This window comes from Oncorhynchus kisutch, linkage group LG20 (genome assembly GCF_002021735.2).
Source record: "Oncorhynchus kisutch isolate 150728-3 linkage group LG20, Okis_V2, whole genome shotgun sequence".
NCBI lineage: Eukaryota > Metazoa > Chordata > Actinopteri > Salmoniformes > Salmonidae > Oncorhynchus > Oncorhynchus kisutch.
Window position 1 is genome coordinate 49606647 of NC_034193.2, and position 67954 is coordinate 49674600.

The 67954-nt window shown below is 43.7% G+C and overlaps 3 protein-coding genes across 4 annotated transcripts; all 3 read right to left on the bottom strand.

Annotated features, from left to right (window-relative positions):
- Positions 1-22209: 22209 nt before the first annotated feature.
- Positions 22210-27456, bottom strand: LOC109884928 (40S ribosomal protein S15a). Its single transcript, XM_020476848.2, has 5 exons — positions 27339-27456; positions 26221-26358; positions 25900-25979; positions 25572-25657; positions 22210-22343 (listed from the first exon to the last, which is right to left on the bottom strand). Exons 2-5 carry the CDS (start codon positions 26351-26353, stop codon positions 22250-22252), a joined length of 393 nt encoding a protein of 130 aa, XP_020332437.1. The 5' UTR covers positions 26354-26358; positions 27339-27456; the 3' UTR covers positions 22210-22249.
- A 590-nt stretch (positions 27457-28046) lies between these two features.
- On the bottom strand, positions 28047-36013 carry LOC109891809 (carboxylesterase notum2-like). Its single transcript, XM_031798821.1, has 12 exons — positions 35759-36013; positions 35177-35502; positions 34601-34653; positions 33709-33804; positions 33444-33504; positions 32971-33068; positions 32763-32865; positions 32154-32342; positions 31842-31942; positions 31350-31497; positions 30551-30598; positions 28047-29566 (listed from the first exon to the last, which is right to left on the bottom strand). Exons 2-12 carry the CDS (start codon positions 35488-35490, stop codon positions 29260-29262), a joined length of 1518 nt encoding a protein of 505 aa, XP_031654681.1. The 5' UTR covers positions 35491-35502; positions 35759-36013; the 3' UTR covers positions 28047-29259.
- Positions 36014-46400: 10387 nt separating this feature from the next.
- Positions 46401-51256, bottom strand: LOC109885804 (5-demethoxyubiquinone hydroxylase, mitochondrial). Of its 2 annotated transcripts, XM_031799737.1 has the most exons (8): positions 51067-51256; positions 50528-50709; positions 50162-50276; positions 49753-49892; positions 49250-49318; positions 48622-48700; positions 48261-48295; positions 46401-47512 (listed from the first exon to the last, which is right to left on the bottom strand). In XM_031799737.1, exons 1-6 carry the CDS (start codon positions 51161-51163, stop codon positions 48623-48625), a joined length of 681 nt encoding a protein of 226 aa, XP_031655597.1. In that variant the 5' UTR covers positions 51164-51256; the 3' UTR covers positions 46401-47512; positions 48261-48295; position 48622. The 2 variants fall into 2 exon arrangements, with proteins under 2 accessions (XP_031655597.1, XP_031655598.1); XM_031799738.1 differs by lacking the exon at positions 46401-47512 and having other exon boundaries at positions 47545-48295.
- Between the last annotated feature and the right edge of the window lie 16698 nt (positions 51257-67954).

Sequence of the window (67954 nt, forward strand, 5' to 3'; positions counted from 1 at the left end):
TCTTCAAAAGAGAGATCAGGGTCCAGAGTAACGCCGAGGTCCTTCACAGTTTTATTTGAGACGACTGTACAACCATTAAGATTAATTGTCAGATTCAACAGAAGATCTCTTTGTTTCTTGGGACCTAGAACAAGCATCTCTGTTTTGTCCGAGTTTAATAGTAGAAAGTTTGCAGCCATCCACTTCCTTATGTCTGAAACACATGCTTCTAGCGAGGGCAATTTTGGGGCTTCACCATGTTTCATTGAAATGTACAGCTGTGTGTCATCCGCATAGCAGTGAAAGTTTACATTATGTTTTCGAATAACATCCCCAAGAGGTAAAATATATAGTGAAAACAATAGTGGTCCTAAAACGGAACCTTGAGGAACACCGAAATTTACAGTTGATTTGTCAGAGGACAAACCATTCACAGAGACAAACTGATATCTTTCCGACAGATAAGATCTAAACCAGGCCAGAACATGTCCGTGTAGACCAATTTGGGTTTCCAATCTCTCCAAAAGAATGTGGTGATCGATGGTATCAAAAGCAGCACTAAGGTCTAGGAGCACGAGGACAGATGCAGAGCCTCGGTCGTATGCCATTAAAATGTCATTTACCACCTTCACAAGTGCCGTCTCAGTGCTATGATGGGGTCTAAAACCAGACTGAAGCATTTCGTATACATTGTTTGTCTTCAGGAAGGCAGTGAGTTGCTGCGCAACAGCCTTCTCTAAAATTTTTGAGAGGAATGGAAGATTCGATATAGGCCGATAGTTTTTTATATTTTCTGGGTCAAGGTTTGGCTTTTTCAAGAGAGGCTTTATTACTGCCACTTTTAGTGAGTTTGGTACACATCCAGTGGATAGAGAGCCGTTTATTATGTTCAACATAGGAGGGCCAAGCACAGGAAGCAGCTCTTTCAGTAGTTTAGTTGGAATAGGGTCCAGTATGCAGCTTGAAGGTTTAGAGGCCATGATTATTTTCATCATTGTGTCAAGAGATATAGTACTAAAACACTTGAGCGTCTCTCTTGATCCTAGGTCCTGGCAGAGTTGTGCAGACTCAGGACAACTGAGGTTTGGAGGAATACGCAGGTTTAAAGAGGAGTCCGTAATTTGCTTTCTAATAATCATAATCTTTTCCTCAAAGAAGTTCATGAATTTATCACTGCTAAAGTGAAAGTCATCCTCTCTTGGGGAATGCTGCTTTTTAGTTAGCTTTGCGACAGTATTAAAAAGGAATTTCGGATTGTTCTTATTTTCCTCAATTAAGTTAGAAAAATAGGATGATCGAGCAGCAGTAAGGGCTCTACGGTACTGCACGGTACCGTCCTTCCAAGCTAGTCGGAAGACTTCCAGTTTGGTGTGGCGCCATTTCCGTTCCAATTTTCTGGAAGCTTGCTTCAGAGCTCGGGTGTACCATTCAGAGGGTGAACGGGCAAGACAAAAGATTGAAGTGCCTTTGAACGGGGTAATGGTAGTAGGTGCCCGGAGCATCGGTTTGTGTCAAGAACTGCAACGCTACTGGATTTTTCACACTCAACAGTTTTGCGTGTATCAAGAATGGTCCACCACCCAAAGGACATCCAGCCCATTCAACACAACTGTGGGAAGCATTGGAGTCAACATGGGCCAGCATCCCTGTGGAACGCTTTCAACACCTTTTAGAGTCCATGCCCCGACGAATTGAGGCTGTTCTGAGGGCAAGGGGGGTGCAACTCAATATTAGAAAGGTGTTCTTAATGTTTTGTAGACTCAGTGTATATGTACAGTGCCTTCAGAAAGTATTCACACCCCTTGACTTTCTCCACATTTCGTTGTGTTACAGCCTGAATTTAAAATGGATTACATTTGGATTTGTTTGTCCCTGGCCCACACACAATACCCCATAATGTCAAAGTGGAATTGTGTTTCTCGAAACGTTTACAAATGAATTACAAATGAAAAGCTGAAATGTCTTTAGTCAATAAGTATTCAACCCCATTGTTAGGGCAAATCTAAATATGTTCAGGAGTAAAAAAAATATGCTTAGCAAGTCACATACTAAGTTGCATGGACTCACTCTGGATGGAAGAATTGTGCTTAACGTGATTATTGAATGACTGCCACATTTCTGTACCCCACACATAAAATGGCAGTGTGTTCAGAAAGTATTCAGGCCCCTGGACTTTTTCCACATTTTGTTATGTTACAGCATTATTCTAAAATGGATTACATTGTTGGTCACTTCCCTGAACAAGGTCCTTCTCCCTTGATTGCTCAGTTTGGCCGGGTGGTCAGCTCTAAGAAGAGTCTTGGTGGTTCCAAATGTCTTCTATTTAAGAATGATGGAGTCCACTGTGTTCTTGGGCCCTTCAATGATGCAGAAATGTTTTGGTACCCTTCCCCAGATCTGTGCCTCGACACAATCCTGTCTCGGAGCTCTAAGGACAAATCCTTCGACCTCATGGCTTGGTTTTTGCTCTGACATGCACTGTCAACTGTGGGACCTTATATAAACAGGTGTGTGCCATTCCAAATCATGTCAATTGATTTTACCACAGGTGGACTCCAATCAAGTTGTAGAAACATCTCAAGGATGATCAATGGAAACAGGATGCAACTGAGCTCAATCTTGAGTCTCATGGCAAAAGTTCTGAATACTCCGTTTTTTGTATTTTATAAATTTGCAAAAATATCTAAAAACCTGTTTTCGCTTTGTCGTTATGGGGTATTGTGTGTAGATTGATGAGGAAATGTTTTTATTTAATCAATTTTAGAATAAGGCTGTAACGTAACAACATGTGGAAAAAGGGAAGGGGTCTGAATATTTTCCGAATGGACCGTATTTGCAAGGTCCATCAATCAAGCAGTGAATTACAAACACAGATTCAACCACAATGACCAGGGAAGTTTTTCAATGCCTCGCAAAGGGCACATATTGGTAGATGGGTAAAAAAATAAAAAAGAAGCTGACATAGAATATCCCTTTGAGCCTGGTGAAGTTATTAATTACACTTTAGATGGTATATCAATACACCCAGTCACTACAAAGATACAGGCGTCCTTCCTAACTCAGTTGCTGGAGAGATAAGAAACCACTCAGGGATTTCACCATGAGGCCAATGGTGACTGAAACAGTTACAGAGTTGAATGACTGTGTAGTTACTCCACAATACTAACCTAATTGACAGAGTGAAAAACAGCCTGTACAGAATAATAAATATTCCAAAACATGCATCATGTTTGCAGCAGGGCACTAAAGCAATAGTGCAAAACATTTGGCAAAGCAATGAACTTTTTGTCCTGAATATAAAGTGTTATGTTTGGGGCAAATCCCAAAAAACACATCACTGAGTACCACTCTCCATATTTTCAAGCGTAGTGGTGGCTGTATCATGTTATGGGTATACTTGTCATCCTTAAGGACTGGGGAGTTATTCAGGCCCAAAAAAATAACTAAATGGAGCTAAGCACAGGCAATAATTCAAGAGGAAAACCTGGTTCAGTCAGCTTTCCACCAGACACTGGGAGATGAATTCACCTTTCAAAAAGACAATAACCTAAAACACAAGGCCAAATCTACAGTAGTGGCTTGCCAAGAAGACAGTGAATGTTCGTGAATGGCAGAGTTACAGTTTTGACTTAAATCTACTTGAAAATGTATTTCAAGACCTGAAAATAAAAATCAAGAAACTATTTGACAGAGCATTAAGAATTTTGAAAAGAATAATGGACAAATGTTGCACAATCCAGGTGTGGAAAACTCTTAGAGACTCACCCAGAAAGAATCTCAGATGTAATCACTGCTAAAGGTCCTCCTACAATGTTTTGACTCAGGGGTGTGAATACTTATGTAAATTAAATATTTCTGTATTACATTTCCAATACATTTGCAAACATACATAGACCCAAGGTATCACAAGCCACTGTCACGGCCGTCCTCCTCTTCATCTGAAGAGGAGAGGCGAGAAGGATCGGACCAAAATGCGGCGTCGTAAGTGTCCTTGGTAAATCTTTAATACCAAAAGTACTGACACTGTATACAAAACAATAAACAAATGACGACCGTGAAGCTACAACATAGACAATCACCCACAAACAAACAGTGCAACCCAGGCTACCTAAGTATGATTCTCAATCAGAGACAACTAATGACACCTGCCTCTGATTGAGAACCATACTAGGCCGAAACATAGAAATACCCAAATTATAGAAAAACAAACATAGACTGCCCACCCAACTCACGCCCTGACCATACTAACTAAATACAGAACACAGGAAATAAAGGTCAGAACGTGACAGTACCCCCCCCCCCCCAAAGGTGCAGACTCCGGCCGCAAAACCTTGACCTATAGGGGAGGGTCTGGGTGGGCGTCTGTCCGCGGTGGCGGCTCTGGCGCAGGACGCGGACCCCACTTCACCATTGTCTTAGTCCGCCTTATTGTCCGCCTCCGTGGCTTTCTCACCATGGCCACCCCTCTCAATGACCCCACTGGACAGAGGGGCAGCTCGGGACAGAGGGGCAGAAGCTCTGGACAGAGGGGCAGAAGCTCTGGACAGAGGGGCAGAAGCTCTGGCGCCTCTGGGCTGAGGGGCTCTGGCGCCTCAGACTCCGGCAGCGGCGCCGGACAGGCGGGAGACTCCGGCAGCGGCGCCGGACAGGCGGGAGGCTCCGGCAGCGGCGCCGGACAGGCGGGAGGCTCCGGCAGCGGCGCCGGACAGGCGGGAGGCTCCGGCAGCGGCGCCGGACAGGCGGGAGGCTCCGGCAGCGGCGCCGGACAGGCGGGAGGCTCCGGCAGCGGCGCCGGACAGGCGGGAGGCTCCGGCAGCGGCGCCGGACAGGCGGGAGGCGCCGGTCAGGCGGGAGGCTCCGGCAGCGGCGCCGGACAGGCGGGAGGCTCCGGCAGCGGCGCCGGACAGGCGGGAGGCTCCGGCAGCAGCGCCGGACAGGCGGGAGGCTCCGACAGCGGCGCCGGACAGGCGGGACCACCTGCAGGGAGGAGACAGAGAGACAGCCTGGTGCGTGGGGCTGCCACAGGAACCACCAGGCTGGGGAGACCCTCAGGAGGCTTGGTGTTAGGAGGCACCTGAAGGACCGGGCTGTGGGGGAGCACTGGAGCTCAACCTTGGCACCACTTCCCCAGGCTGGACAACTACTCTAGCCCGGACCCTCCAGAGTGCAGGCACAGGTTGAACCGGGCTGTGGGTAAGCACGGGAGATCTAGTGCTTACTACACGCACCTCTCCCTTAGGCTCCACTCCCACATTCGCCCGGCACAAGCGGAGCGCAGGCAGAGGACGCACTGCACCCTCCCAGCGCCCCGGAGACACAGCACGCAGAGCCGGCGCAGGATAACCTGGACCAAAACTGCGTACCGGCCTCCAGACCCGCTGAGCAGGCACCATACGCCCTGGCTCGATGCCCACACTCTCACGGCACTTTCGGGGGGCTGCCCTATAGCGCACCGGGCTATGGGCACGCACTGGCGACACCGTGCGCTTAACCGCATAACACGGTGCCTGACCAGTAATGCGCTGCTTATAATAAGCACGAGGAGTGAGCTCAGGTCTGCTACCTGGCTTACTACCACACCTCGTCTGCCCCCCCAAAAAAACATTTTTGGGGCTGCCTCTCGTACCTGTCGCACTGCCGTGCTGCCTCCTCATATCGCCGCCGCTCAGCTTTCGCTGCCTCCAGCTCTGCTTTGGGGCGGCGATATTCACCAGCCTGTGCCCAGGGTCCTTTCCCGTCTAGAATCTCCTCCCATGTCCAGGAGTCCTGTGATGCTGGCCGCTGTTTTTGCTGTTGCTGCTGCTGTCGTCGCTGCTGTTTACCACGCCGCTTGGTCCTTGGTTGGTGGGTGATTCTGTCACGGCCGTCCTCCTCTTCATCTGAAGAGGAGAGGCGAGAAGGATCGGACCAAAATGCGGCGTCGTAAGTGTCCATGGTACATCTTTAATACCGAAAGTACTGACACTGTATACAGAACAATAAACAAATGACGACCGTGAAGCTACAACATAGACAATCACCCACAAACAAACAGTGCAACCCAGGCTACCTAAGTATGATTCTCAATCAGAGACAACTAATGACACCTGCCTCTGATTGAGAACCATACTAGGCCGAAACATAGAAATACCCAAATTATAGAAAAACAAACATAGACTGCCCACCCAACTCACGCCCTGACCATACTAACTAAATACAGAACACAGGAAATAAAGGTCAGAACGTGACAGCCACCGTATCATGACGATGTGGCCGGTCGTTTTTGAGTGGAGTTTCCCTTTAAAATGGACTTCCTCGTCCGAAAATAGGAATCAAGTTACTGACCCTCCATCTTCCTCTCCTCCTGTCATTGCTTCCCTCAGGGCACTTGGCAGACAGACAGACAGACAGACAGACAGGCAGGCAGGCAGACAGGCAGACAGACAGACAGACAGACAGACAGACAGACAGACAGGCAGACAGACAGGCAGGCAGACAGGCAGGCAGGCAGGCAGGCAGACAGACAGACAGGCAGGCAGGCAGGCAGGCAGGCAGACAGACAGACAGACAGACAGACAGACAGACAGACAGACAGACAGACAGACAGACAGACAGACAGACAGGCAGACAGGCAGGCAGACAGACAGACAGACAGACAGACAGACAGACAGACAGACAGACAGACAGACAGACAGACAGGCAGGCAGACAGACAGGCAGGCAGGCAGACAGACAGACAGACAGACAGACAGACAGACAGACAGACAGACAGACAGACAGACAGGCAGACAGACAGACAGACAGACAGACAGACAGACAGACAGACAGACAGACAGACAGACAGACAGACAGACAGACAGACAGACAGACAGACAGACAGACAGACAGACAGACAGACAGACAGACAGACAGACAGACAGACAGACAGACAGACAGACAGGCAGACAGACAGACAGGCAGGCAGACAGGCAGGCAGACAGTCAACAGCAACAGCTAGCTAACAGAGAGAAAGGTGGATGTTCGCTTAAGCAAAGATTAGCTCAGGGATCTTTGTCTGTTACAGGAATGCTTTAGCCTCGCCTTCCTGGGGGTTCTCTCTCTCTCTCTCTCTCTCTCTCTCTACTCATTAGAGAGAAAGAAACAGGGGATGATGTGCGATAGAGCAGGATGAGAGGGGGAATTAGATTCTCTGACATCTTCGCTAATTGAGCCGTCTCCTTTGTGGCCGGCCCCGGCCTGCCAACTTTTAATTTGCCACTAATCAAATCAATATGATGCCTTTCTGCCTGACGATTTTCCCTATGACCAACCAGAGGAGAGGAGGCATGCATTTTGGGGGTTCTATCTGAATCATAGCAGCCAATGACCTATGACCTCTGAATGGTGCCTTTCTGCCAGACAACCACCCGGGAAAAGAGGAGAGGGAGCATCTCGATTGACTCCTGGGGTCCTGTATAAATCATAACAGCCTACGACCTTTCAACTGCATTGGGGCCGTATTGCGTAAGACAAAAGTCTGACAACCAACTGGAGAGAGGAAAGGTGCATCTTGATTGGTTCGCAGGTGCCTGTATGAATCACAGCAGCCTGAAACCTTTGACCTATGAACCCTGGAGCGAGTCGTAAGGGAAAGGAAGATAAAGGGGCCCACTGTATGTAATGGAGGTGAGTGTAATAAACTGAGAGGTATAGACGGCGGCCGGGCAGACAGAATCTCTCCGTATGACGATTGAATGTCTCCCGTTTCAGGCCTTCAGACAGATGAACTGAACAACATTTGTTCACTACATGACCTAGCTTGGTTAAGTGCCTGCCTGGCGAGGAGACAGGACATTGAGACATCTATGGGATGGGAGGAGGGAGAGAGGCTGGAGAGGGCACCGCTGCTAAAGTGCTGGAGGAGAGGAGGGAGGCTGTCAACAACACTCCCCCCCGAGGTGGTCCAGCTGGGGTTATCTACATGATGTCTCTCATGACGTCTGAGGCCCCCCTCTTCTCTCCTGCAGCTGCTGCCCCCTCGGCTCCTCTCATATCAAATCCTTCCCACTCTTCTTCTCCTCTCTCTGTCCTCCTCCCATTCTCTCCTCCAGCTTCTGCCCCCTCGGCTCCTCTCATATCAAATCCTTCCCGCTCTTCTTCTCCTCTCTCTCCTCCTCCTCTCCTCTCCTCCAGCTGACACTCCCTCTGCTCTGCTCGCACCACAATGGCCTCCAGTCCAGATTACACTGAATCTCTCCTCTCCATCACACTGAATCTCTCCTCTCCATCACACTCATCACCATCAACACACTCCCAGTTCCCTACTAACAACTCACTAACTCCTCATCATCATCATCATCAACACACTCCCAGTTCCCTACTAACAACTCATAATCTTCATCAACACACTCCCAGTTCCCTACTAACAACTCACTAACTCCTCATCATCATCAACACACTCCCACTTCCCTACTAACAACTCACTAACTCCTCCTCATCATCATCAACACACTCCCAGTTCCCTACTAACAACTCACTAACTCCTCATCATCTTCATCAACACACTCCCAGTTCCCTACTAACAACTCACTAACTCCTCATCATCATCAACACACTCCCAGTTCCCTACTAACAACTCACTAACTCCTCATCATCTTCATCAACACACTCCCAGTTCCCTACTAACAACTCACTAACTCCTCATCATCTTCATCAACACACTCCCAGTTCCCTACAAACAACTCACTAACTCCTCATCATCATCATCATCAACACACTCCCAGTTCCCTACTAACAACTCACTAACTCATCATCATCATCAACACACTCCCAGTTCCCTACTAACAACTCACTAACTCCTCATCATCATCATCATCATCATCAACACACTCCCAGTTCCCTACTAACAACTCACTAACTCCTCATCATCATCATCATCATCAACACACTCCCAGTTCCCTACTAACAACTCACTAACTCATCATCATCATCAACACACTCCCAGTTCCCTACAAACAAATCAGTAACTCCTCATCATCATCATCAACACACTCCCAGTTCCCTACTAACAACTCACTAACTCATCATCGTCATCAACACACTCCCAGTTCCCTACAAACAACTCAGTAACTCCTCCTCATCATCATCATCATCAACACACTCCCAGTTCCCTACTAACAACTCACTAACTCATCATCATCATCAACACACTCCCAGTTCCCTACTAACAGCTCACTAACTCATCATCATCATCAACACACTCCCAGTTCCCTACAAACAACTCACTAACTCATCATCGTCATCAACACACTCCCAGTTCCCTACTAACAACTCACTAACTCCTCATCATCATCATCATCATCAACACACTCCCAGTTCCCTACTAACAACTCACTAACTCCTCATCATCTTCATCAACACACTCCCAGTTCCCTACTAACAACTCACTAACTCCTCATCATCTTCATCAACACACTCCCAGTTCCCTACAAACAACTCACTAACTCCTCATCATCATCATCATCAACACACTCCCAGTTCCCTACTAACAACTCACTAACTCATCATCATCATCATCATCATCAACACACTCCCAGTTCCCTACTAACAACTCACTAACTCCTCATCATCATCATCATCATCATCAACACACTCCCAGTTCCCTACTAACAACTCACTAACTCCTCCTCCTCATCATCATCATCATCATCAACACACTCCCAGTTCCCTACTAACAACTCACTAACTCATCAACGTCATCAACACACTCCCAGTTCCCTACTAACAACTCACTAACTCATCATCAACACACTCCCAGTTCCCTACAAACAACTCAGTAACTCATCATCATCATCAACACACTCCCACTTCCCTACTAACAACTCACTAACTCCTCACCATCATCATCAACACACTCCCAGTTCCCTACTAACAACTCACTAACTCATCATCCTCATCAACACACTTCCAGTTCCCTACAAACAACTCAGTAACTCCTCCTCATCATCATCATCAACACACTCCCAGTTCCCTACTAACAACTCACTAACTCATCATCGTCATCAACACACTCCCAGTTCCCTACAAACAACTCAGTAACTCCTCATCATCATCATCATCAACACACTCCCAGTTCCCTACTAACAACTCACTAACTCATCATCGTCATCAACACACTCCCAGTTCCCTACTAACAACTCACTAACTCCTCATCATCATCATCATCATCATCATCATCATCAACACACTCCCAGTTCCCTACTAACAACTCACTAACTCCTCCTCATCATCAACACACTCCCAGTTCCCTACAAACAACTCACTAACTCCTCCTCATCATCATCAACACACTCCCAGTTCCCTACTAACAACTCACTAACTCCTCATCATCTTCATCAACACACTCCCAGTTCCCTACTAACAACTCACTAACTCCTCATCATCTTCATCAACACACTCCCAGTTCCCTACTAACAACTCACTAACTCCTCATCATCTTCATCAACACACTCCCAGTTCCCTACTAACAACTCACTAACTCCTCATCATCATCATCATCATCATCATCATCAACACACTCCCAGTTCCCTACTAACAACTCACTAACTCCTCCTCATCATCATCATCATCATCAACACACTCCCAGTTCCCTACTAACAACTCACTAACTCATCATCATCATCAACACATTCCCAGTTCCCTACTAACAACTCACTAACTCATCATCGTCATCAACACACTCCCAGTTCCCTACTAACAACTCACTAACTCATCATCAACACACTCCCAGTTCCCTACAAACAACTCAGTAACTCATCATCATCATCAACACACTCCCACTTCCCTACTAACAACTCACTAACTCCTCACCATCATCATCAACACACTCCCAGTTCCCTACTAACAACTCACTAACTCATCATCCTCATCAATACACTTCCAGTTCCCTACAAACAACTCAGTAACTCCTCCTCATCATCATCATCAACACACTCCCAGTTCCCTACTAACAACTCACTAACTCATCATCGTCATCAACACACTCCCAGTTCCCTACAAACAACTCAGTAACTCCTCATCATCATCATCATCAACACACTCCCAGTTCCCTACTAACAACTCACTAACTCATCATCATCATCATCAACACACTCCCAGTTCCCTACAAACAACTCACTAACTCCTCCTCATCATCATCAACACACTCCCAGTTCCCTACTAACAACTCACTAACTCATCATTGTCATCAACACACTCCCAGTTCCCTACTAACAACTCACTAACTCCTCCTCATCATCATCATCATCCTCATCATCATCAACACACTCCCAGTTCCCTACTAACAACTCATCATCATCAACATCAACACACTCCCAGTTCCCTACTACCAACTCACTAACTCCTCCTCATCATCAACACACTCCCAGTTCCCTACTAACAACTCACTAACTCCTCCTCATCATCATCAACACACTCCCAGTTCCCTACTAACAACTCACTAACTCCTCATCATCTTCATCAACACACTCCCAGTTCCCTACTAACAACTCACTAACTCCTCATCATCATCAACACACTCCCAGTTCCCTACTAACAACTCACTAACTCCTCCTCATCATCATCAACACACTCCCAGTTCCCTACTAACAACTCACTAACTCCTCATCATCTTCATCAACACACTCCCAGTTCCCTACTAACAACTCACTAACTCATCATCATCATCAACACACTCCCAGTTCCCTACTAACAACTCACTAACTCCTCATCATCTTCATCAACACACTCCCAGTTCCCTACTAACAACTCACTAACTCCTCATCATCTTCATCAACACACTCCCAGTTCCCTACTAACAACTCACTAACTCATCATCATCATCAACACACTCCCAGTTCCCTACTAACAACTCACTAACTCATCATCATCATCAACACACTCCCAGTTCCCTACTAACAACTCACTAACTCATCATCATCATCAACACACTCCCAGTCCCCTACTAACAACTCACTAACTCATCATCATCATCAACACACTCCCAGTTCCCTACTAACAACTCACTAACTCCATCAATAACTCTCCTTTCCTTCCAGGTCTGCATGCAAACAGCAGACTAAGGTGATGTGAATGCTTAAAGATACTTTACATCTCTATTGAGAGTTTCAATATTATAATGTAACTCCTTCCGATTCACCTTGGTGAGTTAAGCATCATCAATGTTTCATATTTCCCCCATCAACTGTGAAAATAGGCCCAGGGCTGAACCACTTCTCAAACAGAAAGCCTAAGGCGACAGAGGCCCTAAAACCCTAAAGGTAGGACAATGGGTTGTTATGATGAGTTTGTCTTGACGGACACCCCGCCACAGTGCCACTGTTGAGCAGCATGTAACAGGTAATCAGATGTAAGTAATTTAATCAAGTGGCAATGGAGTGATTTTAACACCAATTGTAAAATATGTGACTTGTGTGACTTGGTTTGTTTATGTGTTTCTTAATGTTTTAACACTGTATTAAGTCATTAGTTTACTGCAGCACAGTACAGCACCTAAAGTAAGTAACATTATAAACAGCTACTCTAATGCAAGGTGGTATATTATGTAGTGACACAGTATTCATTGATGAACGGAATCGTTTCCCTCCACCTCTTGGCCTCCCCATTAATACATGGGCATTAACAGACTTTATAAACACCCTGTTAATTCATTGTTGCTTAACACGCTGCAGGCTGGCCACGGTGGCTTTTCACGGGGCAGAGACCCTGCATGTGTCCCAAGTGGTACACTATGTCCTACAGGTCTCTGGTCAAAGGTAGTGCACTATACAGGGAATAGCATGACATTTGGGATGCATAACCTGGATGTCCACAGGTGGCCGCGGATCCGATCCCCATAAGCCCCCTTCCAGATCATCAGGCCCTTGAAAGATGATGCCCTTGAGGACAGGACAAATGGATGGCCTCCATTCACATCCATGAATTCACAGCTTTTCTAACTATCTCATTCATCATACGCCACACACTCTCTCTCGGTAGCGTCCCAAAATCCCCATCTCTCTTCCATCTCCCCACCCCCCCACCCCAGGTTTGCTACCTAGCAAACGCAACAGTAAGAGAGAGAGATATTGGGGACAGTGTATGACCGTATGATGACATGAGACCTCCATTTCACCTTGGAATGCCTGAATCGCTTGGCTGAGGGAACAATATTGTCTCCACAATAGATGGATACATTTTATGTCCGCATCCCAAATGGCATCCTATTCCCCATGGGCTCTGGTCAAAAGAAGTGGACTATATAGAGAATAGGCTACCATTTGGGAAGCTACAGCATATCTCCACACTTCTCCTAACGGGTTCTCTAGTCCCCATATGTTTGAATATAGTCAGGTATTTAGAGAGATAGGCTAGAGAAGCAAACGGTGCCATATTGGGTTTTCAAATAATTCACTTTCTGTGTGACTGAGGATTACCGGAGAGTCCAAAGGCAATGCAGAATACATTATGTCTTCATCCCAAATGCCATCATATTTCCTAAATAGTGCACTACTTTTGACCAGAGCCTTATAGGCCCTGGTTAAAAGACGTGCACTATGTAGGGTATAGGGTGCCATTTGGGATGAAATCTAAAGCAACACCTGGAGAGGGAATGTAAGACACGAACAGGACAAGGTACAAAACACAGGTTTGGCGTCAAGGTGCAGGTTGAGATACATATGATGATTTCATTGCATAAATTGAATGTCTCTTTTTTTCTCCCTTGATCTCTTGTTACTTCCTCTCTCCCTCTCTCCCTCTCTCTCTCTCTGACTGCAAATTAATTTATGGACAAAAGACAATAGCAGACGGTCTGAATAAAGTAACATGTATTTCATTTCCACCAAATTTTACATCATTTCAACCTATTCCACCATTTCAATATTAATTATGTTATCTCTGAAATCCATCTTAATTAGTCTTTGCAATACGAGTCTGGCAGCTGGCTCATATAATATACTGAAAGAAGGTCCAGCCTAGTGTTTAGTGAAAACGAGACAAGGACAATTGGCTGACTCACGACCGCCTCCAAGTGGCCGCTGTGTGTATTGCAGCAAAGGGAGAGGAGCATCAATTGAAGAGACTGATTCACTACCCATTTATCATATGATAAGACCACACTCTACTTTCCATAGTCATGAGATACAGTTGGACTGGAGACAGCATGAATGCCAATTTCCTACCCTCTGAATGCAACAGCAACTAGATATTGTATATGAATATATTACCATGAATTTCTATATGTAGAATATTTGAATACATTAAAAATGTGAATAACCTTCATAACTCTTCCTCAACCTGAACACAAACACAACTGACTTTGACCCTGATTAACGTTGCCACGGTAATACAAGATGACGGACAGGCCAAACGGTAGCAAGGTTTACTAAAGCTTCCCTCACTTCATTTATATGTGTTAAATTGAATGTTTTTCTCACTAATGCCTCCAGGTTAAAATACATTTGCAGGATTTAATACCACCGTCCATAATGTGCCAATCCCACCATTGTATTACGATGCACAAGCACGTTTTAGTCCCGGCGGCCGCGCTGCGATGATGACATGTACTGGTAGTTTGGTATATTGTCAGAGGAATAAGAAATAAGGCGTGGTGGTGCAGGAGACATAGATAATGCTTTGCCGCTACTATGATGAACTGTTTTAGGAGAACTGTGTTTGTTGAGAACGTGGAAGGAGCTTCCTGTCATTTCTGGGTAAAAGATTGAAAGGAATTTCATTTGGGGAGTTTCTCCTATTCTTCTCTGCAGATTCCCTCAAGCTCTGTCAGGTTGGATGAGGAGCGTTGCTGTACAGCTAATTTCAGGTCTATCCAGAGATATTCGATCGGGTTGAAGTCCGGGATCTGGTTGGGCCACTCAAGGTCATTCGAAGACTTGTCCCGAAGCCACTCCTGCATTGTCTTGGCTCTGTGCTTAGGGTCGTTGTCCTGTTGGAAGGTGAACCTTCGCCCCAATCTGAGGTCCTGAGTGCTCTGGAGCAGGTTTTCATCAAGGATCTCTCCGTACTTTGCTCCGTTCATCTTTCCCTCGATCCTAACTAGTCTCCCAGTCCCTTCCGCTGAAAAACATTCCCACAGCATGATGCTGCCACCACCACGCTTCACCGTAGGGATGGTATTGGCCAGGTAGTGAGCGGTGCCTGGTTTCCTCCAGACGTGACACACTCTTTGGCATTCAGGCCAAAGAGTTCAATGTTGGTTTCATCAGACCAAAGAATCTTGTTTCTCATGACCTGAGAGTCCTTTAGGTGCTTTTTTGGCAAACTCACCCGAATACGCAATTTGACTGGGCGGCCAGACCTTGGAAGAGTCTTGGTTGTTCCAAACTTCTTCTATTTAATAATAATGGAGATCGCTGTGTTCTTGGGGACCTTCAATGCTGCAGAAATGTTTTGGTACCCTTCCCAAGATCTGTGCCTCGACACAATCCTGTCTAGGAGCTCTACGGACAATTCCTTCGACCTCATTGCTTGGTTTTTGCTCTGATATGCAATGTCAACTGTGGGATCTTATATAGACAGGTGTATGCCTTTCAAAATCATGTCCAATCAATTGAATGTACCACAGGTGGACTCCAATCAAGTTGTAGAAACAACTCAAGGATGATCAATGGAAACAGGATGCACCTGAGCTACATTTTGAGTCTCATGGCAAAAGGTCTGAATACTTATGTAAATTAGGTATTTGTGTTTTTTATATTTCATAAATATGCTAACTTTCCTAAAAACTTGTTTTCGCTTTGTCATTATGGTGTATTGTGTGTAGATTGATGAGGATAAATGTATTTAATACATCCTAGAATAAGGCTGTAACCTAACAAAATGTGGAAAAGGTGAATGGGTCTGAATACTTTTCGAATGCACTGTATATCCCTTTCATACTAAGATGTTTTTCTGCCAAGTTTACCATACCACCAACTTTCTTTATATCGGAAAAGTATTGCCGGTATCAAAGACGAAACTTGTATTTCCGCCAAACAAGCTAGCAATCATTTCGGTAATGTTGAAAAGTGGCATGCACTACACTCTTAAACTCCTGATGGTTGCTAGGCAGTTTTACCATCCTCCTGGCAGTTCTAAACATTGCAAAGCATGTCACTTCGCCCATCTATTCACATAGCCCACCACTAAGCATGCACTGTTTCCTTTACCCCAACTTGATGGATCCATAAAGAACTAAAGATGAAAATATTGGAATAAAGTAGGCTAATGCAATTGAAGGCATGTATTCATTTTTTTGCTTAGTGAAACTCCCAGTCATCCAGTCCACACAGAGTGGTCAACTAGATTATCATTTCAGAACCGTTTTGATTGGGACAGAGTCATTATGCTGATTTGTGACAAGCATGAATATAGGTTAGGATATTAGCCAGGCTACAATCTTGTCTAGTTGGCTCATTTTTTAGAACATTTTGCCACGTTATGTATATTATTCTCTTTACTCACAGTCGCTTAGTATCCTAGACCTACTCCCAACCAAAAGCCTGTGACTTCACTGACTTGTCTGATAATCAATCAATGTGATTTTGTTTCACTGAATCTCTGTCTGTATAGGCTATTTGGTTAAATGGTTTCTGTCTGGGCAAATAAGTGGATGTGGTATAGCTCATTTATTTGTTTGATCCTCTATCACTGATTGGAAACATTTAGCATGTTACATACATACATTAGCAATAATTCCGGGCTATTTTGAGCCCCATATTTTTAGGGGGCTTTCCTGTTTTGCATGTTATTTTGCCATTAATATGAGTCACATATCAGTTTGCAAACCATGTAAAATAAAATGTAAAAAAATATATAGCTCAGTGCTTTCTGTGGTGGTGAGGCAAGCCAGCAGAAAATACAGTGTTGCGCTGTGATTGTCTCAGTGTTCTGTCACTCATGGGGACACTACGTCACCACCAAGTCTAAGGGTAGACCTAGAAAATTCTAGCCCCTTGGGTGCTGCCATAGAGTTACATTATAAGTGCCCATCCAAGAAGGCCTAAGGTCATTGGCCACAGCTAAAATGACATCAAATCATATTATATCTACAGTAGCTTTGATTCGTACTGGTCATGTCAACATCATACTTTCAGAATCTTAGCTAGCAAGCTACCAGTCATCATCATGAATCAAGTCGACAATCTACTGGCAAATCCTTTTTAATCCTTGTCATATGAAGAGAAATAATGTAGAGAAATGATACATAATACATATCGGTGCTTCTCGGCCATTGGACATAAACATTGCACAACAACTTGGAAACCAAACATTCAACAATGAGTGCTTTGGAAGGAATCTTTGGCTAACTGCAAACACTGCAAATCTATCATTAGCCTGCTATTCAGTGGAGTGGCTGTGTGGTCCCAAATCTAAGATTGTGTCTCTTTTCCTAGTTTAAAATGACAAACATTCAACATTGGCCATGCTGTCAATGAAGAATGATTTGTGCCTCGCCCAGAACAACGGTTAACTCGGAACTCCAAAATCTTACTTTAGTGAGTTCAAGACAACTGGGAACTTGGGAAAAACTAGCTACGACTGGGAAAATAAGTTTTGAACTTTCATTCAACTCTGAATTGTAAACTCTGAACTCGGGCCTCTTTATAGAGCTACGACATGAAGATCATTATTCAACAATTTATTTCTTCGAGTTCCCAGTTGTCTTGAAAGCACCATAAATCCCGAGAATACCAGACTTTGATGACCAAATTTGCCCACGAAATTTGCCCAGGGAGTACACTGTAAGAATGGCCCATGTTCTGAATTCTGTTGCTGTACATTTCAAAAGTGCTGAACAAATAGTTATATTGACTACGTCCGTCCTAGCACGCTCATTAATGTCTTAATTGAAATTACGGATTGCCTCTTATCCACTCTTTGTCTCCTTATGCCATAGTTTGTACATCTCAGTTGTCAGTAGAAAACACATGGGTTTAAGCAAATCAGCCATATCAGCTATGTTTTTTTAAAGTCAGTAAATGAAGCTGAAGTAACTGTTTCGCTGCCAGACAAGGCTCCGCTGATAGCCAGGTGTAGCCGTGGTAAGGTGTTGGGACTGCTTTTGAGACAGCTTTATGTAGGCCCTCACAGTTTGTGGGCACCGTTTGTCACCGTTATAGTGCAAATAATGTATTGTTTAGTGTTGTGGCTTTGTTTTACCCCACCAAGATTTACATGCTAAAATCGCCATTGGCAATAATGCAGGCTAAATCAAGAGTAGGCCTAAGCCTATTATTTTGCTCGACAGGCAACTCCAAAGCCTGCAGAGGTTGTGAAATATGAACAAGAGACTCACATGCTTTTAAAAATAGGATTGCTATTATTTTGTATTGGTAGCATGACAAATATATGACCAAATGCCTGCTCCCTAACAAAGCGGAGTGAGGGGAGGAAAAAGATGAACCATGGATCAAAAAGGCATGGGCTTGGACTCCGTTTCAAAAGATCATTTATATGACAGCGATTCCACACGTTACAGCCAAAATACAGAAAATCCTATGTGAAAGCAGTATTATTCAGTACATTTAGTTATTGCTTGCATTTCTAAAGTCTACCAACCTTACCAGCAGGCTTGCCAGCTAAGATAGTTAGACAAGCTACTTACACTAATTTGATTGATAGCCTGGTATGGCTTCTTGGTAGCTAATTATGAGGTTGATAACCTATCTGGGATAGCTAAAGCCAACTTCATAAAATTGCTAAGTGGCTAAGTTTTTTTTACAGGACAAATCTGAGGGGGCATGTGCCTGTGTGGTTGGTTGCTATTGTGCTTAAAACGGTCCCATCTTGGATCACAGCATACACCAGCAGCTGGGGGTTTCATCATTCCTGATTTCATGGTTTCTATTGGTCCTGATAAAACGTTGTGGAGTTTAGCTTCCAGGTCAAGAGAGAACGAAGAGTTCATTACGGGCAACTGATTATAATAATACTCGATACTTTGATAAAGCCAGGAAGATAATGACTCTTTAGTTGGTTAATATTTACTGTGAGCAATAGGAGAACGGACCCTGTATCCACCTCCAGGATGACCCTGAACCTCTCATTGTGGCCTTGTCATGAACATGCACCCCCTTGCTAAGTGGTGTAAAACCCCTCATCTCTCTTTATCTCTCTCTCTCTGAGCTTGGACACCCATGTCCCAGCCCTCCCTGGGCTTCAAAGCAAAACAGCAACAAAGACTTTGGTTGTCCTCTTTACGAGGCCAGCGCATAGTGCTGTGAACCCATGAGGGAGCAAGACAGTCTCTGTGCACTTAGCCCATATAACATTGTCATAGTGCACTGTGTGCTGCTACCCAGCACTTTGGCGCAGATGCATTAGCTGTACCCTTCTACACCAAGTCTGGCGTAGGCTGCTAGGTTCACAACAAGCAGGCTCTGGGGTAGGAGAGGTTGGGATGTCTGTGTCCCATCGGTGATGTAAAGTGGACAGCGACAGATAGTCCACATCGTGTCGTGGGAAAGTGCTGCTTTTAGCTGTAAAAATAGCCACCAAGGACCAAGCCACCAGACGATGCGGACAAATGTCAAAGATTTGTCCGTTAAGAAAATAAGGAACTCATTTTATGGGTGCCTTTACAGGAGACTGGATCTAGGGCTTTTTGTTGTGCTCCACTTTCAATGAATCCAACACAAGTTACAACAAACTCATTACAGTACAGAAACATCATCCATTCCCACTGGGGCACACCCTTCCAAACCATCCATGAATAGGATCACTCAATATTTCATGGAATGGCAGCATCGTGGAGCAACACACCATCTGCAGTGGGCATGAGGGACTTCCATTGGAGCTGACTTGAAAAGACCTGTCATGATTGACACTTTCAGACAGTTGTTTCCCATTTCCCTCCAAGTCTTCCTGCCTACACGGGCAATCAGGCATTTCATTTCCTTGACATGACCAGACCAGGAAATCCTCCGCCGAGATACAGCGTATATAACCAAGGACCCATATACAACTGATTCAGCCTCACTTGATGCTAGTGAACAAACGCTGGACTGAAAGTCTACTTTGCATTACAAAATAGGCCTGTTTCTTGAAACTGTAGCTTAAAATGCTTTAGAAGAGGTAGAACGCAGCTACCTGCCTGCTCACACTAAGTAATTACTACATATATACTACATATAGTAATTACTATAGTGCCCGAGGGCAAGAGAGGGAAGGTTTCAGACTTCATTTAGTGTGAATCCAGTAATTCATTATCCACATCTGGGGCAGCTATAATGGGGGAGGTCAACCCTCCAGACGCATTTTCAGAATTCAGCTAAATAATTGTGGAGGCCACAACTGAATCCCAGGAACACTGGCTCAAATTGCCATCTTGCATCTACACAGCTTAACTTCAAGATTGATAACAGACATCTGAATACTGTGCTCTGAATACCACACCGGAAATATACTGAACAAAAATATAAACACAACATGTAAAGCGTTGGTCCCATGTTTCATGAGGTGAAATTTTACCTCCATTACACAGAAAAAGGGAGCATTTCTCCAAAATAATCCATCCACCTACCAGGTGTGGAATATCAAGGAGCCGATTAAACAGCATGATCATTAGGTGCACCTTGTGCGGGGGACAATAAAAGGCCATTCTAAAATGTGCAGTTTTGTCACACAATGCCACAGATGTCCCAAGTTTTGAGGGAGCGTGCAATTGGAACACTGACTGCAGGAATGTCCACCAGAGCTGTTGCCAGATAATTGAATGTTAATTTCTCTACCATAAACTGCCTCCAAAGTAGTCTTATAGAATTTGGCAGTACTTCCAACTGGCCTCACAACCGCAGAACACGTGTACCTGCACCAGCAAACGACTTCACCTGCAGGAACGTCTGAGACCAGCCACCTGGACAGCTGATGAAACTGAGGAGTATTTCTGTCTGTAATATAGCCCTTTTGTGGGGAAAACTCATTCTGAGTGAGCCTTGCTCCCAAGTGGGTGGGCCCCACCCACCCCTGGCTGCACACTTTCCCAGTCATAGAAACTGATATATTAGAGCCTAATTAAATTATTTCAATTGATTTCCTTATATGAACTCAAAATCATTGAAATTGTTGCATGCAGCATTTATAGTTTTGTTCAGTATATACAACTCAACATGTAGTATTGGTCCAATGTTTCATGAGGTGAAATAAAAAATCCCAGAAATGTTCCATATGGACAAAAAGCTTCTCATTTTGTGCACAAATGTGTACATCCCTAGTGAGAATGTCTCTTTTGGTAAAATAATCCATCCACCTGAAAGGTGTGGCATATCAAGAAGCCGATTACAGGATGATCATTACACAGGTGCACCTTGTTCTGGGGACAATAAAAGGCCACTAAAATGTGAAGCTTTGGCACAACACAATGCCAGATGTCTGAAGTTGAGGGAGCGTGCAATTGGACATTCCTGCAGTCAGTATGCCACCAGAGAATTTAATGTTTATTTCTCTACCATTAGCTGCCTCCATTTTAGAGATTTTGGGGCCTCAACCACAGAACAAGTATATGGTGTCGTATGGGCGAATGGCTCACTGATGTCAACGTTGTGAACAGTGACCCATGGTGGCAGTGGCGTTATGGTATGGGCAAGCATAAGCTACGGACAACAAACACAATCACATTTTAAATCGCTGGCAATTTGAATGCAGATACAATTACGAGATCCTGAGGACAATTGCCGTGCCAATCATCTGCCGCAATCACCTCATTTCAGCATGATAATCCACAGCCCCATGTCGCAAGGATTTGTACACAATTCCTGAAAGATGAAAATGTCCCAGTTCTTCCATGGCCTGCATAGTCACCATGCATGTCACCCATTGAGCATGTTTGGTATGCTCTGGATCAAAGTGTTCCAGTTCCCGGCAATATCCAGCAACTTCGCCCAGCCATTGAGTGGGACACCATTCCACAATCAACAGCCTGATCAACTCTAGGCGAAGGAGCTGTGTCGCGCTCCATGCGGCAAATGGTAGTCACACAAGATACTGACTGGTTCTGAACCACGCCCCTACTTTGTTTTTTAAAGGGTATTTGACCAACAGATCCATCTTTGTGAAATCCAGATTAGGGCCTAATGAATTTATTTAAATTCACTGATTTTCTTATACGAACTCGGTAAAACCTTTGAAATAGTCATGTTTTTGTTCAGTATAAATGACTCATGTCATTCTCATTGTAACAATACATAAAAAGAGCTTTTGACTGTAGCAATCTAATAAGACAAAATACAAAGTCCAGTCCACTGGATTTGGTGTTTTATTTTGAAGTTCTTTACATTTTAGAAAAAGAATCCAAGAATTTTCCCTCCTGTGTGTTTTCGTCTGGCTTCTTCGTGGTCCATGATGCCAGCTGAGGTGGTCAGCACAATGTATCTGAAGAAACAGACAAGGTGTGTAAGACATGAGTTTATAAAAACACTCACAACAGGCAGACTTAAATTAATTTATGGCAAGCAGTAGGGAAATTCTAGAACAAAAGTACATTTAACAGTAATAGACTAAGACCATGAAACTCCAGGAACAGCTGAGACAAATCCAGTTGAACCCCTTCTAAAGCAACATCAGTTGCTTCCATTGATGCCATACAAAACTTAAACAAGCATTTCCCAACCTCGTCCTTCAAAAACCTGCTATAAACCAATTGCAGACCATCATTACCGTATCAAGACAACTTAAGGTACTGTTTTGCTCTCCACTCCTGAACCACCTTTCCACAGTAATTACGTGGCCTCCATTTATATTGTATGGAGGCCATTATGATCCTAAACATTCAATGCTTTTCCAATCAAGCAATGTTAGCAATGCATGTGGATGTACAGAGTGAAGCCTATCATAACAAGAAATGCATCGCGGTGGTAAAACTATTCCTGATAGTGACTATCCAAATCACATTCAATCTTCACTTTAAGAGTCATTCTCTTAAAAAAAGCTAGATGCAACAAATGTTATGAAGTCATACAGGGGGACTGGAATAAAAGCCTGCACACCCATTAGCTCTCCTGGAGGATGGTTGACCACCCTTTATGAAAAACATTGCATGTCTTGCCTTTTGAAATAATTTGCCCATTCAATATATCAAATGGCTATGTAGGCTACTAATCGTTTTATTAATCTGAATCAACCCCACAAAATTTCTTCAGGAAATGTAGCTTTTCGAGTTGTCATATTTATCTAAGAAGTGTTTACTTTGCAGGCTGTCTAGCATCTATTGAGTTTCAATGTCCCATACATTGGATGCCCAAATCAACTGCAAGTATATAGAAAACAAGTTCCTGAAAATAATGTTACGGGTTCACAAATAATCTTGATTCGAATCCCAACTAATGCAATGGCAAAGTGAATCATTTGTTTCTGCAAAAATCTTTTAAATTAAACAAATTGTTAAGTGAATCAACTTTGCATGGCCTTATGCGCAAATGTCAGAGGACAGTTTTTTTGAACATGATAAAAACATGAATACACGCTATCCTTTGCTAAACCGTTAAGAGGGTACAAGATGTTTGGAATTGGCTACCTAGTCTGTTCTCGATCATATTTGATAGACTAGGGCTACCTGCTGCTGCAACAGCCCACACTTCTCGCACATGCAGGCGATGCTCGCAAACACGCAAGTGTAATTCTGATCCTGTCTGATGTAGATTGTTTGCGAATTGATAAAATATTTACACCATTCCTAAACAAATGACATTATCAGAAATAAAAATCACACTTGCCCTAAACTTTTGGGATCCTGGAAAACACAATTTTAAAATTCCATGACCTTCCCAGGATTTTCATGGCTATACAAACCCTGATCATGTGACCACAATTCAGTCCATCTCCAATAGTGCAAACCATATAAGTGCGCTAAGTCACATCAAATAAGCACCAACCAGGTCCAACAAACCTTTCCCCCCCCCTCACTGGCCTGGATATGGGGTAGTTTATAAATGCATTAGACCCATGCAGGACCTAGGTTGACATGCTTTGGCTCTATTTAGCTAGTAATAGAGTCCATTTGGTTATGATGGCATATAATAAAAAGCTGTGCAATATATTGTAGCAATGCAAGACATTCTATTCTTTAAAATTGCATTAATTATATAAAATGTTGTTTCTAAAGTACATCGATTTAAGGAATAGGACGTTGCCCCTTTAAGAGGAGGGCTTTCAAAAGAGATATTGACATGGCCACAGCAGGCCAGCCAAGACGAATGCTAGGTGTCTTTTTGTAGCTTTCCTTTTGCAGACCATCAATTGGTCACCATTAGCTAACCTATTGCAATTTTTGCAATATTGAAGGTTTACTTTAGTATATCACTTCTCCTAAAACAAATAAGCGCAGCGAGTGACTTGATAAATGCTTATTTTTACTCTTGACAGTTTGTGTGCCATGTGAACGCCTCAAGTACGGTGGAGTTCAAGAAGTTGCGAGTTGAAGTTGAATGAACTGCCAATTATATTGCTCAAATACAAATAGCATGACTTTTCCGCCTGTAGCCTCCAAAGGTTTTCTATGGCAGACTGACACGGGTAAACGCCACAGATGGAATGCCAAAATGCGCCAACTATAGATGGGTTAGCTGACAACAGCAAGAGAACGATGCACATGCTTTAAACGGGGCAGAAGTCCAAGCGTTGTTGTGGATGGCCAGATAGCTAGCAAGAATGACAAGAAACTGCCCTGTGGGGAATCGTGACATGTTTCAGCTAGTTCATCTCGTTCTTGAAGCCATGTCTTGTTTTGACTGATTTCACCTCATTGCTAATGGCTAAAGTTCGCTAGCTAGCCAACCACTGTAACAATGTATTTGAGAGACAAGTGCTTATTGTGCAAATTTAGGTTTTCAAGAAACAAAGGAGACGAAATACAGTCCATATGTCAACAACCTAAGCCAGCCCCGATAGTTGCGGACGAGTCATTGTGACACACCCATTAGATTTTATCAGTCCACACATATCAATAAATCTGTGACCGTGCCTTCACCACATCCACCATTGGACTTAAGTAAAGCTGCGCATAGTGATATTGTCAGTACATACTCAATCAACCATATTCACCCCCTTTCCTACATGCAGGTCAAATCCTGTTCAAGAGGCTGCAGCAATCATATTCCCATGGATGCATTCAATAGAAAGTGGGAGCACAGAGTACACTCAGTCCCAGGGACCCAAGTTACCCATCCCCGACTTATGATACAAGTTCCCGTTGCCTAGGCTGCCCTCATCTTTTCAAAGAAAGTGCATTTCAAGGACTGTTCCAATCTCCAACCCAGCCAGCTCCCAGCATCTATAAATACTAGACTAATGCTGCATTTGCTTGCTCTTAATGTTATCGGAAGCGGAACATTCAGGCACAGAAATAAAAGGCGATTAGTTTACTTGCTTTGACATCCAAATAAAAGTTCTGAGATTTAAAGTCTGTGAAACCCAGGGCACAATTTTATACACCCCAAAGGAGCACATTAACACGACATCAAGAGATGCATTCATACGTGAAACACCGTAGCAAACAAAGTCGTCACTGATGAATACCTCCCTGTTCACAAAGTCCCACTGCACAACCGTGATACTGCCACTAACATTCATGCCACCATTAGGGTTCTGCTGACTGATTCTCACCCGAACTGTCTTGAGGGCAGGAGGTTGTTCTGCCACTTTTCCAGATCCTTCAACTGGAGGTCAAAACGAGGGCTGATCACACCACACTGAAATTAGCAAAAGAAAGATTAGAAGTGCCAGGTGCAAATATACAATTACGCAGGTAGGCTGATAATGCCACAATGCAGAATATGACCAAGAAAAAAAACATGTCAGAGAAGATGAGCAAAACAGAGGGGTCAGATAGTCTATCAATCTACCCCAATACAAGAGTGAAAATGAAGTAGAATGGAACTCAAAAGGTCTGATGGTAGTCCTTGTGATGCAGTATATTGAACGTTTTTTTTACCTTGTTCAGCCTGCCAGTGAGATTGACGACAATTTTCCCAGCTCTGTGGTCGTCGATGATCTCAAACTCACCAATGTAACCTAGGGAAACAAGGGAGGCAGGGAATCAAAACCAAGTACAGACACACAGCATTGTCGATAGGATGTTACAGGGCTTGAACTCAGAACCCTCAACCGGAGGTAAGCAATTCCCCTCCTGGAGGGAAGTGGGTTATGCAGTCTCCTGGTCTTACCTGTAACTGACACCTGCACATCTTGTTGACCTCCCCCTTGACTGGACCCATACCACTTACAAAACAGGTGATACATTTCAGTAACTCACCGTGCTTCATCATGACGGTCAGGAAACGTACAATGACCTTCGAACACGGCCGGATCAGAACCTGGCGTTTCCCACGTTTCTCAGCATTGTTGATGCTTTTGAGCGCATCCGCAAGAACGTTCATGCGCACCATGATGCCTGTCGATCAGAGATACATAAAAAGTTAAATTAGTTTAGGAGTTGAAAGGCAGCCAACTACTGCTCAGCTAACTAGTTAATAGTAAACAGTCTAATAGTGGTTAGTTCTCCTAATAACATGCTGTGAAACTGGCAAGCTAACGTTAGCTGTCTAGCTAGCTATTGACTTGACAAATAAGTCAGCCAACAAACTGACTGTAAGCTAGCTCAAATGTAGGTAGATGGACATCATTGAGTATGCAATGACAATTTGAGTATAGGCTTAAAATTAACGTTAGCTAAGATATTGCATAGCAAAGTATTGTCCAACTAGCTGGTTAGCTAACGTTACGTGGTTACTTTGGTGAAGAAAATAGAAGAAGGCTACATACTAAGGTAGTGTGAGGTTAAAAGACATTATGCTAGCTATCCAAATTACCTGGTTAGAGCGAACCGTCTACATTTCACTGGCCAAGACATAACATTCGAATGGCTAGCGCCAACACCAACAATTTCAAAACTGGGACAAGCGTTAGGTCCGTAGATAAGAAATTAGAAGAGGTTTGCACGGCCATGCAGACACGTTTAACCACCACCATCGTGACCGTCTACCACGCATGGAAGGACTACATGTACGGGCCAAGCTAGCTAGAAGAGTTGGTTGGCAAACCAAACTGTACTGCTCAACATTTATACCATATCTTGACAATATAGAACATTTGTCGACTACTTAAGAACAAAACGTAATTAGCCTAACAGTATTGTCGGGTTTTATTGATGTTCTAGCTACCAATACAACACACCAGTAAAACGGACAGTGATGGGGACTTTACGAATCACAAGACAAAACACCAACATCTCACAACATATCGACACAATAACCATTTCATGACATTAGTACATTATTAAACGTGTATATAATTTCATAAATTGTGTTTTAGACGGCTGGATGGGTTAGATTTGGGAAAGATTGACAATGAGATTTTAGAAGGGGGCCTTACCGGTTCTGCAATATGGCGGAAAGAGGAAGTAGGAAGACCTAGCGATGCATTATGGGAATAAACTAAGGTTTTTTACGACTAGTTCATGCGATCACCAGCTGAAAACCACTGGGTTTATGAAAACTTGATTCAAAATAAGCTTGATAATTAAATATATATATATTATATTTATTCAGACAGTGACTTAGATGCAAATGCATCCTTATTTTACAGTCTCATTACTTTATTTACCCTTTAGTCTAATGCAAACAAACTTCCATGTTGATAAAACAGAAGCATTCAATTCATATTGCTGATTATATTTGTGCAAGAAATAGAGATTTCTAAATTAAAGTCAAATCTACCAAGATATTTTAAATGTGTCGGTAAGCAAATGTAAACGTCCAAAACATATTACAGTCTTTCTGAAACATCTCTGGTGTCTCTCTTTTCATATTTACAGTAGTAGTTGGGGAGTCGGTAATCCCTTTTCAAACTATAGTATTTTATGTGAGGCTTTGGTTTAAATCTAAAGATCGCCAACTAGTGGTTGGAGTGTGGGAAATAAATACAGTATGATGTTTTTACCGAGTAGATTATGCTTTATTGAAACCTGATGGAGTTTTTTCTTTAAATCTCAGAGCTTTAGAATTTGAGGATGAATTTGAAATAATGATTTAATGACAGGAGGATCGATCAAAGAAAAAGTAACAAAGCTCATTCTGAACAGGTTTTCAAGGATAATCCAACCTTTTATTTATTGTTCTGTATTCAATTCAACATACATCCACTATATAATGCCTGTCAAGTTATAGTTCTGTTTACAAGGTAAATATTTCAAGCAAAATAGGGTTCATTACATACAATTTAAAACAGTAGCAAATCAAACAATTCTGATTATAATTACCATACAATAGATTAGATATAATCACATGAAATGATTCTTTAAGGATGTAAATTATGTAGATATTACAGTACATGACACACTAGCTGAGTAGTATCGACTACAGTGTTTTTGAAGAGGATCACTTAAAAGGGGCCATGGGAAGATACATTAGGTTCAAACACACTTCACGGTAAACTCAAAGAAAGAAGAGATGGTCACGACCTTCTCTTGATAATATAAAATATTAGAAAGTATGACAATTGCTCTTCATTTGGGCCACTTTTGCAAGATCAAACATCCCTTACTCCACATGCATATCAAATATATATATATATAAAGTCAACGTTGTAATTGCAGCAGCAGTAGAAATGTGGGCAATATAAACTGTAGGATGTGTGTGTGTGTGTGTAGAACACATTCAATAAAAGTTAGAGAATGGTCTAGGCACTGCAAGTGTCCTTGCTTCATTCTCGGGCAGTGTTTGAGCTTGGACATGGATCTAAAACAGCAGACTCATATAATATATCCTTCCAGTCAACCATCTACATTAAAATGTACATTTCCTCTGAATACTGTACCAGTCCTATGTTGGCAAGATGATAAAATGTGCCAATAGCTTATTCAAAAATCCTCAAAAGCAGTACGTTTTACTTCACAAAATGTTGTTGAAGTTTTGTATAGTACATGTAGTTGGGTGAAAGTGTGTTGCAGGTTTGGTGTCTGACTGGTTAGCTACAGGTACCTGGCACTCCTCGTTCTCCCTTGAATCAAATCAAATGTGAGACACAACCCAGAGGTAAACTGGAATCACTCCCCTCCCCTCTTTAAACTGTCCAGGAGAGTGATCCTGGAGGCAAACTGTAACGTTACAGACAGACATAGTGTAAGCCCAGTGACATACCCACCGGTCAAGGCGGCATGGTAACAGTGGAGCACAACGGAATGGCTGAGCGGCACAAGAGAAGTAACCAGATTCTGTACCTTTCATGGTTACGTCATAACTCATAAAAAATGTCCCTTTACTAAGCCAGAGAGTGGGCTTCTATACTCCTTGTCTTAGCCACCGTTACTGACCATGCTAGTTATAGAGCTACTGTCCCTCCTGAGGTCCAGGCCTAGTTTCTGGAGGTCCAGGCCCATGCCCACTAACATCTGGAGCAGGGTGAGCTCCTGCTGGGTGGCCTGGTCCACCAAGGCTGGGCAGGTGGGGTTGCACTGGGGCCAGTGACAGGTGTCGATCAGGTGGAAGGGACAGCCCTTCAGGGGGGTCTTGCTGTTACGGTTGGCTTCTTGAAAACTCTTGTCCCAGCACTGCAGAGCCCGGGGCAGGGAGGTGCCTTTGACTTGAAACGTCATCCAGTTACTAATGTAAAGAACGAGGGAGAGAAGGAGAGGGGGAGGGAGAGAGAGAGAGAGAGAGAGAGAGAGAGAGAGAGAGAGAGAGAGAGAGAGAGAGGGGGAGGGAGAGAGAGAGAGAGAGAGAGAGAGAGAGAGAGAGAGGAGGGGAGGGGAGGGAGATAACAAGAGGGCAGGAGAGAGAGCGAGAGAGAGAGAAAGAGAGAGAGTGAGAGAGGGAGTGAATGGGTGCCAGAGAAAGGGGAGATGATTGAAGTAGGTAACTGTGAGAAGAGAGAGAGCGTGTTGGGCCACTTGAGCCCTGTATCTTCTCACAAGCAGTTTGCCTTGGCAGGCTGCGTCTCAATTAGTTCCCAGCTGTGCCCTCCTTGTGTCCAGCCTCCAACACCACCACCATATCTACCATCAACATAGCCCTGCATTAGATTACAAAACTGTGAAAATATGATCCACCTACCTCACACTAGTATGATTAGGCAACCAGCTCCTCCCCTACAACCCTGAGCTAATCACTCCTCCCATCTCCAACCCTGCCCTTTACCGTAACATAGGCCCCACCTTCTGCCCTGTCACTGACCCTATGTCCAGCTGGAGAGGCAGGTGTTTTAAGTGTGCGTGATTTTATGAGTGTGTGTTCCCTTTTAAGTGTGTATGTGTTTGCTTGCTTAAAGGGCTGAGTTTGTTTGTGCACGTTTGTGTGTATGTAGGTGGGTGGGTGCGTGTGTGTGTGGGTGTGTGTGTCCGTGTGGGTGTGGGTACGTGTGTGTGTGTGGGTTTGTGCGTGCGGCTGTGTGTGTGTGTGTAAAGCGTGCTGGGAGGTTAGTAAAAGTGTGAAATGTCATTCAGTGACATGCAGAATGCGGTTTGATGAACGAGCTACACAAAAAGAGTAGCATGAGCTCACTGGGTAGAGATCGGTCAGGGTAGGGGTGAGGGGTAGAGGGGACAGTGGATGTGCTTTTCAGGGCCCCCAGAGAGTCAGATGTCCTACCTTTTAGTGATCAATGTGTGGGACAGGCAGGAGGGTGCGAACACAGCCCTGCAACACACACCACAGCATAACGTCAGCACTGAGCAGCGTGACATATTTGATATGTCACGTTGGGAACGTTGTGTTGGGAACATGTGGAGAATATTGCTGTTGATTCATTTTTGCTAATTTTTCATTTCAGCTGATCAATAGTATACACTGACAGGAGAAAACATTAAGAACACCTGCACTTTCCATGATAGACTGACCAGGTGAATCCAGGTGAAAGCTATGATCCCTTTTTGATGTCACTTGTTAAATCTACTTCAATCAGTGTAGATTAATGGGAGGAGACAGGTTAATTACTTTTTTGAAGCCTTGAGAAAATGTAAACATGGTTTGAGTAAGTGTGCCATTGAGGGTGAATGGGCAAGACAAAACATTTAAGTGCCTTTGAACAGGGTATGGTAGTAGGTGACAAAAAAACACACCGGTTTGAGTGTGTCAAGAACTGCAACACTGCTGGGTTTGCGTGTATCAAGAATGGTCCACCACCTAATGGACATCCAGCCAACTAGACAGAACTGTGGGAAGCATTGGACTCAACATGGGCCAGCATCCCTGTGGAACGCTTTCGACACCTTGTAGAGTTCATGCCCTGACGAATTGAGGCTGTTCTGAGGGAAAAAGGTGCTCTTACTTGTTTTGATCACAAAACGTAGGTTTTGTGAATTCTTGGCCTATATGTCATGGATCAATCTCAAGCTCAGCTGTCTACCACATTCCACAGTCAAGTCCGTCGCTGCAGCTGCACACTTACGTGACATCTTTGAGTGAGTTCTTGATATCCTTTCCCAGGTTCTGCATGTAGGTCCACTGCTGTTCTGACAGGGTCTGACCCCCCAGGTAGATATTCTCCACTCGCAACTGCTCCTCATCAAACAGCCACTGCACCACAAACAGAGGGGCTATGACACACACACACACACACACACACACACACACACACACACACACACACACACACACACACACACACACACACACACACACACACACACACACACACACACACACAGTACACACACACACACACACACAGTACACACACACAGCATGAAAACAGAGTTGAGGTGTTGCTTGTACCTATAAGTGTTTTATTGAGTAACATGAGGGACGTAACATTTATTGGTATCTTAATGGGTAACATGATGGACATAAAGTTTACTAGCATTCTGATTCATGACCCTTCAGCTTTGATAGATGAAAGACACATTCTTACAAGATGGTGGTAGGTAGTAAAGACACTCACAGGTCAGGGAGGAGTAGAGTTTGTGGCTGAAGAAGCACTGCCACTCCTCTCCTTTCTTGTACTGCTGCCGACACTTGTCTGGGACCACCCCGTTCCACAGCCTAAGGAAACAGCCATTGGAGAAAAATGGCTTCCAGTGCGCATTGAACATAGACAGGGCAACTGTTATATGCTAAAATTATTGGTGAATTTCAAGCCAATGGAAATAAAGCTACACGTGTGATGAGATGCAATGCTTTGTTCAGGGCATCTGTCATTATAAGGTCATAGAGACATGGATAAGCTGAAGGGAGAGAGACAGATGTGTTTTACTTGAGTCCTCTCTTGATGGCGTCTACAGGTGAGCAGGAGACACTGTCTGGGCAGTCAGGAACCCTCTGCTGTTTACTCTCCAGAAACCAGCCCGAATCCACCAGGCCTCGAACCTGGGCCTCTGCCCCCAGCTGCTCCAGCTGACTGGACACCCTCTCAATGTTCAGTAGCACTCCCGTCCCTCCAGCACTGCAGGGGAGCAAAGAAACTGGGTAAAAAGTCTGTGTCTGTGACCGTTTCCCCGCATTGGCCGACAGCTAGCCACAATAATGCTATGCTGTCACAGTCAGACTTAACTGTGTGTTCTTGTTTTAGTCCTCAGGGTGTCTCACCAAACATGTTGCTAACCTGGGAAGAATCTCCAGAACTGTGTCCTCCTTTATGGAAGAGGCCCCTAATAGACATGATGTCATTGTCCCACACTCTACGGCCAATACAGGACAGCAGGGCTCGTAAACATCTTTATTGTAGACAACAGTAACAGGACGTCCTAAAATAGACTCACTCTGTCAATGTGTGTGAGTGTGTGGAGATGGGTAGCGGAGACAGATGGTGCCAGACAACGGGGCAAGATTGGGAACAGACCCAATGTAGAGGAGAGGAACTCACCTTGTGCCAGCCAGCATGACAACCTTGGCCTGTTTGATGCCTTTAGGGACTAGGTCTTTAATGACCTCACGGATGATCAGGGAACCCATGAAGGTATACTCAACTGTAGGGAAACATAGATATGCAATCAATAGAACAAACCACCGTATTGAAATAGCTTTGGTGTTGAGGAAAATAATGAGGATCTGCTGGTGGTGAGAGGACCTACTGGCATCTTTCTCCTTCTCTTTTCCCGGGCCTCTTTTCTCCTTGGTGGCTGTGGGCCCTGTGCCACTCCACACGTCGCTGGAGCAGTACGGGATGAATCTGCAGAAGAGGAGATACACAGCTGGGTCAGAGCCACACACACACTCACACACACTCTCTCTCACACACACACACTCTCTCTCACACACACTCTCTCTCTCACACACACACCCACACCCACACACACACACACGCACGCACACACGCACACTCTCACACATACTCATGTACATATGTAATAGTATTAATGGGACTCCATCCCTTATTGTGAAGCAACCTGTCATGTTTGATAGTCATCATCTCAGCCTGCAGTTGGCTTCTTCAATCACACAGATCCTGAGAACTTTAGTTAGCAGTACAGTATGAGCAGTACAGTATGTAGGACAACATGTACCAGTAACATACAACAACCAGCGTGTTAACAAGCATACTTACACAATATTACTGTTATACCAATGAGGGTTTTCTTCCGCCTGGGCTGACAATATTCCACTTCCTGTAAAGCAACCAATAGAAAGTCAAGCAGAGACAGTGGTGACCTCTCATTGGATATACAGTAGGACACAACACTGATGTCATATGACAATCAACAACCCATGACACAATGTATATTGGGAATGGGACCAAACATGGACGCCCATGTAAAACATGTATGATGAACGACGAGGATGCATTCTAAAACAGAAGGACCCCTACCTACCTTTGCGCGTTTGGGGCCAGTCGGATGAGGTCATGAGTCGTGGGATATTTTTATATCTGGTATCGCAGGAGTCTTTGTTGTAGCAGCACCAACCGCCTAAAAATAAGACACTAATATTAGCTTCTCACATCCGGTTTCAGAAGCTCAGAAAGGGAGACCCCCTTGTTAGCCCATTTCAGAGGCCTGAGAGGAATGGGGGTTGGGAGGAATGGGAGAGGGAGGGTAACTGAGGCATCCACCTGCAGCTCCATCTGCTAGCCTCTGGCCAGGCTCCCGAACTGAGGGAGTGTCTGTGGGGTCTGATGCACATGTATGGCAATGGACTGTTGAATAGAAACGGCAGGGATATAAATTGCTGGCTATTATGTGACTGCTTCCTAAAATCCCACCTGGGGTCCATTAATGGTTGAGTTATAATCTTAACCATACCTATGCTTATATGCATATTTAACATGTAAATCAAATGTAAGTCAAGTCTTTTGGAGCCGTACCTGCTGAGAAAATACACAAATGAACAAACTGTGGTATTTGTGACCTAATCAGATCCTTGCCGTATAAAAGAGTGGATATCTTGATACTTGTTGACCTGTATCCAACAGTAAAGTACCTCTGATGTAGGATATGTACACTGTTCTTAGAGGATGTGACACATCCGGTTCTAGGTCTCAGAATACACGTGTGATGTCACAACGCAATCCTCATAAATATCCCATAGCGACGGAGGGGCGAATGCCAGAGGAGGCGTCCAATCAGAGTGACAGACAGCCGCCGAAAAAGACGAAAAAGGGAAAGGAGACTACCACCGGTCCAGATGCCGATGAGGGCGTCGCGCAAACATGCCACGCGCTGACCTCTCAAGATCAAATTAACCAGATGAGTTTAAAATACACACCTTCCAGAAATATCAGCCATCTCTTACTGCCTTTGAACTCCTTTAGGTAAAACCTGTGGACCACAAATAAACATGGATGAAGGGCTGTGAATGGTGAAACCTAGAGAACACTGCTGTAGAGTGTCATGTGTTGGCTGATCTTCCAACCATAATCACTCATCATTGTAACTCCTTATCAACACAATGATGCTAAGTACCATAAAGTACGTGACAATTCCTGAATTCTTTAATTCCTTCAAAGTTCAACCACAAACTCTAATTCAAAGTCCTTTGATAGTAATTAGAACCATCTACCCCTTGCCGTCACCAACTTAGATAGCTGAGGACTAGATTACTACTTTATCTAATATCAAAACACATTACAGTGTAATTACAGCTGACAAATGGCAAATACAAAAACATGAACAACTGATTAGTTATTTCAATGTTTTCACGGTACTATATGATTCCTTATCACATCCATTTTTGCTGAAATTGATAGATTGTACTCAGGACATAAGACAAAATCTCTAGAGCTTTTTTATTATCTAAACAGCCATCATTTGCCTCCATAAATAGTTTTCCAGAGCATCTTACCCTGCCGCTGTTCCATCGTTGCATGTGACCTGAGTATTCTTGAGGACATGCAGCTTCATATCATCTGAAGCCTTGTTGTTCTGTGAAGCTGACTGCTGGGCTGCCGCCCGACCTCCAGAGTTACCCTCCCTGCCCGACTCCACTGGCCCAGAATGGGGCTCATCTTCTGGGGCCGACTGGGCTGCCTCTGACCCCTGGTTCTGGTTCCCCTGGTTCTTCTTAGATGACTTGCCACTAGGTTTGGCATTGCGGTTGTTCTGGCAACAAATCCCTCCTATCAGCAGCAGGACAACCACATGGCCCAGGATCTTCATAGTCAATCCAGCCTAAGAGTTTAGCACAAAACATGCTACATGAAACACTCAACTCATAGACACTGAAACACACCATCCTTACTCAATGGTATAGGCGAGAGTTAGGTTTAGAGTAATTGGGCACCAGCATTGCAAAACGAATGAAGGTTAATGATATGTTAGGCAAATTGACTTAACATACCAAACATCCTTCTCAAAAGTTAAAAGAGATTAAAGAAATGATCAATAACAATCAGGATCCATTAAATGCCACAGAAAATCAACATACCCCTTTCAGTATCCAGTCCTGAAGAAGGTCACGTGTGAGGAAGGATCTTGGGGTAAAACAGAGCAGCGATGCTACTGAGGAGACAGGTGAGGAGAGACTGTAGGTGAATGGATGCTGGCGTTGAGCACGGCTTGGCCAGTTTTTTGGTGAAGGCTCTGGGTTGGCGGTGCACTTTATAGTGCCACCATATGGATCCTATTTCCCAGCATTCCCTTTGAGCTGCCGCCAGGTTCTGACTGTGCGATGTGACGACACGCTAAGGGTGTTGGATGGTTAGTGGCGAGGAGAAAAGATAACACACGCTCTGCTGAACATATTTCAAGCGCCCCCACCCACCCACTCCCGCCTCGCACCCACACATCCACCCACCTGACCCAGTCCCACAACAAGAAAAAACTATACCTCCCTCATCCCCTCCTCTCATCCCCTCCTCTCCCCTCTGTTCGCCTGTGCTTTGATTTAAACACCTACATGGCTGGCATATCTGCAGCATAATCCTTCCGTGTGCCGTGTACCCCGGAGGTCAGTGGAGCACAAAGCTCAGACACACTCCATAAGACCGCCCCTCTATGTTGACCTCACGTTGAAAGATCCAGAGGACACACACAAAGGTACAGAGTGGTTGATACTTTGGGTGGAAAACGCACATGGTGGCTGCCTTGTTGAGCGATGGGTTTCCAGCTTAATAATATCAGATGGAAGCTCTAAATGAATGTTTATCAAGCTGAACTTTACCCCTTGTGCCGCAAATGTTCAATTTGCCAACTGAAGGAAATGTGTTGGTAAACAAATGACCTCAATAACAGTTATGTGAAGTGGACTGTCGCTACATATATGTGTTTAAAATGGCAAAATCAATGCACTACAGTAAAACGTTTAAACATAACAATAAGAAAGTGTGTTGAAAGAAGGATATTAATGTTAATATCTAAAGTTATTATAAATATATTGATTCAAAGTTTACAATATGTGCAATTGAATTTGCTATGTATGTATTTTACTTTTAGTCAAATTCATCGTCATTTTATGACAGAATTCAAATGCAAAGCCTCGAGCTAAAGCCATCCAAAAAGCATTGCGTGCAAAACACTGCCATCAAAACCTTTTCTAATCGTGAAGGGTTGTTCATCTTCAAACATTGTCTGGCTTGAAACACTCTAAATGCTTGAAATATAACTGTCTAGAGTATAAATCATTGTTGCTGTTATTACTGCACCTGCTGGGGTAGCCTATATTGTGTGAGACTTGAATAGGACAAGTGACAGTTAAAACCGTTAGAAAATGACTCATACGAATGATAAAGACCCCCAATAACCTATATTACAACAAATATAAGGATAATCATCAGGAAATTGAGAGATAAAACCATTGAGGGTTGTGGATTATTTTATATTGTATCCGGCTCTGTATTTACATATAGATAACATAGGGTAAAGTTATAACACTATTGTTTACTACTACTAATAATCATTTGTTTCTTTGGGATTCGTTAAAGCAAGAAACGTTATGTATAATTTGGTATTTACCAAATCTGTTTACAGAAGCACCAAAAAGTACCCACTGTGACCGCAATATCTTAGTATATAATTTCCAGGCAAATACTTAAAATAACTAAAATACCCAAATCCCCTTTACACCCTATGCAATATATTCTCAAGATATATATTACAGCTCTCAGCATACGCACAGTACAGAAGTAAATCCAAGTTCTACATGATGTGGCGGTAGTCGACCGGCTGCGAGCTGCTTTACCTTTCGCTGTGCTCCTGCGGGGGCCAGGTTGGGCTGGGGGCTCCTGGACAGGACAGAAGGTTTGCCACTGAGGGAAGAGGCAGGGTATTTGAAACCGATCTCACGTCCCCCCTGGGATAGCTGTGGGGTGACGTACTGATCAGTACAGAAGAAGTTCACGAGCCCGGCCTCTAAAATTCTCATCAATGAAATGCACACCATCCTGACGTGTCAATCAAGTCCCTTAACGAGGCCCTGGGACTGGGAGAGACAGCAGAGAGGCTGGGGTTAAGGGACTGGGATAGGGGCTAGGGATTTTGGGGACTGGGGCTGGGGACTTGGAGGGAGGCATGGGATAGTTGCATACGATACTTGACACAAAAGTATTGATCGCAGCACTAGTCAGCCTAGACCATTAGCGTTTCGACTACCTACAAAACACTCTCACTATTCCTTTAACTGAGGGTCGGGTACCTTCATCTAAACGGCTACGGGTTGTGCTATGTTTGGACACTATACACCAAACAGTTACAGCAGACAGTAATCCAGGTGTATCTACAACACAGAAATTATATCCAGAAGTGTTGGTATTTTGGAACTGGTATTTATTAGGATCCCATTAGCCGCTGCAAAAGCATCAGCTACTCTTCCTGGGGTCCACATAAACATGACATAATACATAGTACAGGACATTATTCGTCAGGGACATCAATTATATCCAGAAATGTTGGTGTGTTTAGTCTCGTAAACGAAATGTTATGTATAAAATCAGACATTTATAGTTAGTGTTATTGCTTTGGCATGTTCTAGAAAGCTATTTAAAAAAAATCTCATTCTGATTCACATTCTCACTTCTCAATAGAAAGCTTCTTCTAAAGCATTTTTTTTTACTTTCAAGTTATGCCAGAAGGAACATACGTGAAAATATGTCTGCGAGAACGTATGTGTCGAAACAATAAAATGAAATCTAATGACACTGCTATTCTGAACTTGATCTACTGAGCTGAACAATTTCTTCATTCCTTCGGTCGTCTTGAAAGCATGCACACAACCATCTGTCTTCCCAGAAATCAATGCAACAATCTGTTTAACAGATACCTCAAATAGCTGAGAAACGAAAGAAAAAACTTGTTGTAAATCTATCACCTTTTCGCTAGAACGCCTTGAGCAGAGCGCTCGAGATGGCATTGCTGCTATTTTGTTTTCTTTGATATGGGATTCGACAGATGATCATTTTTTACGCACCGACGGGCTTCAGATCAATAGCGAAAGCACATTCAATGTTCTCGGCTCCCCATGTTGGTTTCAACTCTCTGAACCAGCTAGAGGTCAGGGGCCAAGCCTCTCCAAACCACAGTGAGGACACACACACATCTCCGAGGTCCATTACCTACTGCACTTGACTTGTAAAGAAAAACATTTAGCATAACCTCACACAGAATGTGCCGAGGCCGTAAAGACCTTGCTGAACTTAACACTAGCAGGGTTAGAAGCTTGACCCCTGAGCACATAAGAGGCATACTTTCTCCCTGTGTTGTTTTTTTCTCACGTACCCTACACATCTTCAAGGTCAGGCTATAGACACCTAAAGCTTGGGTGGTCCAGGGCACTTTGTCTGCTGAGCATGTGTGTCATCACCAGTGTCAGTGAGCTGATGGCGAGCTAGAATATCTGTCGGCAGAGAGCATCAAAGAATTGACATACACCACATTTTATGGGGACACACCACAACACAGAAAAGGTTATGACCCACTGGTAACAACTTCAAAATGAAGCACACGGGCATTAAATGACCACCATATGCTGGCCACATGCGTGTCCAACGGTGAACAGTATTCATAGCAGCTTGAAGTCAACTTGTAAGAGGACAGAATACAGAAGCTCTGTGGTGTGAATACTGGCCGCAGTGACATATAAACCACACAGGAGCTTAAATTGGCAATCTGCTACCACATCACCCTGATATCAGGGTTGTCACCAGCCCTGTAGGGCATCGGTGAGGGGAGAGGGCCCGTGACTGATGAGCCAGGAGAGTGGCATGTTTACGAGCTGCATGAAAGCCGGGCTCAGCGGAGAGCAATGGAGCCCAGTGAGAAACAGCATTGCCAGGACACACCCTTCAATCAGCCCAGTCGACAGAAGGGACTTGACCGGGATTGGTGCAAAGTGTGAAATGGCCACTAAAGAGGACTAACAGGTGGAGTGGGCAACGCCCTCGACTAGAGCCAGGTGTTTAGAGGTCATGCGTGGCAACCTTCTGCTAACTGTCAACCAGTCAGCGTGATGGATGGAGGGGACCGATAGCAGTAAGAACGGGATCGGCTTCAGGAGCAGGGTAATGTAACGGCCATAGACACGGTGGCATGACATACTGTAGGCCCATAGGTATGGTGGGTCCGCGAGAGGCCACAGAGGGGTGCATCTAATGCTCCCACCTCTCAGCCCATCGTCGGCGTGCCTGGCGCATCTTTGCCAGAACAGATTTCATCAGTAGATTAATTGCACAGCCCCTATCCTCCAGCTAGCAACTGTAGTGCGAGTAAAGAGCAAGGCAAGACAGAGAGAGGGGGTATAACTCCACGACTTCAGAAGAACAGGCCTCTTTGGTCTCATGCAACATACACTGGAACCTAAATGTGTGAAAACAAATGACATTTTGAAAGCAAATACTTTTGTCCAAAAAAAAGTTTCAAAAATGTATCAATTGGGTCTTGAAAGGAGCCCTGTGGCACACCGTTTACCAAAAAACACCCTATAAACCAAAACAAACTAAAATACCAATTTTGTCTGACGCAACATACACTGGACCGAGCCCTGTGGCACACCTAGTACCAAAAACACCACATTAATCAGAGAAATTGTAATTGCAAACTTACTAGCAGAGTATTGCAGAGTCCATGTCCTCTTGCCAGGGTCCCAAGGGGGCCTGGGGACATGCTTCAGTGAATAGCTTGAAGAGTCGTTGGGGCTCATGACAGAGGAGCAGCAACGTGGCCTTGGAGTCATGCTTGAGCGGCCGAGCAGGGTCACGCATAAGCCTCTCCCCAGCTGATCCACAACGCAGGGTGCCAACTGCCAACACAGCTGCCCAGGCCTGGCTGCTGAGGACAAGCACACGTAATGATTGCTACCACCAATGAATAAGAGAGCTATCGGAGTCTTGGGAGTTAATGTTAATGTCCTGAATCTGTAAAAGAAGATTCATGATAATATTAAACCTAACATTCACATAGTCATCCATTATGACTATGTGAACCTGCTAAATGCTTCATAGGCAACATATAACCCAGATACAGAACATGACCTTGGCTGGATTTCTCTGGATCTGGTAGGTGGTGGTCTTGCTCATGTCGGGGCGGCAGTAAATCAGGGATTCCTGCTGAGGTGATGTCAGTCCTTTACATCATGTGTTGTGGCTCCCCACTGTGTGGACACGTGGGCACAGCGTTTCTAGAGTGCTTTCACAGGGGGAGGGAGGGGACCCACCAGTCTGACCATTTACTGGAAAGAGAAGTCAGTTTATGTATGAGTGTACGGTATGTTTCAAAAAACATGTGGGCCCCGTTTGTCATCTTTCACCCCCACGTCCAGCTACAACAGGCAGTATAGATAAATGTTGTTTCATCTTTTACTTTGACAACCAAATTTGTGTACAGAATTGGCCACAGGCCAACACCATTGTGTTCAGTGCTGCACTGGCTCAGATCAAGCTAATGGCCCCTCGCTTCTCAGAAGCTCTTATAAAGGTTAAATGCATGAATGCTGTGACAAACAAGAACAGAATTCGAACATACAAACACTCCGTAGGAATTCTGCTTGAATTTATGGTAACGTGACAGCTAGCATCTGCGCTAGTACGCTCTGATAATAAATGAGGGACTCTGTCACTGGGCTGACTGATGTTATGCAAACAAAAGAAAATATGATTGGCTAGTTGGCCTTGTTATAGCCTTAATCTATCAATGCAACTGTTACAAGATATGTTATATATATATATGTTTAATTTTAAAGTCAAATCAGTCTTTTGAAAATAATTGTGAATTATTTTTTTAGGTCAGTAAAACCCTCATTACAGTACCAAGCACTCGCACCTGGTTTTGCAATGTTTAAAACAGATCAAACCCAATAACTTAACGAAGAATACGGAAATTAACCAGAAAAATGTACACAAAGAAGACAGATAGGAGGTGCTACTTTTTATTTCACATCAGAAGCATAGGTTTGTCCAAAAAGTATCAACATACAGCATTATGGGAAAGTTGAACATGTTATTTTGATACAAAGTTTATTTTTTACAAAGAACCTCAAAGAAACAACATGTGTATTTATTATTAGGGTAAATACCAGGTATATAGCAGGCTGGAAAATACCAATCGCCTCAAAACTTCTTTTACATTTTAGGAAGTTAAGACGGTCCATTGGGAAGCCTCTTGAATCCACAAATAAATGAACGGTGTCTTAACCTAACGAGTGGCTTCTTCATATCAAGAGACTCCGGTTATGTTCCAATATCCACACATTCTTTCTTAGTATGATAGTGTGGGTTTCAGACCTGAGCTCCATTGTGATCCTGCTGAGAGAATGGCACCGTATGATAAATGTCAGTCAGATCTTATCCCAAGGCGGGTGATGGACAACCCTGTAGATCTAGGTCAAGAAACAATATGCTCTGCATCCGAAAGATTTTATGACGTATATGAATTTATATTGTCCACATGCACAAAATTTACAGCCTTGATTATTCACGGTCCCATTCGGGAGTTTTATTGCTATTTTCAAATTCTTGTTGCTGATTTCTCGGTCGATATATCAGCAGATTCCTTCTGAGGTGAATCTAGGCGAAGAAGCCGAACATTTCAACCACAGTTCTCCTGATTGCCATGTTTGGATGCTAAAAATAGCTTCATAATATTATGTCAAATGTCAATGAAGAACGTTACGCTGCGTCATAAAAAATATGCATTTCTGCTTGAGTCGTAGACTCGTAACGAAATCCTACTGCTTATCGAATATCGTTGCTAATTTAGAAAACAGGTGCTAATTTAGACGTTGGGTTTTATGGTTAACTGTTATTAACACCTGCATCATGACGGAGTCGTCACTCATGTTTTTATTTAACAGCAAGTTTGTCACCCAAAGCTGTGCCAAATATGCAGTTGTACACTTGTTGCTTTTTTAAAAGACTTGCATCTTGGCTATAAAGCTGTCAACACTATTAATCTGGAACAGAAATAATATGTGACGATCAAACTTTAGACGCAAAAATCCCCCCTCCCAGAGCCCCACCAAATGGGTAATGTATCTTATTGATAGATCCCAACTGTCTCATGCAGCTTATCTATAGGTGGTAACTTCCTGTTTCAATAAATAGTATGCAACATACTTTTTATTTCTCGCTGTGACAAAGAAAGATTTCATTCCACAACATCAGGTATCCTAAGCCTGCTAAATATACTAAACTCAGCAAAAAAAAGAAACGTCCCTTTTTCAGGACCCTGTCTACAAAGATAATTCGTAAAAATCAAAATAACTTCACAGATCTTTATTGTAAAGGGTTTAAACACTGTTTCCCATGCTTGTTTAATAAACCATAAACAATTAATGAACATGCACCTGTGGAAAGGTCGTTAAGACACTAACAGATTACAGACAGTAGGCAATTAAGGTCACAGTTATGAAAACATAGGACACTAAAGAGGCCTTTCTACTGACTCTGAAAAACACCAAAAGAAAGATGCCCAGGGTCCCTGCTCATCTGTGTGAATGTGCCATTGGCATGCTGCAAGGAGACATGAGGACTGCAGATGTGGCCAGAGCAATAAATTACAATGTCCGTACTGTGAAAGGCCTAAGACAACGCTACAGGGAGACAGGACGGACAGCTGATCGTCCTCGCAGTGGCAGACCACGTGTAACAACACCTGCACAGGATCGGCACATCCGAACATCACACCTGCGGGACAGATACAGGATGGCAACAACAACTGCCCAAGTTACACCAGGAACGCACAATCCCTCCATCAGTGCTCAGACTGTCCGCAATAACCTGAGAGAGGCTGGACTGAGGGCTTGTAGGCCTGTTGTAAGGCAGGTCCTCACCAGACATCACCGGCAACAACGTCGCCTATGGGCACAAACCCACCATCGCTGGACCAGAAAGGACTGGCAAAAATTGCTCTTCACTGACGAGTCGCGGTTTTGGTGATGGTCAGATTCTCAGTGTTACACCGAGGCGGAGGGTCCGTCATGGTCTGGGGCGGTGTTTCACATCATCATCGGACTGTGCTTGTTGTCATTGCAGGCAATCTCAACGCTGTGCGTTACAGGGAAGACATCCTCCTCCCTCATGTGGTACCCTTCCTGCAGGCTCATCCTGACATGACCCTCCAGCATGACAATGCCACCAGCCATACTGCTCGTGATTTCCTGCAAGAGAGGAATGTCAGTGTTCTGCCATGGCCAGCGAAGAGTCCGGATCTCAATCCCATTGAGCACGTCTGGGACCTGTTGGATCGGAGGGTGAGGGCTAGGGCCATTCCCCCCAGAAATGTCCGGGAATTTGTAGGTGCCTTGGCGGAAGAGTGGGGTAACATCTCACAGCAAGAAGCACATCTGGTACAGTCCATGAGAAGGAGATGCACTGCAGTACTTAATGCAGCTGGTGGCCACACCAGATACTGACTGTTACTTTTGATTTTGGACCCCCCTTTGTTCAGGGACACATTGTTCCATTTCTGTTAGTCACATTTCTGTTAGTATCAGTTGTTGAATATTATGTTCATACAAATATTTACACGTTAAGTTTGCTGAAAATAAACGCAGTTGACAGTAAGAGGACGTTTATATTTTTGCAGAGTTTATTATCACAATTCCAATGATATTCAACTCCTAATTGTTGCACAAAAAAACATGAAACCATGTGCAAAGCTGCAAAGTCATACACTGAACGAAAATATAAGCCGCGACAGGCAACAATTTCAAAGATTTTACAGAGTTACAGTTCATATAAAGGAAGACAATCAATTGAAATAAATAAATTAGGCAGTAATCTATGGATTTTACATGACTGGGAATACAGATATGTATCTGTTGGTCACAAATACCTTAGAAGTACCTAATGTGACCACCATTTGCCTCATGGAGCGCGGCACATCTCCTTCGCATGGAGTCGATCATGCTGATGATTGTGGCCTGTGGAATGTTGTCCCACTCCTCTTCAATGGCTGTGCTAAGTTTCTGGATATTAGCGGGAACTTGAACATGCTGTGTACACGTCAATCCAGAGTTGTGACATGTCTGGTGAGTACGCAGGCCATGGAAGAACATTTTCAGCTTCCAGGAATTGTGTACAGATCCCTGCGACATGGGGCCATGCATTATCATGCTGAAACATGAGGTGATGGCGGCAGATGAATGGCACGACAACGGGCCTCGGGATCTCGTCACGTTATCTCTGTGCATTCAAGTTAACATCATAAAATGTCATTGTGTTTGTTGTCTGTAGCTTACACCTGCCCATACCATAACCCTACCACCACGGGGCACTGATAACGCTGACATCAGCAAACCGCTCGCCCCCACACAACGCCATACACACTGTCCGCCATCAGCCCAGTACAGTTCAAATCGGGATTCATCCATGAAGAGCACACTTCTCCAGTGTGCCAGTGACCATCGAAGGTGAGCATTTGCCCACTGAAGTCAGTTATGACACTGAACCAAGACCCTGGTGATGAGTGTGTGTTTATATTGTATTTTTGTTTGATGTATATTAGTAGCTAATTAGCAATTCTCTTGCCAGATATCCGTAAGCCTATTAGCAGCGTTTGCCAAATGCACGGCTTGCAGAGACGCTTTGTTTGTCCAACCCTCAGATTTATAGACTGTTTTGCAACAAGAGCTAAAGCTGGAACTTTATGATTGATGATGGGTAGCCTATAAGTCAGCGTTTATTAATACTGAAAGAGAGTCATTGGCGGTTCAGATAGGTACACTTGTATCTTTATGCTGTGATATCATAAGGTATTAAAAGGTACATGAGAACATAGTACCAAGGAAGAGGGGAGGGGGTATGGACTAGGTCACAGAGCAAACCAATCCATGTCAGTCTGTGTATCCCATCATGCCAAAAAAAGACTTCACCTACATACATACAGTTGAAGTTGGAAGTTTACATAAACTTAGGTTTTCAACCACTCCACACATTTCTTGTTAACCAACTATAGTTTTGGAAAGTCGGTTAGGACATCTACTTTGTGCATGACACAAGTAATTTTTCCAACAATTGTTTACACACAGATTATTTCACTTATAAATCACTGTATCACAATTCCAGCATCAGGTTGTGGGGTTGCGTTGCTGCAGGAGGGACTGGTGCACTTCACAAAATAGATGGCATCATGACGGACAATTATGTGGATATATTCAAGCAACATCTCAAGACATCAGTCAGGAAGTTAAAGCTTGGTCGCAAATGGGGTCTTCCAAATGGACAATGACCCCAAGCATACTTCCAAAGTTGTGGCAAAATGGCTTAAGGACAACAAAGTCAAGGTCTTGGAGTGGCCATCACAAAGCCCTGACCTCAATCCTGTAGAAAATTTGTGGGCAGAACTGAAAAAGCGTGTGCGAGCAAGGAGGCCTACAAACCTGACTCAGTTACACCAACTCTGTCAGGAGGAATGAGCCAAAATTCACCCAACTTATTGTGGGAAGCTTGTGGAAGGCCACTCGAAACATTTGATCCAAGTTAAACAATTTAAATGCTATGCTACCAAATACTAATTGAGTGTATGTAATCTTCTGACCCACTGGGAATGCGATGAAAGAAATCAAATCTGAAATAAATAATTCTCTCTACTATTATTCTGACATTTCACATACTTAAAATAAAGTGGTGATTCTAACTGACAGGGATTTTTTACTAGGACTAAATAATTGTGAAAAACTGAGTGTAAATGTTTTTGGCTAAGGTGTATGTAAACTTACAACTTCAACTGTACATACATGTGCGTTTCTGTTTGTGTCGTCATAAGTCATAAGTCACACAGCTGGTGTGTGCCAGCTGGCCCGCTCGGTGATTTACTATTACTGCTAATAGTACGCCGGGTGGATGGGTAAATACGTTTGAGTAGTTTTGTCCATCTTGGGGTAGTTTTGGAGTAGTTTTGTCCATCTTGGGGTGTGTGCCAGCTGGCCCGCTCGGTGATTTACATGAGGGGGGAGGGGCTATTTTTAAGGCAGAGGGCACAAAAAGAGCACAGTTACAGCATGTTAACCTTTAGGGTCAGGTCTGATATGTAAACCCACCCCATCTAAAAAAAAACTCCTCTGAACTCATGCTGGGGAAAATAACTCCCTGCCTGAGAACCAGCAGCCTGGCCCCAGTGAGAAATGACTCCTTAGTGGGCTGGTAGGGGCAGAAAACAGCTGGGGTACAGGTGGCGAAACACACACATACACACAATGCCTAGTGAAGTTTAAAGGGACGTTACACTTCCAAATTAAAGTTTGTTAGATTTTTTCAGACATCTACAGTAGTCTCATGTCAAGACAAAAGCATGTCTCTCGACATTGGGGCAGAAAACAGTTCAGCAGGCCGTTCATGGGCCTTGGCTGGGGGCGGAAACAGTTCAGCGGGCCGTTCATGGGCTTTGGTTGGGGGCGGAAACAGTTCAGCGGGCCGTTCATGGGCCTTGGCTGGGGGCGGAAACAGTTCAGCGGGCCGTTCATGGGCCTTGGTTGGGGGCGGAAACAGTTCAGCGGGCCGTTCATGGGCCTTGGTTGGGGGCGGAAACAGTTCAGCGGGCCGTTCATGGGCCTTGGTTGGGGGCGGAAACAGTCCAGCGGGCCGTTCATGGGCCTTGGTTGGGGGCGGAAACAGTTCAGCGGGCCGTTCATGGGCCTTGGTTGGGGGCGGAAACAGTTCAGCGGGCTGTTCATGGGCCGGCAGGGGCAGAAAACACATAAGTGGGCTGTGGCTTGGATGTCAGAGGCACCCTCTCATACAGAGCAGGATCGGTACTGTTGAAGAATAATATACGTCAAAAACATGATATCACACTGTTCCTTTCGACCCTCTTTATTACACCAACAACAACGCAGCTACTTTGTATTCTCTCTTTGCTACTTTACATTCTATCGTAGACATTGCACGTGGAATGAAGGTCAATATGTCTCTCTGTGCTAACTGATGTGTACTATAGCCTGCATCGGAAGTGGCTAGGGCAGATCTCAGGCATTAGGTCAGTATAGAACATACTATAAGGACACTTCAATCCCTATAGTCAATACAGGGGTCTCTGGGGAGTAAACTGAACCACCGGAACACTTTTCTCTGCAGCGCTGAACGGCATAGATTAGCTAGACCCCCCTGCCAGCACCCGTCAGTTGTCAATCCTTCTTTCACTCTGATCTAATGTACTGGAACAGCTGTGTAAGAGGCTTAACCATTCATCTGGACTGACAAGCCATTGTTCATTGTGATTTATGACACATAATGTGTGAAAGAGGATAGTTTGTTGAAAGGTATGGTGATGGTGTGACAATGCCAATATCGATATGTCCTCGGTAGAGATATGTTAGACATTTATCTTTTGGGGAATAACAAAGGCATGGGGGGTTGCAGTGGAAAGGTGATTAATCATTCAAACAATTAAACCTGACAGATAGGTAATTACAGTATGTAGTACATTACTTAGTATCAATGATGTTACAAAATGAAATTGATAAGGAAGGTAGGTTCCAGCTCTGTCAGTGATGACCACAATACCTTAGTATAGCAGGATAACACACTATCCCCATCACCTAGACCAGACAGAGGGTAGAATTACACCAACTTTCCCACCAATATCTCTTTGACAACTTGCTTATTCTAGGATTCCAACTCAGAGGTTTCAGCATTGAGCTGGTACCTATATGGTTTGGCTGCTAGTGCTAGCATTGAAGTAAATGACAACATCTAGGTTACAATTGGACAAAAAACAAGTCCTTTTTGGGAAAAGTGCACTGACTATTACATTGTATAAAGTAGCAAGGTTCACTTTACTAATACAATTTACAAATCCATTTACATCACTTAAATCATTATATTTTTTAGAAAACCATCTTTGAGAAACTGAATTAATTATTACTTTATAGGCGCTGAGACACAAATATTGCGGCTGTGCAGCCAAGTTGTATTGCACCCTTCAAAAGCTTGTATCCGGGTAGCTGAAACAAAAGAAAGAAAACACTAGAAAACCTTTATCAGAAGAGTTCAAAGCATATGATGTTTGACAGTAAGCAGTGAAGGAATGTAACACCACAGTGTTCCCAAGCCGCATGCAATCTTTCCCACCATGACCCAGTTTTGGAGGAATCAAAGCATTTGAGTGGGAGATAATGAGACGGAATCCCTTCCTTGTTTTCATGGAATAAATTTAAAGGAAAACCCATAATGATCCAGGGACAATAAACCACAACATAAAAAGACTGGGAAACACTGAGACATCACTATGCAACAACAACATAACACAATAACATCATTATTGACCGATCATGATATATTGCTTGCTTGATTTTTGCTCGAGGCGCTTGGAGATTCTATGGAAAGCACTTTAGAAATGTAACAAATTATGATTCATTATTATTAGAACTGAACTCAATTAAGGTTCACTCCACCAGCCATAGCTGTTGTCAATAACAGCGTAACAACAGAAGCTTAACCAAAGGATTAAAATAAAGTAAAACCTAAAGATCAAAGTGGGAAAGAGGGCTTACAGATTCAGCATCGTGCTCCAGTCCTGTATCATGATGTTCCATCTCATCATCTCGGAATTCCTTTATTAACTGTATGGAAAATAAATGGCCACATTCACTTCTCAGAAATCAAGACAACAAACACTCAAGACAAAGTACAGTATGCATTATTAAATTATAGGGGTAGGGTTTTACCTGACCAGGAAAGTATGAGGGTCCTCACTAGCTACTATAGCCACAAAGTCATAAATCCAACCCATTTCTACAATTTCTCTTCTTGAAATCTGATTTTAAAACCTACCCTAACCACACTGCTAACCTTATGCCTAACCTTAAATGAAAGACCAAAAAGCCTACATTTGGCCTTTTTGGCTGTGGAATCTGACTTTGTGGCTATAGAAGCTACTGTAAACCAAGTAAGAGCCCTAGCTGGGGCACAGAGTTTTTCTTGATAGAGCCCAGAGATGTTCCTGGTCAGGAAAAACTCCAGGGCCCATGGTACGAGGGATGGTTCATTATCTTACTTTTAACAGCTCTACGTATCTGTCTGGGTCCTCCTCCATGAGGGCTCTGATCTGGCTGTTGTAGTGCTCTGAGATGCTCTCCTCCACAGCCACAGTACAGGCCATGGCCCCTTCTTTACCCAGTAGAGCGGTGCCCGCTCCTGCGGGGACACACCACAGAATATGGTCTATCCCCCAAGTGCCATATGTATCATACTGTTGTATTGGATTATTGTCTCATTGCAACAGAACTCACAGACACAGTGTACATTACAATGGCACTTTTTAAGTACTTACCTACAGACTCATTTTAATTAATTAAATCTAGGCTACTTATTTTAGAATGTAAAATATACATCCATTCCTTTTGTTTATTTGTCAGGCATATGTGACAACTGTTGACTGTATGGAGTGAAGCCTTGTTCCTTACCAAGTAAAAAACCTGCAACGTTCCAGAGGGGCAACAGCAACGTTGGGCGAACTCTGTTCTCTGCAAGGATCTCATTGAATTTGGCAAGATGCTTCTTCTCTTGATCCCACATTTCCTTGAAGCATAGTGAAAAATAATATATAATTGAGGATGCTGGAATGTCAACATTTTGTTTTTGTGGGTCACCAAGCACTGACAACATGATTACATCCATTCACTTTAATTGTTGTCATAAAGTTAACTTTGGGGATACTGGAATGGTAGCCAATCATCTAAAAACCAAAACAAGTAGTTAGGCTATTGTCGTCTGCAAGAATGTAAGAAAAGTAGCTACATCTGTGCATGTGTAATGCAGACTACTTATACCTGAATAAGCGGTCCTGTCTGTGACCTTCCCAACACTGCCATCTGGCCGGCGTAGATGCGGTTGGCACCGTATTCCCCTGCGTGGTCCACCCGCAACATACTGTGCAGCAGAGCCTTCTCTGCTTCGTCGCGCGGGGGCGGTATCACACTGTATGCCCGAGAACTGAGCTGTACTGGTAGTGCTTCAAACAGGACGAAAACGTTTATTAAAATATGTAGCGATTTTACTTTGCAGTCGAACATGTCACCTGCATTACATTTATTTCTGCAGATCAACATAACTGTTAGCTAGAACGACTGAAGTGTCTCACACCTTACAAAAGCACCATGAAAACTAAATGTGAAATTGCCAGCTAAGTTAGTTAACGTTAGCTAATAACTAGCTCTAGCTGCAAAGCTCACTTGAGCTGAATGAGGATGCAAGCAAGACAGAAACTGACCACTGACAAATGATATATTCGTAGGTCAGCATTTATGTATGAACACTGAGCAGACTTGTTTTTAGCATTGTAGCTAGTTAAACAGCATTGAGTGCCTACCTCTGTGCTTCAAACAACATTGTCGTATCCTCAAAGGACTGAAAACATGCGTCCAGTCATGCAATGCAATGTGTGCATTGAAAACGGCTCGTTGCATTGTTATGTGGCTCTATTATTCTGTAATTAATATATGTTACATATGCAGGTTGTCATTGAAATGTGCCTGCTTGTGGAGATGGCGCTGTCAAATGACGTAACTTCTTCTATGGTTTAATAGCGGGCCGCAAATAAAGGTTTAAGGTGCATACTGCCACCTACTGTCCTGGAATGTGTGGTCAATCACGGTTTACATTTAACTCTACGTTGTTATATACAGTGCATTCGAAAAGTATTCAGACCACTTGACTTAAAATTTTTGTTACGTTACAGCCTTATTCTAAACTGGATTAAATGCATGTTTGTCCTCATCAATCTACACACAATACCCCATAATGACAAAGCAAAAACAGGTTTTTAGAAATGTTTGCACATTTATTTAAAAAAAAAGTAAAACAGAAATACCTTATTTACATAAGTATTCAGATCCTTTGCTATGAGTATCGAAATTGATCTCAGGTGCATCCTGTTTCCATTGATCATCCTACAGATTTTTCTATAGCTTGATTGGAGTCCACCTGTGGTCAATTCAATTGATTGGACATGATTTGGAAAGGCACACACCTGTCTATATAAGGGCCCACAGTTGACAGGGCATGTCAGAGCAAAAACCATGCCACTAGGTCGAAGGAATTGTCCGTAGAGCTTCGAGACAGGATTGTGTCGAGGCACAGATCTGAGGAACGGTACCAAAACATTTCTGCATCATTGAAGGTCCCCAAAAACACATTGGCCTCCATAATTCTTCAATGGAAGAAGTTTGGAACCACCAAGTCTCTTCCTAGAGCTGATCCACCGGCCAAACTGTGCAATCAGGGGAGAAGGGTCTTGGTCAGGGAGGTGACCAAGAACCCGATGGTCACTCTGACAGAGCTCCAAGGTTCCTGTAGAAATTGGAGAACCTTCCAGAAGGACAACCATCTCTGCAGCGCTTCACCAATCAGGTATTTATGGTAGAGTGGCCAGACTGAAGCCACTAAACAGTAAAAGGCCCATGACAGCCCGCTTGGAGTTTGCCTAAAGACTCTCGTCATTATTTATGATGAGAAACAAGATTCTCTGGTCTGATGAAACCAAGGTTAAATTCTTTGGCCTGAATGCCAAGCGTCACGTCTGGAGGAAACCTGGCACCATCCCTATGGTGAAGCATGGTAGTGGCAGCATCGTGCTGTCGGGATGTTTTTCAGCAGCAGGGACTGGGTTACTAGTCAGGATTGAAGGAAAGATTAACGGAGCAAAGTACAGAGAGTGACCTGCTCCAGAGCGCCCTAAGAACACAGCCAAGACAAGTGGCTTTTGGACAACTCTCTGAATGTCCTTGAGTGGCCCAACCAGGTCTGAATACTTATGCAAATTAAATATTTACGTTTTTGATTTTTAATACATTTGCAAAAGTAAAAAACAAAACGGTATCAAGAACTACTTAGTAGATCACTCCTATTAGATTTGCCAGAAGATAAATGAATAAATACATACAGTATCTACACTGTGCTAACAAACCTCCAAACGAGCTTCAACGCCATACAACACTCCTTCCGTGGCCTCCAACTGCTCTTAAATGCTATTAAAACTAAGTGCATGCTCTTCAACCGATCGCTGCCCGCACCCTCCCCCCCGACTAGCATCACTACTCTGGACGGTTCTGACTTAGAATATGTGGACAACTACTAATACCTAGGTGTCTGGTTAGACTGTAAACTCTCCTTCCAGACTCACATTAAGCATCTCCAATCCAAAATTAAATATAGAATCGGCTTCCTATTTCGCAACAAAGCCTCTTTCACTCATGCCGCCAAACATTCCCTCGTAAAACTGACTATCCTACCGATCCTTGACTTTGGCGATGTCATTTATAAAATATCCCCCAACACTCTACTCAGAAAAGTGGATGTAGTCTATCACAGTGCCATCCGTTTTGTCACCAAAGCCCCATATACTACCCACCACTGCGACCTCTATGCTCTCGTTGGCTGGCCCTCACTACATATCCGTCGCCAAACTCACTGGCTCCAGATCATCTATAAGTCTTTGCTAGGTAAAGCGATTCTGTCAGCACCCCATTCATATAACCAGAGTCCGAGCACATAAGATTCACCACCTTCTTACACTTTGTTTCAACATTTATGACATGATCTTTCCATGTATATCTCTCATTGAACCATATACCCAAATATTTGAAGGTAGAAAGACTACCGATAGGCTGTCTATTCAGAAACAACTGTATATTAATCAGCAACTTTCTTCTTCGAGAAGAACATACAGCAAGACTTAGCCACTGACAATTTAAAACCACAGTCAATCGACCATCTTTCAACAGCCACTATAGATTGTTGAATAGATTTGGTCACGAGAGACATTCCTTCCCCTCTTCCAAATAGCTCTAAAGTCAGCATATCGGGAAGCCCCAATGCCCCTACCCACATTCGTAAACACATTGTTATTCATAATATTGAATAGGACTGATAGCACTGCCTTGAGGAATACCATTGTCAACTCCATAGGCATTGCATAAAATGGATCCTATTTTAACTCGAAAACAGAGATTAAATATGAAGGCCAAACCCTAGTTATATAACCTCCCACCAATAGCCCGTCTCTCCACATTGTGTCGTAGGCCTTTTCAATGTAAAAAAAGACAGTAGCCATTGGGCTACTTCTTTCATTACCAAAGTTTTTTCAACTACATTGCTCACCTTTACTAATGCATCCAAGGTAGATCTACCTTTATGGAATCTACTTTGATATTGACTCAATAAACCTCTATGTTCCAGGAAATAGGACAGTCTGTTGACAATCATCTTTTCTGTCAGTTTACACAAGTTAGAGGTCAGTGCTACTGGTCTGTAACTATCAGCACATGAAGGATCCTTACCAGGCTTTACAAAAGGTAATATTACTACATGTTTCCATCCATAAAGTATAACCCCCTCACTCTAAATCTTATTAAATAATTCCAGGAGATCATGTATGACCTCATCAGGTAATAAAATGACATCACGTTCGCAACGCACATTTATTAACCTCCAAAAATAGCCCAATCAAATAATTTTGGGCAGTCAAATAACAAAGAAAAACATATTTACATACAAAAACATTGTTATCTTCTTCCATTAATACATTTTTCTTTTGTGAATACCCTTGCTAGGGGAAAATATGGTATCAGTAATCTCTTTCAACAATGCAATAATTCACCAATAATGCATTGGGAATATAACTTAAACACCTGTATGTCAGTGGAGGATGCCAAGGGGAGGACGACTCATAATTGTCACACCTGCTCCCACTCTTCCACCCTGGCGCTCGAAGGCACCAGGCTTCCCAGCATTGCGCACTCCTGACATCATCATTACGCACACCTGCCTTCCCCCGGCACACGCGTCAGTGATTATTGGACGCAGCTGTAGTCAATCACCTCTGTCATTACCTTCCCTATATCTGTCTGGTTCACCGCTCTGTTCCATGGTTCTGCATTGATTGTCATATGTCCTTGTTTACCTGTGTGCTGACGCTGGTCTTGTCACCTGTCTGTTCGTCATTAAAAGTTCAACTCCACGTACCTGCTTCTGATCCCCGGGGTCAGTCCTTGCAATAATAATGGCTGGAATGACGTCAATGGAATGGTATCAAGTACATCAAACACATGGTCTCCATGAGGTTGACACCATTCCACTGACTCCATTCCATCCACTATTATAAACCATCCTCCTCTCAGCAGCCTCCACTGATGTATGCTGTTATCAGGGACTCTCTTTGCTGTTTTGTTTGTTATGAAAAAATCATCCGAATTTCCCTATTTGACCCATAGATGGCAGTCTTATACAAACATATTAGGCCACACAACTTGGGACAACTTCAGAAGCCTAGAAATATTCAATAACTTTCATTTGGTGTGGATCAACAATTCAACGTTTTGCCACAGTGAATGATCATCATATACAAACATCCAAAACATTGCATTGATATTTTATAGAGAAACCCACCAACCAACAGCAGCTCACACATATGCAACTTCATGAATCGGGCCTTTTATGAATTACACGTAGACCAGCATGCAGCAGTCAGCCAATCAGTCAGACATCGTCATTCTGCAGGTTTATAAAATAATGTGCAGAGACATCTGAGGAATGTTGAGGATGATTGCGATGGCCCAGGGTAAACAGGGATGAGGCTGGTGCCGTTAATGGAATAGCTGAGGCTGGCTGTGAGGCAGACTGGACATGGGGAAGGCAGCGTGGTTGTGTGTGGGGCTGACTTGGACTGAGGGGTTTGGGCTAGGGACGTGGGGTGTGGAGATGGGGCTAGAGCATGGGGCTAGGGAAGGCAGGGCTGAGGTGAGGGATGTGGTGCTGAGGAAAACGGATGGGGCTGGAGCTGCGGGGGGTAGGCTGTGGCGGTGGGAGGTGTAAGAGGTAGCAGGCACTTGGTTTGGAGTGAAGGAAGACAGCTCTGTCCCTGCTGTCAGGCTGCCTGGCTGGTAGTGGTGTGGCATGGAGCATCAGTCTAGTGCTGGAGGACCAATGTTCATTGTCCTGGTTAGATCCACATACAGTGGCAAGAAAAAATATGTGAACCCTTTGGAATTACCTGGATTTCTGCATAAATTAGTCATGCAATTTGACCTAATCTTCATCTTAGTCACAACAATGAACAAATACAGTGTGCTTAAACTAATAACACACAAATTATTGTATTTTTCTTGTCTATATACTTTCACAGTGTAGGTTGGAAAAAGTATGTGAACCCCATAGGCTAATGACTTCTCCAAAAGCTAACTGGAGTCAGGAGTCAGCTAACCTGGAGTCCAATCAATGAGACGAGATTGGAGATGTTGTTTAGAGCTGCCCTGCCCTATATAAAAAACACTCACAAAATGTGAGTTTGCTATTCACAGAAGCATTGCCTGATGTGAACCATGTCTCAAACAAAAGAGATCTCAGAAGACCTAAGATTAAGAATTGTTGACTTGCATAAAGCTGGTCTATTAATGGAGAAAGTTCTGCACTGTTGCTACTCTTCCTAGGAGTGGCCGTCCTGCAAAGATGACTGCAAGAGCACAGTGCAGAATGCTCAATGAGGTTAAGAAGAATCCTAGAGTGTCCGCAATAGACTTACAGAAATCTCTGGAACATGCTAACATCTCTGTTGACGAGTCTACGATACATGAAACACTAAACAAGAATGGTGTTCATGGGAGGGCACCACGGAAGAAGCCACTGCTGTCCAAAATAAACATTGTTGCACGTCTGAAGTTCGCAAAAGAGCACCTGGATGTTCCACAGCGCTTCTGGCAAAATATTCTGTGGATAGATTAAACTAAAGTTGATTTGTTTGGAAGGAACACACAACACTATGTGTGGAGGAAAAAAAGGCACAGCACAGCACACCAACATCAAAACCTCATCCCAACTGTAAAGGATAGTGAAGGGAGTATCATGGTTTGGAGCTGCTATGCTGCCTCAGGGCCTGGACAGCTTGCTATCATCAACGGAAAAATTAATTCCCAAGTTTATCAAGATATTTTGCAGGAGAATGTTAGGCTATCTGTCTACCAATTGAAGCGCAACAGAAGTTGGAGTGACACAACAGGACAACGACCCAAAACACAGAAGTAAATCGACAAGAGAAAGGCTTCAACAGAAGAAAATACGCCTTCTGGAGTGGCCCAGTCAGAGTCCTGACCTTACCCCGATTTAAAATGCTGTGGCATGACCTCGAGAGCGGGTTCACACCAGACATCCTAAGAATATTGCTGAACTGAAACAGTTTTGTAAAGATGAATGGTCCAAAATTCCGCCTGACCGTTGTGGCAGGTCTGATCCGCAACTACAGAAAACGTTAGAGATTATTGCTCCCAAAGGAGGATCAACCAGTTATTAAAAACTTTTTCCACCCGACACTGCAAATGTTTTCACGGTGTGTTCAATAAAGACATGAAAACATATTGTTTGTGTGTTATTAGTTTAAGGAGACTGTTTGTCCATTGTTGTGACTTAGATGAAGATCAGATCAAATTTTATGACCAATATATGGAGAAATCCAGGTAATTCCAAAGGGTTCACATACTCTTTCTTGCCACTGTAGGTACAGGCCCCGTCTAGCCTTATCTCCTGGTGGATTTGTAAAAAGGCTTTGAACTTTCGTTGGTGTATTTGTGATTGTGAACCTGACCCGAGCATCAAAGGATTATAGGACAGGTGGTCTCATTTCAATCATGACAGAATGATGTTATCAAATGTTATTTGTCACCTGCTTGGTAAACAGGTGTAGACTGAGAGTGAAATGCTTACTAACAGGTCCTTTTCCAACAATGCAGAGTTATATAAAAAAATATATAGTGACATGAGGTAGAAATGCACAGTGAATAACGGATAACGAGTACAAATAACATGACTATATACAGGGAGTATCAGTACCTAGTCGATGCGCAGGGGTACGAGGTAACTGAGGTAGCTATGTACATATAGGTAGGGGTAAAGTGACTAGGCAACAGGATAGATAATAGACAGTAGCAGCAGCGTATGTGGTGTGTGTGTGTGCATGTTATGTGAGTGTGTGTGTTGGGGTGTCAGTCAGTGTAAGTATGTGTGAGTGTGTCCAGTGTGTGTGCATAGAGTCAGCGCGAGAGAGTTAGTTTAAAAAGGGTCAATGCAGGTGGTCAGGGTAAACATTTGATTAGCTATTTAGTAGCTTGTTTAGCAGTCCTATGGCTTGGGGGTAGAAGCTGCTCAGGGTCCTGATGGTTTAAGACTTGGTGAACTTAAAAATAAATTCTCCCCAATTTTGTGGTATCCAATTGTTAGTAGTTACTATCTTGTCTCATCGCTACCGTACGGGCTCGGGAGAGTCGAAGGTCAAAAGCCATGCGTCCTCCGATACACAACCCAACCAAGCCGCACTGCTTCTTAACACAGCACGCATCCAACCCAGAAGCCAGCCGCACCAATGTGTTGGAGGAAACACTCTGTGCACCCGGCGACCTGGTTAGCGCGCACTGTGCCTGGCCCGCCACAGGAGTCGCTAGCACGCGATGAGACAAGGATATCCCTACCAGCCAAACCCTCCCTAACCTAGGCGACGCTAGGCCAATTGTGCGTTGACCCGTGGACCTCCTGGTCACGGCCAGCTGTCTCTGGTGGCACAGCTAGCAATGCAGTGCCGTAGACCACACCCGGGAGGCCCGTCTTTGACGCTTTTTTGGGCCTTCCTCTGACACCGGCTGGTATAGAGGTCCTGGATGACAGGGAGCTCGGCCCCAGTGATGTACTGGACCGTACTCACCACCCTCTGCAGCGCCTTGCGGTCGGGTGCCTTGCAGTTGACTTACTGAGAGAAAGATTGAGAGAAAGCATGAAAGAGAGAGAGCAGTTGTTTTCCCCTTGTTGTCTGCAACTGGTGAGTGGATCAGGGCTGTGTGCAGGTGTATGTGTGTGGGTGGGCCTGTGTACTACGTGCCTGCGTCTCTCTGTTTGTGTATGTTCGTATGTGTACACCCTTGCTCCAGGGTTCTGGTCAGACAGTGCATAGCTGTGGTGGGGCTCAGGCTAAGGACCCTTAGGCTAGAGTGAGTCAACATGTCTGTACACAGAGGGGGGCCTGGAAGGCAGCACTGCCTGGCTGAAGGACATGACATGTCTTGTCTGGTCCTGGTACGACAGACACCCAGTTTGTTTCCTAAATGGCATCCTATTCTCTATATAGTGCACTACTTTTGGTGAAAAGTACTGCTCTATTTAGGGAATAGGACATCATTTGGGAAGCACCCCCCCCCCCCCCCCTGAGAATGTGTATGTATTTATGTATCCAAGTTGTGGGTCGTAACTCTGCTCACAGAGGGGGGCCAGGAAGGCAGCATTGCCTGGCTGCGACATGACATGTCGTGCCTGATCTTGGTCCTCCCAGTCCTGTCAGGACACCCAAAAAACCAGAATGTGTCATGTGTTTATGTGTCCAAGTTGGAGGGCATAGATTTCAAAATCCCAAGTCAACCCCAAGTAAACAACAAACAAGTATAGTCAATTCAACAGCTTGTTAGTCAGCTTCTCCCTAGCTTGGGTTAAGATGTCGACATGTAGAGATTTTATATTGGTGGCACCTTAATTGGGGAGAATGGGATCGTGGTAATGACTCGAGCTGAATAAGTGGAATGGTAACAAATATATCAAACACATGGTTTCCAGGTATTATTACGCTCCATTCTCCCCTCAGCAGCCTCCTGTGCTGGACATTGTTGGAGCCGATTTCTCAAAAGCATCTTTCATTGATCATCTAATTTCATCTATTTTGATGGTTCTAATGATGAACTTAGCCTTCAGATGCTTTTGGTAAACCGGGTCCTGGTATAGAACGAATGGGTACTTTAATTTGCCCCAAATCCTCCTCCATTACCCTCCCCCAAACCTGGTAAGGAAAACTAGGTCGACAGACAGAAAAATCAAGGGTTACGCAACATCGGCCTCATATCCAAAACTCTCAAAGTCAACCATTTTTATTGCTGTAGCGGTATCCCTCTGGAGAAGACCAAGTTGTCTCGTAAAAAGCTAACAATTCATTTTCAGATTTACATTTCCGTCTCCCCGAAGCCACCCAACCCTTTTTATAGAGGCCTTTATAAGAATAAGAACTGGTGGAGTGATGTTTCTGGCATTATTGAAGTGCTGACACTCAAGAAATCGTTTATTTTTGCGTTCCTCGGCACTCAGACCTTGTTAAAGCACTGTAAACAGACTGTTTTCATGAACATTGGCGATCCAGTGTGTTTTAATGTAGCTATGTCTCTCGGGTTGAGCAAATAAGCCATTGCCTGTCTGAAAGTGTCGCTCAAGTCGTAATTTTCTCAGGAGAAATGCAGGCTCAAGGCCTTATCCCTCTGTAGAGGTCAGGTGTGTGTGTGTGAGCTGCACCTGTAGATGAAGAAGTTAATGATTTTTCATGTCAGGACATATCTCACCCAGGTAGGACTTTAGATGTCTCAATGAAACCACCCGTATTATAACTGCTATTACAGAGAAAATCGTTGGGCGAAAAAACAATTACTGGATTTGTTTTTGTTTGGTTTCTATGGCACTCCTAAACAGATCTCCAACTCTAGGGTTTACACAAGTGGGAGAGAGAGATAGTCGGAGTAAGTTGCAGATAGAGGCAAGCGGGAACATGTCAATGGTTTTACAGGAGAAACTAAAGTTCTTCATGAAAACATCAACCACATGCAAAGCTCTTGAGGGTTGATAGACCTCAAGCTGATATAGTATGAATTGTCAATGGAACACACATTAAAAGACCTGTATCAACAACCATGAGGTATTCTTAAAAAAAAATCTTAATCGTTTTGAAAACAGTTTTTAACATTTTAATAACGATTGATCCCTTACTTAATGCAGTGGTTTTGCTTTTGCAGTCTAGTAATGTTCAACATCGGCATACATAACATTGAGTCGAGCCCTAAAATAAGCCACATTTTTCTTTCATATCTGTAAAGATCATCAGTGCTAACATTACACTAGCTAAGTGCTGAAACAGAGAGAACTGTAAGCTCAGGGCAGGGCCAGGGTTAAAGGGTTGTGATGGCAAACCAGACCTATTTATCATAAAACCTATCATTTACCTAGCATTACCTGTTCCTGTTAGTCACAGGATGTGGTCATCATGCTGATGTCTGCAGTGGTGGAAAAAGTACCCAATGTTCATACTTGAGTAAAAGTAAAGATGCCTTAATAGAAAATGACTCAAGTAAAAGTCACCCGGTAAAATACGACTTGAGTAAAAGTTTAAAAGTATTTGGTTTTAAATATACTTAAGTATCAAAAGTAAAAGTATAAATAATTTCAAATTTGATTATATTATGCAAACAAAATGGCACAATTTTCTTGTTTGTTTTTTATTTACGAATAGCCAGAAGCACACTCCAACTCTCAGACGTCAGTGTACATTTTTACAAACAAAGCATGTGTGTTTAGTGAGTCCACCAGATCCGAGGCAGTAGGAATGACCAGGGATGTTCTCTTGATAAGTGCATGAATTGGACCATTTTTCTGTCCTGCTAAGCATCCAAAATGTACTCTTGGGTGTCAGGATAAATGTATGGAGTAAAAAGTACATTATTTTGTTTGTTATGCAGGGATGCACACATAAACCCATGTGCAAGTACCCACACACACCCACCTGAAGAATCCTGTTGGAATCCTCATCATCAGGCTCAGACAACATTTGTGAAGAGGCCTTTGTGGCTGAGGAGGTGGATGGCTCCTCATCCTGGCCTGTGCCAGAGGTTGCTCCAAAATATTTGATAGATTCCCCAACTCCCCCTACCTTGGGCTTCAAGTGGGGAGACCTGAGGTCAACCTACAAACTAGAATCAGGGTGCCCACTCCAACAAGGTTAATTGACCCACAGTCCCACACGGTGACATGATATCGTTGACGTGACGTGCAAATAGCTTATCAAGCTAGCTAAAACCTTATTGGTTGAAGAATTGGTCCGACTTCAAAAGCACTTCAAAACAGTCATGTCGGATTTACAACTTCCCACTTCACTTCTCAGCCCAAATCCCAGCAACATAACACCCTGCTAGCTTGCTTGAAGCTAAGCAGGGTCCGTCCTGGTCGTTCCCCTGGATGGGAGACCAGATGCTGCTGGAAGTGGAGTTGGAGGTCCAGGAGGGGGCTGGCCCTCTTCCCTCTGGTCTAAAGAGATCCCAAGGCATTGAAGGGGACATTGCTCTGCATAGGGTGCCATCTTTCAGATGGGACGTTAAAACGGGTGTCTAGACTCTCTGTGGTCACGAAAGATCCCGTGGCAGTTATCGTAAGAGTAGGTGTCCTGGCTAAATTCCCAATCTGACCATCATGGCCACCTAATCGTCTCCAGCTTGGCTCAGTCATCCCTGCTCTTCCCCAGGTCATTGCTATAAAAGACAACATGCTCTCAATCAACTTACCTGGTAAATGAAGATTCAATGAATAAATAAAAGCCCATGAATGCCCCAATAGGCCATAGGGTGCACATACTGTATATATGTCACATTTATTATTACGGTGAATTTGAGGCGGGAAGTGAGTCCGAGATGGTCAGAATATAGGGGGAATTAAATGTGCATTGTTGTTTTTGTGTTTTTAATTAACATCATTTACATCAAATTTTACACAACCTTAATGTGTTATATAGGCCAGTGAGTGGGCTGGTTTGTTTTGGGGTGGAGGAGATAGGGCGCCTTCATTTTTCTGTTTAGGAAAATGACTATACGAGAGGTTGACTGGGCTATCCTGGGTTGGTTCTATATGAAAAGATATTGGTTAAAAACATTTAAGAAAATGGCTCTGGCGTTTATTTTGCCACTTTAATCGAGGGTAATTGCTGTGTTTACACATCGCTTCGCTGCTGTTCTTGTGCAACAGGCGGTTGCAGAGGCACATATGGGAAACAGCTGCAGACTGAGAGAGGAGAGAAGGAACCAACAGGAGTGGACCAGGAAGTTCGACAGACCAGATAAATGATTCCCTTCTTCAGTCAGACAGAATCAAATCAGCTTGACGCAATTCAAAGCAATAACTACGACATTCTTTACTTAAAAATAGAAAAGGAAGATCCCAGATAACGAATTACAGTATTAACATTAAGATTGACATTAAGATATTACGCATAGAGTGGGACATTTCAACCAAACAACTGAACATATCTTACACTCAGCCTACAGTAGGTCAAGTTTAACCCACTTTTATGTTAGTTTTCCTAGACAGACTCCAGACAAATCCGGTTTCTCTAGTCACAACCCCACAATCACATAATATACCATAACCCATATCTTGAACCTGCATATATAGCACAGTTGGCTAAGTAAAGCTGAACCCACTTTTTGGTTTGTTTCCCAGACAGATAGGGTTCTCTAGTCTCACCTCCCTCTATAGACAGGAAGTGATGACGATGAGGAATGATGTTGTGATTACACCGTTGAAGAAAACCACAGTCTTGCGGAGGTGCGGCAGCCAGTAGAATGGAGGTTGTGAAGACTCATCAAAAAATGGTTGTCTATTTTTTTAGCCTACTATAAAGGCTCTTAAAAAGTATCTGACAAGCGGAAGCTGTGTTAAATAAATCTTTGATACAGTAATTAACCTACGCTTTTCTTTTATTTCTTCACATTTCTAAATTCTCACACTACAGTGTAAGTACCGAGTCGCACAATGTGTGGTAAACTCTTCTTCCTCTTGCAGCTTGTCAGAATGTATATTCCTTTGTGTCATATTTCATAAGTACTTTAGGGATAACATGGCTAACTGTTGTTGCTTTTAGCTTTCCCCACCTTAAGCCACACAGTGTTTACATGTATCTTCTCTATCCCTTCTACTGTCGCTATCCGCTAGGTGTGTGAATGAAATTGGGATCCTTGACGTTAAGAAACATCACAAGCCGAAAAATGATCCACATCGACAGGGCTGTTGTGGACTCTCGACCTGTTCCACATCACAAAGGAATTAACATGGTCCACACACCAACACAGTTGTGAAGAAGGCACAACAATGCCTCTTCCCCGTCAGCAGGCTGAAAAGATTTGTCATGGGCCCTCAGATCCTCAAAAAGTTCTACAGCTGCACCATTGAAAGCATCTTGACTGGCTGCATCACCGCTTGGTATGGCAACTGCTTGGCATCTGAGTTCAAGGGGCTATAGAGGATAGTGCAGCCAGTGTGCCGAGCACCCTGCCACCCAGGACTTTCCTGTCAGAGGAAGGCCCTAAAAATAATCAAAGACTCCAGCCATCCAAGTCATAGACTCTTCTCTCTCCTACCGCATGGCAAGCGGTACCGATGCACCACGCCTGGAACCAACAGGAACCTGAACAGCTTCTACCCCCAAGCCATAAGACTGCTAAATAATGAACCCAATAGCTACCTGGACTATCTGTGTGGACACTCCTTTGCACTAACTCTTTTGACTCATCACATACACTGCTGCTACTGCTTATTATCTATCATGTTGCCTAGTCACTTTACCCCTACCCACAACATCACACTTTAACCCTACCCACAACATCACACTTTAACCCTACCCACAACATCACACTTTAACCCTACCCACAACATCACACTTTAACCCTACCCACAACATCACACTTTAACCCTACCCACAACATCACACTTTAACCCTACCCACAACATCACACTTTAACCCTACCCACAACATCACACTTTAACCCTACCCACAACATCACACTTTAACCCTACCCACAACATCACACTTTAACCCTACCCACAACATCACACTTTAACCGTACCCACAACATCACACTTTAACCCTACCCACAACATCACACTTTAACCCTACCCACAACATCACACTTTACCCCTACCCACAACATCACACTTTACCCCTACCCACAACATCACACTTTACCCCTACCCACAACATCACACTTTACCCCTACCCACAACATCACACTTTAACCCTACCCACAACATCACACTTTACCCCTACCCACAACATCACACTTTACCCCTACCCACAACATCACACTTTACCCCTACCCACAACATCACACTTTACCCCTACCCACAACATCACACTTTAACCCTACCCACAACATCACACTTTAACCCTACCCATACCTGGGGCGGCAGGTAGCCTAGTTAGAGCATTGGACTGGTGACCGAAAGGTTGCAAAATCGAATTCCTGAGCTGACAAGGTAAAAATCTGTCGTTCGGCCCCTGAACAAGGCGGTTAACCCACTGTTCCTAGGCCGTCATTGAAAATTAGAATTTGTTCTTAACTGACTTGCCTCGTACCCCTGCACATAGTTAACGCTACTCATTGGCAGTGGTGTTAATATTCTCTCTGTATTGTTGGGAAGGTTCCATAAGTAAGCATTTCCCTGTTAGTCTACACCTGTTGTTTTACGAAACGTGACAAATAAAATGCTATTTGATTCAAAATATCCTAGCCTACTCATTGATTCATTGACCCTGCTTTACTAAAGTTGCGAGATACAGCTTTCCCACTGGGCACAGACATCAATTCAACATCTATTCCACATTGGTTCAACGTAATTTCAATGAAATGAAGTGGAAATAACATTGATTCAACCAGTGTGTGCCCAGTGGGTTTGATTGGTTCCGACTGTCTGCCTGGTGGCCGACCTGCCTATACTGTGCCCCTCCCCTCTCTCTCAATCCCTCGCTAGCTCGCTATTATACATGTGAATGTTTGTGTTCTCGGAAGTACTGCGACTAATCAGTCTCTTCAGTTCCAAAAATACTGAATCTTAGGAGTCGACACTCAGAAATGGGAGTTTACACCCGGAGTCGACACGCAAGGAGTCGAGGAATCAATTATTTTGGAGCCGACTCTCCACCACTACATCATCGTCGTTAACAGTTGGGAAAATGACAAAGAAAGGCAAGCGACTGCAGCGAAGTTCTGTATTGCAATACTTTGACAAGTTAAATGACAAGCAAATGCAAACTTTGCGAGGTGTAATTGAGGTACAGTAATGGTAGTACAGATGCAATGCAATGCTTTATTTGTTTTATTTCACCTTTATTTAACCAGGTAGGCCAGTTGAGAACACCTTTATTTAACCAGGTAGGCCAGTTGAGAACACCTTTATTTAACCAGGTAGGCCAGTTGAGAACACCTTTATTTAACCAGGTAGGCCAGTTGAGAACACCTTTATTTAACCAGGTAGGCCAGTTGAGAACAAGTTCTCATTTACAACTGCGACCTGGCCAGGATAAAGCACAGCAGTGTGAACAGACAACAAAGAGTTACACATGGAGTAAACAATTAACAAGTCAATAACACAGTAGAAAAAAAGAGTCTATATGCATTGTGTGCAAAAGGCATTAGGAGGTAGGCGAATAATTACAATTTTGCAGATTAACACTGGAGTGATAAATGATCAGATGGTCATGTACAGGTAGAGATATTGGTGTGCAAAAGAGCAGAAAAGTAAATAAATAAAAACAGAATGTGGATGAGGTAGGTAAAAATGGGTGGGCTATTTACCGATAGACTATGTACAGCTGCAGCAGGAATGTGACCCAAACTGTCACATTCCTACTATCAGTCTCTTCGCCCTACTGCCTCGACTGAGGCAGCGAAGTCTTTCAGTAAACATTGCTCAATTCCGTTAACAATGCTGTGGCTTTGGGGAGAACTCAAAACAGATCCGGGTCCAACCTAAAATAGCATCAGTATGGAAATCATGGGGATGGTCTCCCCGTCATAATGCCTAATAACTTTGGAGACTGCTCCACTCGTCTTAATGCGGACTGGAGCCCCTCCACCCACTCAACCGGGCTTCCCTGACGTAGGCAGGCTCCACAACGTCACAACGAGTCACGACACAGTGGTGTGGCGGTGAGACACTGTTGACACAGACGACCTGTTGGTTTTATTCAATGAATGGCACCCTAAGAATAGAGTCGCTGAAAACTGAGGAGGAGGCAAGAATGCGGTGAAATTTATTGGTGTGACTACTCGGTAAAGAATACTGGGATATTTTTCTGAGAGCAAAACAATTCATTTTATACTGGTTGCATAATACCCCTTTCCCCTAGTTGAGGCTATAATCTGGAGACCCATTCTACATTCCCAGTGTATAGGTTATGGTCCTAGTTAGTCATACACACAAAAATCTTATTTCCCTCAAAAATAATGTAAAGAAAACATGTTAGTGAGCATATCTCCTGTGCCAAGATAATCCATCCACTTGATAGCTGTGGCATATCAAGAAGCTGATTAAACAGCATAATAATTACACAGGTGAACCTTGTGCTGGGGACAATAACTCTGAAATGTTCAGTTTTGTCACAAAACCTAATGCCACAGTTTTGATGGAGTGTACAATTGGCATGCTGACTGGAGGAATGTCCACCAGAGCTGTTGCCAGGGTATTGAATGTTAATTTTTCTACCATAAGCCACCTCCGTAATTTTTTTGTATTTGGCAGTACGTCCAACCAGCCTCACAACCGCAGACCACTTGTATGGCATTGTGTGGATGAGCACTTTGCTAATGCAAACATTGTGAACAGAGTGTCCCATGGTGGCGGTGGGGTTATGGTATGGGCAGGCATATACTATGAACAACAAACACAACTGCATTTTTTATTGATGGCAGTTTGAATGCACAGAGATGGTATGACGAGATCCTGAGGCCCATTGCCGTGCCATTCATCCGCCGCCATCACCTCATGTTTCAGCATGATAATGCATGGTCCCATGTCGCAAGGATCTGAACAAAATTCCTGGAAGCTGAAAATGTCCCAGTTCTTCCATGGCCTTCATACTTACCAGACATGTCACCCATTGAGCATGTTTGGGATGCTCTGGATTGACATGTATGCAGTATGTTCCAGTTCCCGCTAATATCCAGAAACTTAGCATAGCCATTGAAGAAGAGTGGGACAACATTTTTTAAAATGTATTTTTTACTTAACCTTTATTTAACTAAGTCAGTTAAGAACAAATTCTTATTTACAATGACGGCCTAGGAACAGTGGGTCAACTGCCTTGTCCAGGGGCAGAATGACAGATTTGTACCTTGTCAGCTCAGGGATTCGATCTAGCAACCTTTCAGTTACTGGCCCAAGTCTCTAACCACTAGGCTACCTGCCGCCCCAAATTCCACAGGCCACAATCAACAGCCTGATCAACTATATATGAATGAGATGCGTCGGACTGCATGAGGCAAATTCTGGTCCCACCAGATACTGACTGATTATCTGATCCACAGTATCTGCATATCTGTATTCCCAGTCATGTGAAATCCATAGATTTAGGGCCTAATTAATTAGATTAA

Bases quoted from the DNA above. Each gene is read 5' to 3' on its own strand.
- LOC109891809 (XM_031798821.1), bottom strand. From the start codon at position 35,490: ATGAAGATCCTGGGCCATGTGGTTGTCCTGCTGCTGATAGGAGGGATT. The intron at 33,505-33,708 runs GTAGGTAGGGGT...GTTGCTTTACAG, and splicing joins CTGGCCCCAAACGCGCAAAG to GAAGTGGAATATTGTCAGCC. The intron at 29,567-30,550 runs GTAGGACATCTG...TCTTTACATTAG, and splicing joins CACACATTGATCACTAAAAG to TAACTGGATGACGTTTCAAG.
- LOC109885804 (XM_031799737.1), bottom strand. From the start codon at position 51,163: ATGCAACGAGCCGTTTTCAATGCACACATTGCATTGCATGACTGGACG. The intron at 50,710-51,066 runs GTAGGCACTCAA...TCCTGTTTGAAG, and splicing joins ATGTTGTTTGAAGCACAGAG to CACTACCAGTACAGCTCAGT. The intron at 48,701-49,249 runs GTAAGCCCTCTT...CTTTTGTTTCAG, and splicing joins TGGAGCACGATGCTGAATCT to CTACCCGGATACAAGCTTTT.
- LOC109884928 (XM_020476848.2), bottom strand. From the start codon at position 26,353: ATGGTGCGCATGAACGTTCTTGCGGATGCGCTCAAAAGCATCAACAAT. The intron at 25,980-26,220 runs GTGAGTTACTGA...TTGTTTCCCTAG, and splicing joins GACCGTCATGATGAAGCACG to GTTACATTGGTGAGTTTGAG. The intron at 25,658-25,899 runs GTAAAAAAAACG...TGCTAATTTCAG, and splicing joins TCACTGGCAGGCTGAACAAG to TGTGGTGTGATCAGCCCTCG.